General features: G+C 44.2%; 7 protein-coding genes across 10 annotated transcripts in view; 6 read left to right on the forward strand and 1 right to left on the reverse strand.

The window, feature by feature from the left end:
- Positions 1 to 53, forward strand: part of LOC130384592 (sialic acid-binding Ig-like lectin 5) — a 13013-nt gene extending 12960 nt beyond the window's left edge. For all 3 annotated transcript variants that reach the window (XM_056592861.1, XM_056592859.1, XM_056592860.1), the window contains one exon: positions 1 to 53. This exon is cut by the window's left edge and continues 937 nt beyond it. The gene's annotated coding sequence lies outside the window, so the exon portion shown is untranslated.
- A 4296-nt stretch (positions 54 to 4349) lies between these two features.
- Positions 4350 to 13890, forward strand: LOC130384593 (sialic acid-binding Ig-like lectin 5). The gene is made up of 12 exons (XM_056592862.1): positions 4350 to 4676; positions 4946 to 5209; positions 5575 to 5647; positions 6723 to 6793; positions 7255 to 7314; positions 7729 to 8058; positions 8178 to 8471; positions 8743 to 9006; positions 9385 to 9699; positions 10948 to 11020; positions 11304 to 11385; positions 12532 to 13890. The coding sequence occupies exons 5-12, from the start codon at positions 7269 to 7271 to the stop codon at positions 12760 to 12762; spliced, it is 1635 nt and encodes a 544-aa protein (XP_056448837.1). The 5' UTR covers positions 4350 to 4676; positions 4946 to 5209; positions 5575 to 5647; positions 6723 to 6793; positions 7255 to 7268; the 3' UTR covers positions 12763 to 13890.
- Positions 13891 to 14586: 696 nt separating this feature from the next.
- On the forward strand, positions 14587 to 16044 carry LOC130384755 (transcription factor Adf-1-like). Its single transcript, XM_056593078.1, has 4 exons — positions 14587 to 14901; positions 15035 to 15301; positions 15393 to 15491; positions 15677 to 16044. Exons 1-4 carry the CDS (start codon positions 14772 to 14774, stop codon positions 15982 to 15984), a joined length of 804 nt encoding a protein of 267 aa, XP_056449053.1. The 5' UTR covers positions 14587 to 14771; the 3' UTR covers positions 15985 to 16044.
- A 685-nt stretch (positions 16045 to 16729) lies between these two features.
- Positions 16730 to 30933, forward strand: LOC130384393 (phosphatidylinositol-3-phosphatase SAC1-B). The gene is made up of 20 exons (XM_056592540.1): positions 16730 to 16835; positions 17516 to 17613; positions 17731 to 17805; positions 17932 to 18059; positions 18950 to 19099; positions 19808 to 19867; positions 19985 to 20018; positions 20443 to 20544; positions 20863 to 20948; positions 21437 to 21523; positions 21639 to 21707; positions 21947 to 22026; positions 22300 to 22398; positions 22697 to 22835; positions 25338 to 25407; positions 25763 to 25835; positions 26773 to 26866; positions 27508 to 27600; positions 27719 to 27776; positions 28999 to 30933. Exons 1-20 carry the CDS (start codon positions 16807 to 16809, stop codon positions 29133 to 29135), a joined length of 1761 nt encoding a protein of 586 aa, XP_056448515.1. The 5' UTR covers positions 16730 to 16806; the 3' UTR covers positions 29136 to 30933.
- A 2950-nt stretch (positions 30934 to 33883) lies between these two features.
- ggctb (gamma-glutamylcyclotransferase b) lies at positions 33884 to 36744 on the forward strand. Its single transcript, XM_056592746.1, has 4 exons — positions 33884 to 34217; positions 34553 to 34701; positions 35174 to 35306; positions 36292 to 36744. The coding sequence occupies exons 1-4, from the start codon at positions 34008 to 34010 to the stop codon at positions 36424 to 36426; spliced, it is 627 nt and encodes a 208-aa protein (XP_056448721.1). The 5' UTR covers positions 33884 to 34007; the 3' UTR covers positions 36427 to 36744.
- A 51-nt stretch (positions 36745 to 36795) lies between these two features.
- Positions 36796 to 44998, forward strand: nod1 (nucleotide-binding oligomerization domain containing 1). Its single transcript, XM_056592745.1, has 12 exons — positions 36796 to 37081; positions 37355 to 37567; positions 37757 to 37931; positions 38370 to 40182; positions 40280 to 40363; positions 40512 to 40595; positions 40720 to 40803; positions 41134 to 41217; positions 41687 to 41770; positions 43112 to 43195; positions 43350 to 43433; positions 43659 to 44998. Exons 2-12 carry the CDS (start codon positions 37367 to 37369, stop codon positions 43729 to 43731), a joined length of 2850 nt encoding a protein of 949 aa, XP_056448720.1. The 5' UTR covers positions 36796 to 37081; positions 37355 to 37366; the 3' UTR covers positions 43732 to 44998.
- A 1967-nt stretch (positions 44999 to 46965) lies between these two features.
- znrf2b (zinc and ring finger 2b) overlaps positions 46966 to 70057 on the reverse strand; it is a 25876-nt gene continuing 2784 nt past the window's right edge. The window contains exons 2-5 of one of the 2 annotated variants that reach the window (XM_056593090.1): positions 54632 to 54727; positions 47639 to 47744; positions 47230 to 47313; positions 46966 to 47110 (exon numbers count right to left, since the gene is read on the reverse strand). In XM_056593090.1, coding sequence (XP_056449065.1) covers positions 47256 to 47313; positions 47639 to 47744; positions 54632 to 54727 — 260 coding nt within the window. In that variant the 3' untranslated portion in view covers positions 46966 to 47110; positions 47230 to 47255. Of the gene's footprint in view, positions 47115 to 47229; positions 47314 to 47638; positions 47745 to 54631; positions 54728 to 70057 lie in introns of both variants that reach the window. The other variant, XM_056593089.1, reaches the window with a different exon arrangement.

Here is a 70057-nt window from a genome sequence, read left to right on the forward strand (position 1 = left end):
GAAGTATCAAGAGAGAACAATATAAACCGTGTTATCAGATGACCGTATCAACAGTAAGCACTTTCAGAAGGGAACAGTATAAACAGATAGCAATATTAAAAGTATTCGTATTGACAGAGTACGCAATGCATTGTGGATCCGTCCGTTCAGTTGGAGCGTTCGCCACCGTCAGAAAGTTGAAAAATGTTCAACTTTTTCGGCAGCGACGGTTCCGTCATCCAATCAGATCGCGTATGCAAATTTAAGCACTGTGATGCGACTCGGGCTCTGACGATACTGGAAAGCGGGAAAGCGGGTAATCTTGCATCGCAACAAGCAGGAAGAAGCGGGAAGAACCCGGCGAAGCGATTTGATTGGCTGACGGATGCCTCTGCAAAGACTACTCCCCCATCCGTCAGCCACGCCTTCCCACGTCCGTTGACTGACGGTGCAGTGGGCACGAGGCGTAACGCAAATGTGTTACATGTAACACACTTACTGAACTACATCATACATTGACCATGATAAGTAATCAGAGATTAAGGCTACGTTTACACGATGACGGTCTGAACAGCAGACGCAAAAGTGGCGTCGCGTCTTCACTTTTTATTCTGCGTTTAGACAAGTGTTTTCGGGAGGAAATCTGCGTGCATACGGTGACGCAAAAGTGTGTGGAATTCAATTGGGTATGCATGCCAGGCGGCTAGTTGGTGCTGTGATACACCATCACACAACACCGCCATGTCTGAGCGCATGCGTAGAATCTTCCTTCTTCTCTTATCCGTGCCGCAAAAACCAAAATATCCTTCTCTGTTCAGTAACACTTTCTGTACAGAATCTGTACATTTCGTGGAAAGACTCCTGTACGCTTGTTAGAGCTGTCAGAGCAGCTTGAGGGTCCGACGCATGGAAATAATCTGACATGTTTATTTATTTCCTTGTACTGGCACAGTATGTGACGTAAACGCGTACGCGACGTGAGCAGATCTGAGCAGTGTTTTGCGTCTTGGCAGTGTAGACGGAAACTCTACGGCGGAGCGTATTCAACTTTTCCACTCTGGAGGGTGGTTTCAGATTTATGCGGTTTTCATGCCCCAAAAACGCCGTCAACGTCTAAACGAAAGGCACTTCCGATAAAATATTTTGTCGTTTTTACCCGCAAGCGTCCTCTTGTAAACGGGGCCTAAGGCCACTGTGGCAGTGTGTGTGTGTGTGTGTGTGTGTGTGTGATGGCTGGTTTAAGCAGCCTCAGCTGGCGGAGTCTGATTGGACTCTGGTGCAGGGTGAGGCTGCACACCTGTTGCACATTGAGTAATCAGTGAGCACAGGTTAGACCAGCCGTCTGCACTCGGCAGCGGAGCACCCTTGCCGTGTTCATTATCACACTTGTGCAATAATCCATATTTTTAACACCACCACCCTACGTCCTTTGTCTTGAGGAGCCCAAAATAAGTCACCTAGGTGGGGTGGGGCGGCGTCCTAGGTGGAGTGTAACATGGACCTTTGCTACTGGCAGTATTAACAGAGCAGTATCAATAGTATTAACAGAGCAGTATCAACAGTATTAACAGAGCAGTATTAACAGAGCAGTATCAACAGTACTAACAGAGCAGTATCAACAGTACTAACAGAGCAGTATCAACAGTATTAACAGAGCAGTATTAACAGTATTAACAGAGCAGTATTAACAGAGCAGTATTAACAGTATTAACAGAGCAGTATTAACAGTATTAACAGAGCAGTATTAACAGTACTAACAGTTGTGCCGACCCTGTGGCTCGAGGAGACTGGGGGCGGGTCCCCTGCTCATGTGTTGGAGGTCGTGGGAGGAGCCAGTGGCTCATTACGGAGAGGTGGAAGCACCTGTGTCATGTGATCTCAGAAGCTGCCATTTTGAATGACGCAGTCTTCAAGCCCTCGACCCCAGTGCACTCGCTTTCCGTTGTGCAGGCTGCTCAACTTCCCGTTTTGTGTTCCATTACCCTGCTTTGTCGACTCTCCACCACTACATAACATATATCCATCATGCACTTACTGTGTTACTGATGCTGCTGATCTGCACATGTCATTACTTCAATTTAGTGGTCGTCCTTCATTCAATTATGTTAAGTTTACTCTTTCAATCATCACCCTCTCCAATAGTTTATTACGGCCTAGAGCCGGGTCTATACACTGTATTAAGAGAGAACAGTATCAACAGTATTAACAGAACAGTATCAACAGTATTAACAAAGAACATTATCAACAGTATCAACAGTGAGAAGAATTAACAGAGAACTGTATCAACGAGATTAACAGAACAGTATCAACAGTGTTATCAGAGAAAAGTATCATCAGAGAACCGCATGAACGGTGTAAACATTATTAACAAAATGAATAGAAGTCAGTATCAACAGTATTACCAGTGAACAGTGTGAACGGCTTTAACAGTGTTTACAATAGTAACAGTATTAACAGAGACCAGTATCAATAGTATTAATAGAGAACAATATTAGCTGCATTAACAGCGTTAACGTTATTAACAGTAGCAATTAACAGTATTAAGAGCGTTTACTAATCAACAGTCATTGCAGTATTAATATTTGTTGATTATGGTTTTGTTGAACCTTTAATCTCTAACTATATATTCTTCCTGTATGTTGGCTCAGCTCTAGGTTATGTCTCTGCTCATGTACATTTTAATAAGTTCCTCATTCACTCACCTGACCAAGGCTATATAGAGAGAAAGATGAAGTAAAGCTTTTATTCTTCAGGAACTTCATATCAAGTCCTTCCCCTCTATCACGTAAGTCAACTCTATGTACGGTTGATAGAACAAAGGAACATAATTACTGCTCACATGTACATATTATTTTTTGTTTCATTCATGCAATACCTGTTTTAGTTAATGTAAGGATGTTATCTTTTGATTTCCTGTTTATATCCCTGTCTAAACTTCTCAAGAGTTGAACATGTCCAAATGTTACCTTTAAAGGTAATATATTACATATGCATGGTTATTATTATTGTTATTCTTTGAATATTGGTATTATATGATGGAAAATTAGTTTAATTAGTAAAAGTGGTAGATTAACTGTTATTTTGAAATATAAATGTCCATAGCATTTAACAATGTCTTACTATTATAAGTGTAGTACTGAATACCTTAAGGGTAGTACGATATTAAGTGTAGTACAGAAGGTAATGAGATTTTTGCATTTCTCCTGATGAAGTTCTGGAGGAGAACATGACTGGATCCTGGAGACTATTTCTGCTCTGTAGTCTCCTGCTAGGTAAACATCTCAACCCTCTCTGATGTTACCTTTAATAGGTACTATATTAATACCTGTAGCACTGAAGTTATCTCTGTAGTACACTCTCTAATACCTTTGATACTCTATTTTTACCCTCTGTAGTACTATAATAATACTTGCTCTGTTAATGCATATATTACTCTCATAATACCTAGTACTCTCTGTGGTCCTCTGTTAATACCTATAGTACTCTCTTACTACCTGTAGTGCCCTCTGTAGTACTCTTTTAATGCCTATTGTACTCTCTTAATACCTGTAGTACCCTCTGTAGTCCTCTGTTAATACCTGGAGTATTCACTGTGATCCTCTGTCAATACCGGTAGTTCTCTCTGTTGTCCTCTCTCATTACCGGATGTACTCTGCTCATACTTTTTAAATACTCATTGATTATTTAACCTTTAGATTTTAAACTTCGAATTTTGAAATGTACCATCCAAATCAAACACAATAAATGATAATAACAATAATAATAATAATAATAATAATAATGGTAAATATAATAATAACTGATAACTTAGCAACTAATATTACTAATTTATTATAATCGTAGGATATATTATCTTGTTTTGTTAGGAAATGCAATGTTGCATTTAAATATTTTGTCAGATGGTGCATCGATTGAGCCTTTGGATTTGTCAACCTCTTGTTTTAAAGGTGCTGGGTGCATTGGAAAATTTGAGGTCCTAATGCCAGCAAGTGTGACGACACTCAGTGGATCGTGTGTTACCGTTCCTTGTTCCTTCACCGTGCCGGACAATTATAAAGCCCATCTACATCCTGGATGTAGACCAATATGGATAAAAGATCAAATAACTATCAGTGCTACAACATTCAGGGGAAATCTAACAGCGTACAACTGTACTACAACATTCAATAACGTACTTAAAGACAATGTTCAATATTATTTTAGAATTGACTGCGGAAATCCATTAAAATTTATTTTTTCATTAAACCTAGTGACCATCCAGATCAAGGGTAAGTGCAATGTGTGTGCGTCTGAAACAAACATGTATCACAAGTCCTATTGGTCTCACTGTGGTTCAGATGATGCTGAATGCTGGTAATGCTTGGGTCTCCATAGTAACCGCTCTAAATTGGTTTGGTACCCAGGGCTCCCTGATGCACCTCGTTTGACCACCCCCAAGGAGCCGGTGGTGGAGGGGACTCCTGTGGAGCTGGGGTGCTCTGCCCCGTCCTACTGTGACACCCAACCCCCCACTGTGACGTGGACCCCCGCCCTGGGGCTCAGCACCCAGCTCCAGCAGAACGATACCGTGACCTCCACTCTGACCTTCAACGCCTCCCACCTCCACCATGGAAACAATGTCTCCTGCACTGCGGCCTACTACATACCATCTGGGAACAAAACTGTGACGTCTACAAGACACCAACTCAGTATCTCATGTGAGTCAATGTACTACCTTTTCAATGAAGAGTACATTTTATTATTTGTTTACTTTTTTATATTGATCTTCTCTGTAATATACCTTTTTTTCGTAATCTTAGAAGACAAAGCAGTGGGTTGATAAACAAGAACTCTTGATGCTTCTCCTTTTTTTCATTTCATTTACTTTATTTTATTCTATTCAGAACAGTTTTCTTAAACTCACAACATCTCACCAACATGACAGCGGAGCTGAGGGCTAGGCTCTGATTGGTGGGTTCTCTCTCAGATGCCCCCAGGAACACCTCTGCTGTCGGCAGCCTGTGTCTTCCAGCCGGAGAGAGAGGCTGCCTCAACCTGACCTGCACCAGTCATGCTAACCCTGCTGTCAGCGAGGTCACCTGGTACCGAATACACGGAGAACAGATCCTTGAGATCGGGACTGGATCTTCTCTGTCCATCCAGCTGTGGAACGCCAATAACGTTTTCTTCTGTGAGGTCCGGAATGACTATGGCACCGAAAAGTCTAATTTCTACAAGATTTACATCCAAAGTAAGTTGATTCAAAACAGGAAACCACCCTGAGCTTGGTGATGTACCTAAAGGTTTCCTCGATCTAAGACAGAAGACAAAGCAGTGTGTTGATCAATAATTCAAAGTAAGATTGACTCAAAACCATTGAGCAAATGTAAGGTTATTTTATTCAAACCTGAATACGTTTATTACCTATTCATTTCAGTTTTTGCTCTGCTTTCCTGTTCAGTCTGACTGCTTATTGTAAGATCGACATTCAAACTTAGATTGACTAAAAAACAGGAACAACCCTGAGTTTGGTGATCTAGTGATAACAATCTTTTTTGTTGAACAGGAAGTAAGATGTCTTGCTTGAAATTCTCTCTTGTTGTCTTTCCCCTCCAGACTTGGTGCTATGCATTGGCAAATCTGCTGTGATAATCGTGGGCTTAGTATGCGTGGTTGTGTGTATTATAAGGTAAGTCCACTTGAATTCGTACACATTCACTGTGTCATTTAGAAGCAGATGCCTACAAGCAGACTGAGGACATGAACTGAAGGAACTGAACCCCAGGGGCGCAGTTGAGTGTTGACAGTGTAGTGTGTAATGACGGTTCCCAACTACTCCTCAAGTACCAACTACATACACTTATTATGCCCTGCTGTTCAATAACTGAAAACATTTAAGGCAAGATATATCCATCATATTTGCAAAACATATTTTTTTATTGAGGGCTATTTAAAGAAACCATAAAGAGATTCAGCAGGATTAACAGCGCTGCCAGGTGCTAGTCACGCTGTGTAGCTTCACTGCTGGAGCTTCTGATTTAAAAAGGTTTATCACACATCAATCGTGTGTGGGACAAATCGTATTATTTATTTTCCGTTGTGCAGGCTGCTCAACTTCCCGTTTTGTGTTCCATTTCCCTGCTTTGTGGACTCTACACCACTACATAACATATATCCATCATCCACTTACTGTGTTACTGATGCTGCTGATCTACACATGTCATTACTTCAATTTAGCGGTCGTCCTTCATTCAATTATGTTAAGTTTACTCTTTCAATCATCACCCTCTCCAATAGTTTATTACGGCCGAGAGCTGGGTCTATACATGGTATTAACAGAACAGTATCAACGAGATTAACAGAGAACAGTATCAACAGTGTTAACAGAGAAAAGTATCATCAGAGAACCGCATGAACGGTGTTAACATTATTAACAAAATGAATAGAAGTCAGTATCAACAGTATTACCAGTGAACAGTGTGAACGGCTTTAACAGTGTTTACAATAGTAACAGTATTAACAGAGACCAGTATCAATAGTATTAATAGAGAACAGTATTAGCTGCATTAACACTATTAACATTATTAACAATGATAACAGACCAGTTTTAACGGAGAACAGCAACAACAGTATTAACAGTATTTACTAATCAGTGCAGTATTTAATCTCTATCTATATCTTCTTCCTGTATGCTGGCTCCGCTCTAGGTTATATCTCTGCTTGTGTATATTTTAATAAGTTCCTCATTCCCTCACCTCACAAAGGCGTAGAGAGAAAGATGAAGTAGAGCTTTTACTCTTCAGGAACTTCATATCAAGTCCTTCACCTCTATCACGTAAGTCAACTCTATGTCTGGTTGATAGAACAAAGGAACATAATTACTGTTGTATTACACGTCTAATGTCTATTACATGTATTGATGTATATTATTTTTAGTTTTATTCAAGCAATACCTGTTTTAGTTAATGTAAGGGTGTTATCTTTTGTTTTCCTGTTTATATCTCTGTCTAAACTTCTCAAGAGTTGAACATTTCCAAATGTTATCTTTAAAGGTAATACATCACATATGCATGGTTATTATCATTGTTCTTCTTCGAATATTGGTATTATATGATGAAAAATTAGTTTAATTAGTCATGGTAAAAGTGGTAGATTTACTGGTATTTTGAAATAGACATTTCAATAGCATTTAACAATGTCTTACTATTATAAGTGTAGTACTGAATACCTTAAGGGTAGTACGATATTAAGTGTAGTACAGAAGTTAATGAGATTTTTGTATTTCTCCTGATGAAGTTCTGAAGGAGAACATGACTGGATCCTGGAGACTATTTCTGCTCTGTAGTCTCCTGCTAGGTAAACATCTCAACCCTCTCAGTTGAAACCTGTAGTTACCTTCTTAATACCTGTAGCACTGAAGTTCTCCCTGTAGTCTCTGTTTTTACCCTCTGTAGTACTCTCATAATACCTGTAGTACTTGCTCTGTTAATGCATATATATTAAAAAGTACGATTTTGAAACTAATTAGAAGCATACCATACAAATCAAACATAATAATGACAATAATAATGATAATAATAATAATAATAATAATAATAATAATAATAATAATAACTAATAACTTAGTAAATAATATAACTTACTAATAATAATTTAATTGATTCAGATAAATTATCTTGTTTTTTAGGAAGTTCAATGTTGCATTAAAATATATTGTCAAAGTTTGTGCATCGATTGAGCCTTTGGATTTGTCAACCTCTTGTTTTAAAGATGCTGGGTGCAACGCTGCAGAATTTGAGGTCCTAGTGCCAGCAAGTGTGATGACACTCAGTGGATCCTGTGTTACCGTTCCTTGTTCCTTCATCTTGAGGGACGGGTTTGATGCCTGGCTAAAGCCTGAATGTGGAAAATATTGGTATAAAATTCTATATCAACCTATAAGTTCTACAACATTCAGGGGGGACCTTACCGCATACAACTGTACCACAACATTCAATAACGTACATGAAGACAATGTTCAATATTATTTTAGAATTCAATGTGATGGAAGTGGTTTAAAATATCATTTTTATGAAAACCCAGTGACCATCGGGATCAAGGGTAAGTGCAATGTGTGTCCGTCTGAAACAAACATCTCTCACAAGTCCTATTGGTCTCACTGTGGTTCAAATCATGCTTGGGTCTCCATAGTAACCGCTCTAAATTGGTTTGGTACCCAGGGCTCCCTGATGCACCTCGTTTGACCCCCCCCAAGGAGCCGGTGGTGGAGGGGACTCCTGTGGAGCTGGGGTGCTCTGCCCCGTCCTACTGTGACACCCACCCCCCCACTGTGACGTGGACCCCCGCCCTGGGGCTCAACACCCAGCTCCAGCAGAACGATACGGTGACCTCCACTCTGACCTTCAACGCCTCCCACCTCCACCATGGAAACAATGTCTCCTGCACTGCAGCCTACTACATACCATCTGGGAACAAAACTGTGACGTCTACGAGATACCAACTCAGTATCTCATGTGAGTCAATGTACTACCTTCTCAATGAAGAGTACATTTTATTATTTGTTTACTTTTTTATATTCATCTTCTCTGTAATATACCTTTTTTTTACTCGATGTTAGAAGACAAAGCAGTGGGTTGATAAACAAGAACTTTTGATGCTTCTCCTGTTTTTCATTTCATTTACTGTATTTTACTGTATTCAGAACAGTTTTGTTAAATTCACAACATCTGACCAACATGACGCCGGAGCTGAGGGCTAGGCTCTGATTGGTGGGTTCTCTCTCAGATGCCCCCAGGAACACCTCTGCTGTCGGCAGCCCGTGTCTTCCAGCCAGAGAGGGAGGCTGCCTCAACCTGACCTGCACCAGTCATGCTAACCCTGCTGTCAGCGAGTTCACCTGGTACCGAATACACGGAGAACACATCCTTAAGATCGGGACTGGATCTTCTCTGTCCATCCAGCTGTGGAACGCCAATAACGTTTTCTTCTGTGAGGTCCGGAATGACTTTGGCACAGAAAAGTCTAATGTCTACAAGATTGACTTTCAAAGTAAGTTGATTCAAAACAGGAAGCCACCCTGAGCTTGGTGATGTATCTAAAGGTTTCCTCGATCTAGGACAGAAGACAAAGCAGTGTGTTGATCAATAATTCAAAGTAAGATTGACTCAAAACCATTGAGCAATTGTAAGGTTATTTTATTCAAACCTGATTACGTTTCTTATCTATTCATTTCAGTTTTTGCTTTGCTTTTCTGTTCACTCTGACAGCTTATTGTAAGGTGGACATTCAAAGTAAGATTGACTCAAAACCAGGAACAACCCTGAGTTTGGTGATGTAGTGATAACAATGGTTTTTGTTAAACCGGAAGTAAGATGACTTCTCCAAATTCTCTCTTGATGTTGTCTTCCCCCTTCCCTGTATTCACAGCTCCTCCCAGGATCCTGCCCTCTTCAAGCTGCAGCAGAATTGCAGCCTGGGTGCGATGTTCCTGCTACAGCGTGGGCAGACCATCACCGTCTCTGGAGTGGTGGTTGGATGGGAAACTGGTGTTGGGTTCTGAAGACGTGTCTGTTAGCCAGGTCAACCTGGAGAACGCCACGTTGAGGAGCTCCCTCACAATGAGGGCCCCTGCTGGTCTGACAGCCTTGACCTGCCACAGCTCCAACGCTGCCGGGAACACCAGCCAGGAGCTTCCTGTCCCCCACCTGGATACACAGCCAAACCTGACAGGTCTGACCTCAGGTAGCTAAAGGGACCCTATTGCACCACCAGCTGTGAGGCTGATCTGTCATTACAAGGTCTTTCAAAATACTCCCATCCCAAATAGGAGTGATGTAGACTACAGATGATGTATGATAATAAATATAATAATTATATTTATTTATATAGCACTTTTCAAAGTTACAAAGTAATTTACATGGTCACACAAACAAGACAAATTACTAAAAGTAGAATCGATAAAGTAATAATGACAAGCAAGATGAATTAGGAGATATTTGAAATAAGAAAAAAAGCTCAAGTTTGTAGACGCTGTAATGAGAGGGACAGTAATACAACGAGTTACAGTAGTCTAAGCAAGAAGAGATGAGAGCGTTGATAACAGTGTCAAGATTTTAACGGGATAAAAACAATCTAATTTTATAGATAATACGACACTGCAGAAACACAATTCAAAGACTGATATTATCTTGTGGTTAAAGTTAGAAATTATGACACCAACATTTCTGCAATGGGGTATGATACAACAGGATACCGTGAGGAGAAGTGCTCTCTGGCCTTCCCCTATGGTAATGGCTTCCAATTGATCTGAGTTTAGCGGAAGAAAGTTTTAAATATACAACAACTTAAAATATTCTGTGTTGTACTTTGACCAGTTGTGTTTGCGTTTTATTGTAGTGAAACAAGAAATTGGTCCGGCATTAGTCTGCATATTTATAGAAACTGATGTTCTGATGAACGATTTGACCTAGCGGTAAAATATGGAAAACATAAAAGGGCCAAGGACTGAGCCTTGAGGCATTCCATAGTTAATGGAAGGTTGAGGAACTAAAGTAACCAATGGCCAAGCAAAAGTTCCTAATAGAAAGGATAACATAAGGAGAAAATATAAAACAAATCTGTGGCGGCACCTGATAAGCCAACCCAATGCCTAAGACTTTCAATAAAATCACATGGTCTACTGTTTCAAAAGCAGCAGTAAGATCTAAAAGCAAAAAAACACATTTTAGGCCGTGTAAGAAAAAATTGAGGGAGTGACTTGTGCATCATAGATCAAGGTTCATGAAAATGAGGTAATAAACAAAATAACGGATGGGTAGATCAACTCCCAGGTCACCTCCCTGATGGACTGCACCAATTGGTAGGTTGGTAAGAAATTTCCTTTTGTGATTTTTTTTTTAATGGCTTTTGACGACTAATAAGCACAAGGGATTCTTAATATGCATTGATTGGTCAAATCACAAATTCCTGATGCCACCTTTTCACACTCAGAACAACTGCCCTGGATAGCTGCTACTGCAGTGCTAGCCGCGTGTCTGCTGTTTGCAACAGTGTGTGCCGTAAGGTACGTGGACTGCTAGCCATTGTTCGTACGAATGTCCATTTCTTCACTGATTATTTAATTATTCTCATTATTGAATAATTAGCTTACAGGCACACCGAGTTCATCATCTGAATTAAAACCACTTTCCCTGTCTGGCAGTGGGATCAATTCAGCTAATCACAATGTCAATCAAAAATGGTCAGCTTCTTCTTCTCCATCCTCTTCTTCTTCTTCTTCTTCTTCTTCTTCTTCTTCTTCTTCTTCTTCTTCTTCTTCTTCTTCTTCCCAACTGTTAACATTCCAGAGCTTGGAAAATGGCCACCCGAACAAGACTTGGCAGTGATGGCCTACTCAACAAAGCTCCCCCCAACCAAGGGAACTCCAAGGTAAGCCTCCCCTTATTTATACCCAGGATACCCTATCTGAAAACAATCTGTAACCGGCTAACCCTAACACTATCTTTACCAACGTAAGCCTAACCTTATCTGTAAACAGGTTACCCTAAACCGACCCTATGTTTACCCAGATAATCCTAACCCCATCTTTTTCCCACGGTCAACCTAACCTTATCTGTAAACAGGTTACCCTAACCCTATCGTTAGCAGGGTAACCCTAACCTTATCTGTAAATGGGTTACCCTAACCCGACCCTATGTTTATACAGGTAACCCTAACCCTATCTCTGTCCCAAGGCCACCCTAAACTTAACCGTTTTTAACCCGGGAAACCAGGGTGTGAGTTACATGTGAGCCAGTAGGAGTTGATCTCCCATAAGTCTGAGCTCCCATGAAATAAGTCAAATGTGTAAAAATGTGTGTCTTTGTGTGTGTGTGTGTGTGTGTGTGTGTGTGTGTGTGTGTGTGTGTGTGTGTGTGTGTGTGTGTGTGTGTGTGTGTGTGTGTGTGTGTGTGGGATGTCTTTTTGACATCCCAATCAGTAAATCCATATTTAGAGCTGTCAAACGATTAAAATATTTAATCGTGATTAATCGCATTAATGTCATAGTTAACTCACGATTAATCGCGATTAATCGCAAATTCTTTTTCTATGCTAAATATCCCTTGATTTTTTTGTACCATAATTCTTCTCATTTTAATTCTCTTATCAGCATGGTGAAGTGCATCGGCTTGCCTTGTGCAAATGATTTTTTAATGATAACAACAACATTGGCATATACTGATCAAAACAGGACGATACAAAAAAAGAGCCTATAGTGCAATTAAACGACTGCTTTGAACAAATGTCATTTGAACATAGCAGTCAGGCTAGTGCTTCTTTGTTTTGAGCCAAAGATTTTGTATTTATTTTTTTTAAATAAAATAATTGCGTTAATCGTGCGATATTTTTTAACGCCGTTAAAATTGGTTTGCGTTAACGCCGTTAATAACGCGTTTAACTGACAGCTCTCTCTCTCTCTCTCTCTCTCTCTCTCTCTCTCTCTCTCTCTCTCTCTCTCTCTCTCTCTCTCTCTCTCTCTCTCTCTCTCTATATATATATATATATATATATATATAATATATATATCTCACTCAGGTGTTCTTCAAAAGTGGGGAGGACATCTATGCTAACATTGATACACTGATGAACACGGTCGGACCGAGACGGGATCCTGTTGGAGCAGGAGAAGAGGCTGCTGGACTGGGAGAAGGGGCTGTTGGACTGGGAGAAGGGGCTGTTGGACTGGGAGAAGGGGCTGTTGGACTGGGAGAAGGGGCCGACTGTGATGTCCTGTACACAACAGTGAAATGGAAGAAGAAGTCCTAGAAAAAAGAGGTCTGAGCTCCTGGGGCAGAGACCCTCTGGGGCCCAGGGCCCCGGAGGCCCATACACTTCCTCTGGGGTGGATGAGGGATGAGCTAATGCTCAATGGATGAAGTTTGCATGGTGCTTTTTATTACCTCCTTGATAAAATGCAATTTGCGTATTTTTATTGTTTGCGTTCTCTCTTTAACGTGCATACATTGCATTATCGTGGTCTGCACAAACGTGTCATCATGTGTGTATTCTGCTAACTGCACTGTCCATAACTATTTGATAGGACTTCATTGTAGCGTATGTTACAGGATGTTGCGGATGAGTTTCAGCGAGACCGCCTGCACTCAACAACCAATCATCATACTGACCGCTAAACTTGTGCCCGATAATCGACGTAAGGGGGTGCCATTCTTAGTTCACTCTTGTTGATTTATCCTAGTATGAGTAGGTCTCAGCGGCTTTGTGAATTACTTTAAGAAAACTCCTACGTAAAAACTTTTAGAGCACGTTAAGAGCACTCCTTGCGGTAAGATAAAAAGCTTTGTGAATACGGCCCCAGATGTCTAGTAAATCAGAGGTTAAAAAAAAGGTTGGGTGATGACCGAAAGGACGAGATCGCGGGTACAAGCGGCCGAGATGAGTTTTCTCAGAAGGGTGGTTGGCGTCTCCCTTAGGGATAGGGTGAGAAGCTCAGCCATCCGTGAGGAACTCGGATTAGAGCCGCTGCTCCTTTACTTAGAAAGGAGTCAGCTGAGGTGGTTCGGGCATCTGGCAAGGATGCCCACTGGGCGCCTCCCTTGGGAGGTGTTTCAGGCACGTCCAGTGGGGAGGAGGAGACCTCGGGGAAGACCCAGGAATAGGTGGAGAGATTATATCTCAACACTGGCCTGGGAACGCCTCGGGATCCCCCCGTCAGAGCTGGTCGATGTGGCCCGGGAAAGGGAAGTCTGGGGCCCCCTGCTTGAGCTGCTCCCCCCGCGACCCGACCCCGGATAAGCGGATGACGATGAGATGAGATGAGAGATGCTGCAGCAGTGAACTCTGTCAGTGTGGCACGGAGCGCACAGTCCCAGAATTAAAAAAGAAGTGGTCATAAAGGTACATATTTTTATGTAGGCCTACAAATAAATCGTTATGGTCCCTGAAGACACTCTCCCTCCGAATCCTGCCATTTGCATGGTGCTCCAGCAGTGCCAGCATTGCCACCAGTGCCATGGTGCAGCATTACGCACGGGGCTCACCGCTGTATTTATAGGGTAACGGTAATTAGACTGACCGAGAACACCTTGGATAATCAGTTTGTAATAACCCACGTAAAATGTTCTTGAACATAACCCCTTTTTAATGCCTGATTTGTCATGAAAAGCATCAAGAGGAACGGACAATAATATAACGATTGTGATGAGGAGTATGTGGCTTGATTTTACACACTTGGGATTTAATTGACATTTGATCAAGTGTTTACAGTGTCACATAAAAATATGATGCTATTGACACATGTTTGACAGATGCTTTATCCCATGCAGTCGCACCGTCAGTGGACAGTATCGATAAACTGGGCATAAACTGTATGCATAAACTGGGCAATTTATGCATTCCAACCACATAATGCATATTTATGCATTCCAATTTATGCATTGCATTGCTGTGCGTGCAATACAATGTAAAGTTCTGTAGTTTGTTTTCGAGCTGGTTGCGTTCACACCAAAATATGGAAAAAGTTGCCGCGCAGCACGATCCCATTCAAAGTGAATGTAGAGACGTGTTTCGGGTTTGCTGCCGGACCACTATTTGATTTGCGGCGCGGCAAAATTTGATTTGCAGCGCGTTCACGTATTTTGCGGCGCGACAAATGCTGCTCGAGTTGAAATATTTCAACTTTTCGGCAGCAAACGCGTGATGACAGCCAATCAGCGTTCAACAGCGTTGCCACTGAGTGACATGCCGTAACAGCCAATCAGTGTTACTCCCTTGGAGTGACCTAGAGTTCACTACCTGATCCAGATCAAACCGCTAAAATGGAGGAAAAGCTCATCATTTCAGTCTCCGCATTCCCGGAGATCTTCAACACCACCCTGGCCAGTTATAAGGACCGGACGGTCAAGACCAAGGCTTGGCTGAAGGTGAGCGAGGAGGTCGGGCTAACTGGTAAGTCTTTTTGAATTTACTTTACTTTAAAAGTTACTTTATTCCAGCTATCAATTGAACCAAGCTAGTTAGTGAGCAGTTAGCATTCAACAGTTCAGTTCGAATTACACAGCGTAGGCTTTTTTCTTGTCAGAGGAGGAATGCCGACGAAAGTGGAAGGTCCTGAGGGACGCCTACCTCAGGGAGAGACGCAGGCAGGAGGCAGGAAAGAGGAGTGGGTCAGCAGGCCCGTTGAAGACGTGGAAGTACTCTGCAATCCTCTCTTTCCTTGGCCCATTTGTTACTCCGAGGGAGACCAGTAGCAATATGGTGCTGGGGGTCGAGGTAGACGGGATTGCAGAGTACCCAGTCGAGGACCACGGTTCAGAGGCAGCAGCAGGGACAGCGAGTGACCAAGGAGGTTGGTCGATAAGAGAAGACACACATGCACGCCCATACACAGCATGATTTGTTCTATAGATTGATAACTACGTACCTCTTGTCACCTCAAGATCTAAGCTGTGAGGAGCCGGAGGCTGCTGCCGCTGCCTCTGAACCCATTCCACCACCACCACCAACTGCTGCCGTCACGACTCCTCCTATTGCCCCAGGTATGTCATTTAACATGAGAGAAATTACATTTATTTTATGCTACACTTCGTTTTATGTGGTCATGAGGGTCCCCATGCATGAATGGTATGTTATGAGTATGACTAGTTATGTACTCATAGCCTTTCATGTTGAATGTATTTTTGTCTGTTACCTGACCCAAAAATGTTGTTTCCATTTGAAACAGCGAGGACACAAAACCGAAGGAGAGAGAGGGAGACGGAGACGGAGATCGAGAGGTTACTCCTGGAGGTGCTGAGGAGGCAGACCGCACCTGTGCCTCTCATCCTCTCTGAGGATGTGCACTTTTTTAAAGGGATACTTCCTTCCCTGCAACGATTGCCACCCCATGCAAAGGAACAAGTCAAATTCCAAATTCATATAAATTATTGCACGATGCCAACTGTTGTCATAATCCAGTACAGTTTAATTCGATCAATCAATTTGGACCAGTCGATGAATAGGTTCTGGGGTGACAATGGTTGCAGGGAATGATCCATGCCCATTTTGTTTTGTTTTTTTTGTTTACACACACACACACACTCCAATAAATTATTTTATACCAAAAATGTGTCTTCATATTCTTTATTGAATGGCCATTTATGTTGCTTGAGGGAAATGTTGCAAATTATTTTGTGCCGCAGATTTTGGGGTCCAAGCAACTTTGTTTAAGGTATTTTTGTCAGTTATGTTGTGTCCTGCTCGTTGAAGAGCACAACCAAGAACGGGAGGTCCACGCAGCAACAGTTAAATGAACGTTACATTTATTTAGTAACTCGAAAAAACCCACAAATCAGCATTCTGTAGTGTAGAGTTGTGTTTACAGTTAAACTAAACTATGAGTATGTAAAGGGCTAGAATAACAACCCCAAACAAAACCCAGTTGGGTGCCAGGCAGCACCAGCCTTCCAGGTGGCAGAGCGAGCTGAGCCAAATGCCTGGCCAGGGGAGGAGAAACTTTTGCGGCGCAGCAAAGGTTTTGCGGCGCAGCAGAAGTTTTGCTGCGCTGCAAAACTTGATTTGCTGCGCGGCAAAACTTCGGTGACAACGCATACTGGCAGCAAATGCATCTTTGTGAACGCAGGGGCTAATGTAGCTGCAAATATACAACGACTAGCTAATTTCATGACACAATCACAAAGACGAACGGGAACGCTATAAGTGCTCCAAGACTGGAAATTACGTAAAAAGCAACTCGGAAGGCTGGTGTCCGAGGATTCAGGAACACACCATGGATCATCACACCGTCACTGATGTCATACTGACACGTCACTGAGGTCAGACTAGACACGTCACTGAAGTCCGACCGGAGGAAAGATGGCGACTACCTATGAGAGCTTCTGCCTGTGAGTCTGATTATTTATTACACGTTGGACAGCAGGCGATCTCGTTCACAATTTTAAATAGAAAGCACTCCCAGCCTTGGAGGGTCTATATAATAAATATATATTATATAATACTGGTATATCATAAACGTGTTAAAGACAGCGGAGCTAAATGCTACTTAGCGGGGCGCCAGAGGCTTCTGTTCTGGTGCTAATGATAGTTGATGCTAGCGAGAAAGCTGCTCTGAGGACCAGAATAATCCTAACCCTAAACCAGAACCAGTTGTACGGGAATTGATAAGGTGGTAATGGTTACACCCGTTTATATTGTTAGTTGGTTAGTATAATTATAGCTGTCTGCAGCTTACAGAAACATAACCAAGCCATCTGTAGGACAGAACCATAACCCAAGCCTTTGTATTACATAAGCATAACTCAGCCCTCTGCTTTACAGAACCATAACACAGCCATATGCGATACAGAACCATCACAAAGCCCTCTGTATTGCAGAACCATAACACAGCCCTATGCATTACACAACCATAACCCAGCCCTCGATGTATTACAGAGCATTAACCCAGGAATACCTTGTTGGTAGAAATATGCATTATGTGGTTATATGTATTGTATTTCACCTGTTGTATTTCACCCGTGTTGGTGGTTGTGCTGCGTCTGAACATGTGTGTATTGCGGTTCTTAAGGCACACAACCCCGGAGAAGTTTTACATCGAAGCCTGTGATGATGGCGCAGATGCTGTCCTTGCTATTGACAGGGTATCAACTGAAATCTCTTTAACAGGTAACTAATATCGTGATAATATGCATCAATTAAACTATATATATCGGCTGTAGTTCTGCTTGTGGTGATCAACCATGTAGGAGGGGGGTGTTAACCATCTTCGCTCTCTGTGTCCAGTGAGGAAGGATATCCCTCCATCCGATCAGTCCCAGCCGATATGCGGGATTATGGGGACAATCCGTATGGTTGCAGGTATGTTTTTAGGATATCCTAGAATAGGATATCCTTCCCTAACAAGGAAACAACGGTCAAGGACAATTGTGGTTGTGTAGAAAATTGTTTAAATCCTACATCTGCCTGCCATGATGTCCTTCTCAGGCATGTACCTCATTGTCATCACAAAGAAGAAGAAAGTGGGAGATCTTCTGGGTCATGCCGTCTGGAAGGCGGTGGACTTTGACATCATCTCCTATAAGAAGACCATGTTACATCTGACGGACAACCAGGTAGGCAGTAGGAGAACCGCGGCTAGTCATTGCACCCTTTCACTGTTCTGTTACGTCTGCTTCGGACCTCTTTGTGAGGTTGAGGGATCTTCGATCAACAAGGCATACATGATAACTCAAAGTGATTTGATTGCATCCGTGTTCCCCTAAAGCCATTCCTATATATATATATATATAAGATATGATATTATGTTATCGATGGCTGCAGTCAAAAGGTACATGCTTTTGGTTTTAGAGATAAACCTGTCAAATCAGGCCTTTTTTGGTACTGTCCCTTGCAAAGCGACGGCTCATTCTTGTTTGGCTTTTGTTCAGTGTGAGATGAGATTCTTGGTTTTAGCACGGTTAACAGCATGACAAAAAGACTAATCTTTGTAAATGTATGTGCAGTCACTCTATAGTACATACCTGTTAGCTGACACGGTGCTGTATCCAGCTACATTACAAAGCTCAAAAAGAGACTTTAATCAGCCTTTCCTTAAACCTCCACCGATAAAGTAGTATGTATAGTAAGATAAGGCACTGACCCAAATAAATATTTATAAAAAATATGAATTGATGTTTGTTTAAAATATTGCATTTTGCCTTTCATTCTGTGTTTGAACCTTACATCAGCCACATGCACGTGAGCATTAATTTACAACAGCAAACCACCTCATCTCCTTTAGTTACTGACCCCAAAGTGTTTGTTCACGTTGTAGCGGTAACCAATTTCCCACTTAATTCAACAATCCCACCCTCCACCTGCTTTGGTAAGTTGCAGTTAGCCCGTTTTAGAGAATGGCTAGCACTCCTACCCTCCCCTCGTTTTTTTTTGTAACCCATCAAACAACGTTGCGTCTCATTTCTCCGGTTAAAAATAAAACGAGATCTCAAAATCTCTTTCACAGATGCAAGACAACAAGGCCTTCCTGTCCATGATGAACCATGTGCTTCAGACGGACAGCTTCTACTTTGCCACCAACTACGACCTGACCCACAGCCTGCAACGGCTGGCCAACACCAGCCCCGAGTTCCAGGAGATGAGCCTGCTGGAGAGGGTAGGACGAGGGGGGGTCGGCTTAGCTCAGGAGGTAGAGCAGTTGTCTTGTAACCGAAAGGTTGCTAGTTCGATCCCCTCAAGCTCCTCCTAGCTGAGTGTCGATGTGTCCCTGAGCAAGACACTTCACCCTAACCGCTCCAGACGATGCCATGCAAGATGCGTGGCATCGTCTGTCATCTGTCTGTCTGTGCATGGTTGGCTCTGCCGTCGGCCTGTCAATGTGTGTATTAACCGATGTAAGTTGCCTCTGCTAAATGCCCTAATTGTAATTGGTAGCGGCGTTCTGGGCAGGCGGCGTGTGGGCAGGATGCTCTCTGAGCTGGGCCTGACTGGGGAAGACCCTCTCATAGGTTTGGTACACAATCATGGTATTTGGGTAAAGGGAGACACTTGTGGATAAATGACCACCGTATGACTTCAGTGTATAGTGCGCACAAGTGTATGAAGAGTATGGTTTCAGTAGCTTCCGTTCTGCCAGGTAAAAAGCAGTTCACTGCCATTAAAGGTGTAAACCTGGGGAGAAATTTAGGATTGCTGAATTTCAAATAAGCTAACTGCAATGATGCTACGTAGTCAAAACTACCTTACTAGTACGGGAGGTTATACCTCTTCAAACAGTTTGCTTATCCTCTGTTTGATTTGTGGGCTGGATTCCTTCCTATTACATTTGTTTGTTGACATTGGTTAACATGAATTCCCCTTTCAGGCCGACCAGCGGTTCGTATGGAACGGTCACCTCTTGAGGGATATTTTTCCACAGACAGAGGTAAAAAAAACACAAAAAAAAAAAATATTTGTACCCAATATGATGTTGTCTGGAGATGTTTCAACAGAATAAGGATGGATGATGTTATGCTGATTTCTTGGTTTTTGCCCTTTCCAGTTGCACAAGTTTGCCTTTCCAGTTGTTCACGGCTGTATCCTTTTCTTAATGATATTGATGATGGTAATTATGAATGATTGATTATAGATTTCTCATTTAGCCTTGGTATTTTGTTGTAATGCTCCTATTGAACCATCAGGGAGAGCCAAACTGTACAGCCGATGTTAACGTTAATATTCAGTTTAGTACTTTGTACTCTGAAGGCCCTTTCTTTATCTAAAATCATATTTTGTTTATCTAAAATCATATTTTGCTACGTAGTCAAAACGACCCTACTAGTATGGGCATGCAAGACTTTTGTTTAGTCTCGCATAACTATGTATACTATTTTTAGCCCACAAATGTTATACTAATTCAAAATACTTTTATTGATAAAATAATACAAGGCATGATAATTAAATGTATGCTGGTGTACAGTTTTGATCAAACTCAAGTTTGAACTTTAACCGCTCCGCCAGTCATCATAATGAAGTCGTGCTGCATCAACGGGAAGCTGTTTGAGTGGAACCTGATATCAAGACGGAGCTGTTTCAGAGCCGGAGTGCGCTACTATGTCAGGGGTAACTACTCTCCACCTCCTAACCGTGGTCTTGCCACCCCTGCTGGAGGTTTTTCCCTCCAGCCTCTCTTTAAGAAATGTGCCATTCTACACATCTGTACTTAGTGGCCACATTTTGAGCAAGCAGGACCAGAAATTCAGCACCTGACTGATATATGTTTCCAGGCGGATTTATACTCATGTCTTTATCAGATCGAAATGCCTTGTATCCAAGGTCAACACATTACTCTAGTTAGTCTGTCGTGAGACTACCCAACCTGTTGGTTGTATATTTAGTGAAAGTCATGCAACAACTTTTGTGTGTGTTATCTGTGCGCAGGCATCGACACTGAGGGTCACGCAGCGAACTTTGTTGAAACGGAGCAAATCGTCCAGCACAACGGCGGCAAAGCCTCATTTGTACAGGTGAGTGGACGAGGTGTCCGATAAACAAATGAATTCACACGACCTGAACTATTTTTGCGTCAAACGATCTCTAAACTAATATAAACGAGTTCAAACATTTTTTTTTTAATACATATATATTATTTTTTCATTCCATGTTTTATAGAAATTGCAGAACAGCTGAATACATATTTGTCCATGCATTTCTATTTGAACATTTTCTATTTGGACATTTTGTGTATTTTTTTAAGGGGACATTTCTAAATTATCAGTTATGCATCATGTTTTCAAACGCAAAAAAAGAACTCAATATTGACCAAATTACTCGTTCATGATTTTTTCCATAATTGAGCAGCCCTACACTGACCTCGTTCTCAATATGATCTCTGCTCCGTCGATATGGTCTGATAGTCACGTCAGAGTGAACCCTACTTTACCTGTATTACCCATTATATAATAGCAACACCGGATGTTTTGGAGTTGTTGACGTGTTGTTTTTCCCCCCTTAGACACGAGGCTCCATCCCCTTCTACTGGTCGCAGAGACCCAACCTAAAGTACAAACCGAAACCGCAGATCAACAAGACGGTGGACCATGTGAGATCCTTTTTTGATGTGTTTCATTGTGTAATCCCCTTTCGTTATCGTTTAGGCATTTGCAAACTAATCCTAGTTTTCTTGCTAATTACTTTGTTTGTATCCTTGGAATTAGTTGGATGGATTCCAGAGACATTTTGAGTCCCAGATCCTCATCTACGGAAAACAAGTGCTTTTGAATTTGGTAAGATACGGTCAATGTTTCTCGTTTTGTGGAGTTTCCCATATTGGTGTCCTGTATTCATTGTGTTTAAATGATTAACAAAACAATGGAATTTTAAACAATAATTAAAATAGATCTTTAGTCATATATTTGGTTATTATTGAATTAAAAATACACGATTGGTGAACTGCCGCACAGAATGGTTTTCCAATGTCGACATTTTATTTGCCCTTCATTCTAACCAAATTTTTTCCATGCAGATTAACCAAAAAGGCTCAGAAAAGCCACTGGAACTTGCTTTCGACAAGATGGTGACCAGTTTGGGGAACAGCATGATCAAGTGAGGAGCGAACCGCCCCTGATCCCAAGTGTTCTGTAGCGATTCTCCCCTAATCCCATATATTTTGTAGTGAACCTCCAATCCCATGTGTTCTGAAGCGAACCCCTCAATCTCATGTGTCCTGTAGAAAACCTCCCCCAATCCAAATATTATTTTGCGACCGTCCCCCTACCCAATATCTCCTCTTAATCCCATGTGTTCTGTAGCAGTACAGCCCTGTATCCTCAGAGTTGCCACTCTCTTCTGCACATGTCTAATTGTCTTCCTCGCTAGGTACGTGGCGTTTGACTTCCACAAGGAGTGCAGTCGGATGAGGTGGCACCGGCTGCAGATCCTGTTGGACATCGTGGCCGAGACTCAGGATGAATTTGGGTGAGGAATTCTCATTTGTTTTTGGGACTGTTTTTGTGACGACGATGAGCGATGTTGTGGAGGAACGAGCGATGTTGTGGACGTTTTGTTGTCGTCGTTGGTGACACCGATGTGGTGGAGGAACGAGCGATGTTGACGACGTTTGTTGTCGTCGTTGGTGACACCGATGTGGTGGAGGAACGAGCGATGTTGTGGACGTTTTGTTGTCGTCGTTGGTGACACCGATGTGGTGGAGGAACGAGCGATGTTGTGGACGTTTGTTGCCGTCGTTTGTGACAGCGTTGTGGTTGCGCGGCAGGTACTTCCTGGTGGATGCCGACGGTAACGTGCTGGTACAGCAGGAGGGGATCTTCCGCAGCAACTGCATGGACTGCCTGGACCGCACCAACGTCATCCAGAGCCTCCTAGCCCGTCGCTCCCTGCAGTCCCAGCTGCAGGTCAGTGACATCCCCACCGCCGACTGGGCTTCTGTATATATTAGTGCTGTCAAGCGATTAAAATATTTAATCGTGATTAATCACATTAATGTCATAGTTAACTCACGATTAAAATTGTTCCTATGCTAAATATCCCTTGATTTCTTTGTCCAATTAATTGTTCTCATTTTAATGCTCTTATCAACATGGAGAAGTGCATCGGCTTGCCTTGTGCAAATGTTTTTTTATTGATAACAACATTGGCATATACTGATCAAAACAGGACGATACAAAAAACAAGCCTATAGTGCAATTAAACGATGAACATACAAACATACTGCCTTGAACATAGCAGTCAGGCTACTGCTTCTTTGTTTTGGGCCAAATAAAAAAAATAAAAAAAAACCTAATATATAGATTGGGTACAGTCAATACCCGAGACTAGAGCAATGGTTCAACAGCATAGACTCTACAATAGGTAGTCAATACCTGAAAAGCGGTGGTTCACTAGCATAGACTGTATAAATACAGTCAATACACTAGAGCAATGGTTCAACAGCATATACTGTATAGAATAGGTACAGTCGATAGGGGTGGGAAAAATAATCGATTCTTCGATGCATCGCGATTCTCGCTAGAACGATTCCGCCTCGATGCTAATTATTATTATTTATTTATTTTTTTTCTGCAACTTTCTGTCGCCAGAGACGGATAATTTTAAAATGATTTAATTTGTCTTCAGTGTGTATTGGCCAATCTGATTTTTCTTGACAAGATTGCGATTCAGCCTACGCATAGCATGCACGCATGGGTTACAAAAAATGACACAAGAACTCCTTCTAATTGAAGAGCAGCTTTTTCTTTAATGACATAGAAAAGAAAGATTAGAAATAAAATAAAACTGAAACCAATTTTTACATCCATATTGTGTTGTAATGCAAGCTGAATAGATTATTGCATTGTCCATAGAAAGTCATATTTGTGACAAAAGCTTTCTCTGTAATAAAATATTAGATAAGTTAATTCATCTGTTGATGTCTTTAATGATCATCACAAAAGCAGGAAGTGATTAGCATACTCTGAGTAGCAAACTCAGATGTATATATATATTTCTGAAAATCACGCATGGAAATGTACATAAAAAAAATTGTTGCATCGATAATCGCTTTAGAATCGAATCGTTGACCTCATAATCGGAATCGAATCGTGAGGTGCCAAGAGATTCCCATCCCTAGTCAATAACCTAGACTAGAGCAATGGTTCAACAGAGCATAGAATGTACAGAATAGGTACAGTCAATACACTATAGGGCTGTCAAAACGAACTTCGCTATTCGAATATAACTAACGTTCAAACTTTTTTTTTTTTTTTTTCGCGAGCAGAAACAGAGCTGGAAAGCATAACTCCTAAAAACTTAAAAAGCACTGTCTGGAAAAATTTTGGATTTCCATCGATTAACGGGAAGATTACATCCAGAGAAACCGTCATTTGCAAATTATGCTGTAAGTCGTTAAAATACCACTCGACTACGAGCAACATGAGCGCACACCTCCATTCAGTGCATTACTCGGAGTACGCAGAACAGTTAGCGGCTGAGGAAGAGCCACGGTCAAAACAGCCAAGAATAACATCGTTTTTGCCTCCCTCCTCATCTCGTTGTCTGCCAGCTGGGCGGCAAGAGACAATAACGAAAAAGCTGACTGAGTTTATCTGCAAAGATATGAGGCCAGTTAACATCTCGCAGGGGGACCAGTTTAAGGAGTTCATCCGCGAGATTGAGCCACGGTACACGTTCCCTCTCGTGGGACAATTACCAACAGAATTGTAAAGCTGTATGATACCACTAAAGAAAACATCCGTGAAATTATTAGTGGACAATCGATCGCCCTAACCACAGATGGATGGACATCAGTGGCCACGGACTCATATGTGACGGTCACGGCACATTTCATAAACAAGGACTGGGAAACGAAGGATATCGTTCTCCAAACGACAGAATTTAAAAAAAGCCACACTGCCGAGAATGTTGCCGAGCTTCTTCATTAAACATCATTGCTTGAATATTTCTGGCGTTATATCGTACCTATTTATATAAGTTTTGTATTGATTTGGTAAAACTTGTTGCAAATGTTACATAACAGATTTGGTTGACGCACCCTCTAGTGGACGCGGGACGTATGCCTAATAATAAGATGGTATCGGTGTATATAATGATATAAAAAAATAAAATAAAAAAAAACATTTAAATATTCGAATATTATTCGAATATTCAACATAAGAAGCATTAGAAATTCGAATATGATTTGAGGGGAGGATTGACAGCCCTAATACACTAATGGCATAGTCAGCTAATCACGGCCATACATTAACAGTAATAGATTACATCTTGTCCAACGTAATTTTGAGGTTAGGATGTAGTTTCATACACTGAGTCAGTCTTCTTTCCAAAGGGAATGTCCTGTGTGTATGCATCATCCAAGTGTAGCTCGGTGTCTTAACGTGTTGCCACGCGTCCCTCCACAGAGACTGAACGTTCTCCACGTTGGCCAGCAGATTGAAGACCAGATGGACTTTGAGAAGATCTACAAGAACGGTGCGGGGCTCCCTCTCAGCCATTCATATATTCATCAAATTGCACTATGCGTCAATATCTGGGGATTGCATATTTGCCCCCCCCCCACCCACTTTTCTTGTTTCACTTGCTCTACGATCTCTCTCTCTCTCTCTCTCTCTCTCTCTCTCTCTCTCTCTCTCTCTCTCTCTCTCTCTCTCTCTCTCGTGTGTTTGCCCGTTAATAGTATTTTTCACTCATTAGTTCTCTCAAATAATTTTACATTTTTCTTTACTTTCTATCCGATGAAAACGTCATTGCATTCTTATTAAAAAGACTAAAACTCAATCCTTCTGTTCTCTCTGACTAATGACCTCCTTACTGTTTCTTCCTGCAGCGTGGGCGGACAATGCCAACGCGTGTGCCAAGCAGTACGCGGGCACTGGAGCCCTTAAGACGGACTTCACCAGGTGAGCCCTTGTGAGCCCTAACGGCCTCCACGAGGATACCACGGTCGTCCTGTCCACACAGCCCACCACCCACGCATGTATGACTCTAATCATAACCGGCTAGCTGGCCGGAAGAGGATCATAGCCCCAATAGAATCTCTACACATATGTTGTGGACACACAACAACATATATGGTGTTGTCAGGAAAGGGTTTAATCTTTGGATTAAATCATAGTGTTGTCAGGGAAGAGTTTTAACTCTTTTGATTATAGAATCAGAATCCGAAAGGATTTAATTGCCAAGAAGGGTTTTACAACAACCAGGAATTTTGCTTGGTGAATAAGGTGCATACATTAAGACAATAACGATGAACAATGAACAAACAGTGATATATATATAACACAATATAAACAAGCAGGGACATAAGTGATCAATTAAAAATAGGATAAAATAGAATAAATTAAAAAAATAATAATAATAGTGCGGTGACCCGCCACGTTGAGCGAACCAACTCCTCCCAAACAGGACACCATTACGTTGGATAAAGCCAAAAAAGGCAGGTTTATTACCGAACATAAAGTCTCTCCTAACACAAATAACTTAAACCTCGGGAGGAATCAGCGGTCCCCCTTCTTCGTGGGTGGAAACCCGTCACCCACGAGGACCGGTCTCTCCGTGCAGGAGCTCCAGGGCTGGGAGAGCCCCGAATGAGTGGAGAAGCAGGCTATTTAAGCCCTGCTTCTCCACTTGTTCCTCAGGTGCTCTGAATATCCTTAATTGGCCTGGGCCGGGTTGCCACATAGAAAAAAAAAGTAAAGTAAAAGATACTTAAAAATGTATATGTATAGGCTAGTGTTGTCAGGAAAAGGTTTAGTCTTGATTATAGGCTAGTGTTGTTAGTAAAGGGTTAGTCTTTGGATTATGTTCACGATGGCTGACTGATCACTCTCCTCCCAGAACGGGGAGGCGGACACAGCTGGGCTTGTTGATGGACGGCTGGAACTCCATGATCCGATACTACAAAAACAACTTCTCCGACGGCTTCAGACAGGTGTGTGTGTGTGTGTGTGTTAGGGCTTTGACTTTTGCCCAAAAATCATATTCGAAGTTCGTTTGTTTATTAATATATAATATATATTTTAATATTTATTAATAATATTTTGACCATTAAATGCCTTCAGTAAGACCTGGATTGGGCTTCGCGAGGTTTGTTTACTGGCGTTGCTAGGGTTACCGGTCTTGCGTGTTCCAACGGTTTATTAGGTTTCTAATAAATCGCTGTCTAATCAATACTTCATTCACTGCCTCTTCCGTGGTCATTACAATATTATGAATGGACTGCGTCGGGTTCTCCGACGTCTCTCCCTCTTGGCCTGCCCATAACAGGTTCCAATATTAAGGGCTGCCTAATATTCGTTTGAATTTTGATTTATTTTTGATATTCGAATTATATTCGAATGACGAAGTTCGGAGTCAAAGCCCGTGTGTGTGTGTGTGTGTGTGTGTGTGTGTGTGTGTGTGTGTGTGTGTGTGTGTGTGTGTGTGTGTGTGTGTGTGTGTGTGTGTGTGTGTGTGTGTGTGTGTGTGTGTGTGTCAACTTCTGTGTTTTTGTGTGTGTGCATGCGTTGGTTACTTTACATGGCAGTAGATTACACTCTGGAGTAACACACTGACACACACTGTTTGATGCAGGACTCCATTGATCTGTTTCTCGGCAACTACTCCGTGGATGAGGTAGACCTGACAACTCCCCTCCGGGAGCTCAAAGACTGGAAGTTCCTTACGGTAAACCACAAGCTGAAAGGCAATTTGAAAAGAGAAGCTGTTGTGGCCATAGCCACTTTCCCTTTGACCCACCCGTGTATTGGTTCTTGATTGGATGATCCTCTCTCTTCTCCTCCAGCTTCCTATCATCATGGTGGTGGCCTTCTCCATGTGCATCATCTGTCTCCTCATGGCTGGTAAGACCGCCGGAGGGTTGGCTAGCTTTAGGAGTGAGCCTAGCTACACACAGTGGCGCTTTAGCCCTTGAAAGTCAGTTAACTTTTGCAAAATCTACCTGAAAAGTAATCCGTCGTGACAGTTTTAGTTCGTACATTCGGGAAACAACGCAGTGGTCGAGTTGTGACAAAAAGCCAGGGGGGATGGTGGATTTGAACTTTGTGCTGATGACTGCGCATATGGTGGAGCACGTGAAGGCACTATTGCGCAAGTACGCCTGCATGCTTGTGCAATAGCATACTGCCCGAGAATGCAGTATCTCTGTCAAATCTGTCCCTGGGAAAAGTAACGTTGCCCTAGGGTTGCCGCGGGATGCGGTATTACCGGTGTTACCGGTGTTGAGGACACCGGCAACACATTTATAAATAAATAACATTTATTACGTTATTTATTTATATTCTAGTAATACATTTATTTTTCAGTAGAAATTAATAATAGGCTATAATTAAGAAAATAAAAATGTAATTATAATAATAAATAGATATAGTAGATAGGCTACCTAATAAACCGTTGGCACACACAAGACCGGTAACCATAGCAACACGATAAACAAACCCCGCAGTGCTCAATCCCTACGAGAGCTCCCCGCGCTACGGCCACCCGGAGGCGCACAGAGCTTTTGGCCGTGATATTATGCATAAATTAATATTATACTATTATGGAACGTTATAAGACGCTGTCACCGAGAATTGGCGCGCTGCCAGACGCTGTCACCGAGTGCGAGAGAGTTCAGGGTTGACGGAGAAGATGGCGCTTGACCTAGTCTCAAAGTTTATACAGTTTATACTCGGTGATACCGGTGTTGACACGAGTGTATTACTTTACGGTGTGAAAATGTCCACACCGCGGCAACCCTACATTGCGCGGAAGTGAAAAAGGAAACTGCTATAATGAAATAGCGGTAATATTTCCACATTAATTGATCAAATAAAAGGGGATGGGAAGGGGGGATGGCTGTTTCAGAAGGGGGATGATTTTGATCATTTTAATTCCAAAGGGGGACGCCAGCCCCCCTCATCCCCCCTCAACTTGAGTGCTGGATACAAGCCATGGCTTTATTTTGGTAAAATACGGTAGTCAATTTCCCACAGCCAGTCAACATGGCCATAACGCTGTTATTTAGTTGTTTAGTTTTTTCAGAGTCTCCCAGCTACTAACCCCCCCCCCCCCCCCCCCCCCCAGGCGACACGTGGACGGAGACTCTGGCCTACGTGCTGTTCTGGGGCACGGCCAGCGTCATGACCTTCGCCGTCATCCTCTTCAACGGCCGCGACTTCGTGGACGCGCCCAAGCTGGTGCAGAAGGAGAAGATGGACTGAATGTGTGCGTGTGGAAAGCAGCTGCCCCCCAGAGACCACTCCTCCGTCTCCTCCTCCTCCTCCTCCTCCTCCTCCTCCTCTTCACTCTACCGCCCCCATCAGCGGGCCTGGAGCCTGTACTGACCCGCTGAGGCTTGAGGAGGCGGAGTTTGGAGGCAGCTTTGGGAAATCGGAGAAGGGGGCGTCCGCCGCGACAAGGGGAACGACCCGGGAGTCTGTTGCGTGTGCGGGGGGGGGGGGGCAAGGGCGACGTGCAACGGACACGTAAAGAGAACAACGCAGGCCCTGCTGCTGTCCACACTGGTTGGTTTGCTTTTTGTTTTGGGGGCCGGACCGCCCCGTCGACGTGTCCCTACTGTACCCCTACCTGGGACACATCGGCTGCTGAGACTTCACAGCGGGGTTGAACAAGAGGCGATGTATGTCGTGTTTCCTGTTATTTTTTGCCTCCCGTTGTGTGCTTTGCTGACAGTTTTATTTGTGTTGTCTTTTGCCAATGTTATTCTTGCTCGTAGCCATAAAGTCTATTTAGTGTGTCAGCAGTTGGCCTACATCGACTGTGGCTTAGGGGAGATGGCCGACCGTGGTTATGCTCTTGTCTGCAGGGGTACCTCCTGCAACATAGGGATCATTTTTGTATATTCACTGCTTTTAATTGTATGGACGACATAAGGAGGAACAGGAGCGCTCGCTCCTTGGGTTTTTCTGTACTCCATTCCTCAATCCTTTTCAGCAATCCTATTTCTGTCGTTCCGAAATAACGTACGTTACCTCAAAAGTAACAACATTTTTGAATTGGAACCTAAAGCTAGATGAACTGAACTGCGGTACTAAACACAAAACGACCGAGTTTAAAAGTTCTTTGTTTGTGCACAGTAAGAGGACGAATGTGAAAATAGATATTTTATTCTTACATCATTGACTGTCATTCAACATGTTTTTCTCATAATGGTCTAGTCTTATTGTCTCTGACATCAACCCATTTGTTCCAGTAGCATTTCTCTACTGGTCAAGATCACCATTTAGTGGTGAATGAGGAAAAGCCAGGGTATGGAAACACCATTATAAATTATGACTTACTTTTTATACTATCTTCCTGCCAGAATTATGTCGGTTAATGTAAGAATGTTGGGGCACAGATCCATAAATTAGTTGTTTGATATATAAACCAATCATGGGTTAATGTACATAGAAATACATAAATTAAATAAATATGAGTTACAAAACTTTACATTAATTCGTAAATATTGCAAACTAGAACATCTGTAACACCAATCCACAACACGGTACAGGTCAGTAATGATTGACTATGTATCATTAATTATCATGCTTTCTGAATGATACCTTGTTATTTAGCAAAGAGTTTTCTGTTTGTATTTTAAATGAATTGGGATTATATATATATATGCTTATATTCATGTCTAATGACATTTCATTGAACTGACATTTCATTAATAAATATTTTTATTCAGCAATGGGTTTGTTCAACGCCAAAACAGCAATCAACAGTTAGCCAAGTGTATCGTTACTCAATATAGAATATTTTGGGGCTTTCAATTCAGCTAAAGAGGGCCTAGGTTGCTAACTAATGATAATATTCCTCAAATCTAATCTCATACAGAGCTTTGTTATTTATAAATCAAGTTTTTATTTGTTCACATGGATTTATTTGTTTATCCTTTTTTGTGCCTCAAGTCGTTATCTGAAGTATAAAAGAAGTGTATGTTATAATAAAAATATCATATCACTGCTGGAAATGATAAGCTACCTTTCACTCTATGATTTTGAAATAAAATAACTCATCATTACTTAAAAAAAAATAATAATAATCTAAGTCACTTTGATTTAGGCGCTTATTTCTCTGCTATAGCTAATTCAGAATACTGTTGAAACGCAATTACTCTCGTAATACGTCCAGTGATCAAACGGATGCCTTTCAACAGCTGAAAAAGCACCTTGACTATTCAGAAGACAATCTGACTATTCAGCAGGAAAACAACCCTACTAACCCTAATAAGAGTCCGGAATAGGGTTTAGGGTTAGTATAATGCCCTAAATGTAGTATAAGACTTGGTATAATGTTTTGGTTTAGGGATTCACTGGGTTGGGTTTTAGAGTTTGGGGTTCTTATTGGTGGAGTTTGAAGGTTTAGGCCCAATCCCATTTCAATATATCGATAGATTTCTTTTTTTATTCAGGTGAAATATTGAACCTACCCCCCCAGGTTCAATATATCTATTTTTGGGTGGTTGACAAGGGTTACAAAAGGTTTAGACAGTTTGTGAAAAAGTCAGAGAAGAGAAAGAGAGGAATGTAACCTTCAGCAGGAGAGGTACAGGGAGAAAGAGAGAGAGAAGGGCTCCAAAAAGCTGTGAGGAGTTTACCCTATCCTAGTAAAAGGACACCAAGATCATTATGTCCCAAGGACTTAGGGGTTACTATCTAGACTCCCTAAAATGAACGATGGAGCGTCAAAGTTAATCGGGATATCCGAGGAACATACAGGAAGATATTACATAAAGTTCCTCTGCCTCCGCAAACCGGTAGGAAAAGATTGGGGCAGTTATCTCCCCTACCGCTCATCCACAGAAGTCCAGGGGTCAACCAGCGCCGGGGATTCTTCTTAAGAGTTTAGGGAAATCCCCACCTCACCAAACTGAGGAGGTGGGACCCGCCCTATAGGACCCTGAAGGAGTTAATGCACTGTCCAGCAGACCTGATGTAGTCTTAATATATCCAACAGCCTCTGATTTAAGGTCTAGAAGTATTGTTTATGTCTTAAGCTCGTTGGGCCCAACTGTCTGTCTGTGTTTCGTTTATCTTGACAGGAGCGTGCTGGAGACTGGTTGAGTAGTAAGCAGGGTTGGGGTTAGTAAGAGGTATTAGGCATAAGCACAAGTACTATATGGAGCAATAACGGGAATACTGGGTGGGCGACACAGCTGTACAAGTTGGTCCTGTTGTTTTCCTTTGTACCCCGCATGCATGTGGCTTTTTGTTGCACACACATCCCTCAAACTACACACTATTTTTGTTGGTGTTTCATCATGAGTCCATCGGGGTTTGCACAAAGGCCCAGAAAAAAAATGTGTGGTCATTGAGGAGGTAAAAAGAAAAGAATCAAATGTAATCAACTAGAGCACAAATGTGCTCTATGTGCCCTAGACATGGCCTCCAACCATCCACTTCACTTCGTGGAAACACTGTATACAGCTGGCACTGCTGCTATACTTTATCAACATTTTCACCTTCGGTATGATGATCTCTTGTAGCTGCATAATGGCTGACGGCATATTGCAAAAAGATAGCTCAATATGCGGGGCGTTGTCTGGGCGAATGGGCATAGAGCACCTCCACACGCTGGACGAGTAAGCGTAACAGACCTACAAAATACACACACACAGAGAAAAATACAACGTGCAAAGGACCATATCATCACATCAATTATGAAACGATGAACTAATTGTGACTTAATCCAACATCGATCTTTGTAATGTTAACATCTCTCTCATGGCGGGAAGGGCATGAAGAACTACCCCACCTTTCTGTACTTTTCATTCGGCTGCTGAGCGGCTTCAGCTCCAGAACCGATCTGCCACCCTACACCGGGTCGCCGGACTTGAGGCGTGCTCCGGATCCAGAGCTCTCACCACTCAGCATTACTGTCACTTGTTTACAAGACATACCCCGGCCCAGAGCTGACAATACTCAGCTCTGCTGTCATTCGTTACTGTAACTAGGTAGCTCCGGTCCAGAGCTCAAAGTGTTGTTAGTTAGCATCCTTGATTAATGATGTAAATGAAGCGTGTGTCGTGTGTGTGTGTGTGTGTGTGTGTGTGTGTGTGTGTGTGTGTGTGTGTGTGTGTGTGTGTGTGTGTGTGTGTGTGTGTGTGTGTGTGTGTGTGTGTGTGTGTGTGTGTGTGTGTGTGTGTGTGTGTGTGTTTAGAGGTCTACAGTCCTATGCGTTATTGGTCCAAGCAAGGTCGGGAACTCTGCTGTCATTGTGTATTTGCATTGTGTTACTTGTGTCTGGCATTTTCCCTGCTCATACGGCCGTTGTCCAGCCAGGATAATAGAGCATGAGAGTACAGTAGGTCACAGGCATTTTACCTTTTCATCGTCCAAAATGCATACAGCATTAACCAATAAACATCAAGTAACATTTGTCAAGCTGCAACAACAACGGGCCACATTCTCTTTCACTATGACTGTCTGGGTAACAGTTAAAGTGATTGGGTGCCAGACTGTTCCCTTGCACAGAGAAAACAAAAACATTGTTGGAATAAACAGCAGCAAGGCTTTGTGGGTAAAGCTCTGTGTATTATCGTATCACGGCCGCTGTGTTTAATGCATTGTCCTCTGTGCTATGCCAACTCTTTATACCAGCAGTTATGCATTTGAAGTTCAGTAGGTCTATCTAAAGTTAACGTGATTTAATGCGTGAAATAATGATAATAAAGCGGATGTTTAACAAGCTATTGACTATTCCTCTCTATGTAGGCAGCATACTTGTGTACGATTAACTGTACCTATCGGCTCATCTGATTAACGGTCTCTGTGTGCCCTATAATAACCTCTCTGACTCCGTGGTTGGTCAAAACACTGCTGGCGTCAGTTTTTTTTTTGTGTGTTTAGAATATCTCATAAGTTTGAAATTAAAACCTAAAAAATCACAATATGAATAAATAATGTTACCATTACCAAGATTTCATCCTGGCCACGCCCCTTTCGACGCGCCACCGGGCGACGCACGGACGCTGCGCGCTTTGGAGTCCCCAAAACGAACCAAGCCTGATCCTTCTGTTCAAGGTTCTCAGTCATATTGCGGGGGAATAGTCTAGAGAAAAGGACGCATCTAACTCATCTTGAATAATGTCATATATCCACCTTGGTGGCGTTTATTCTGTTCTTTTATTCATATTCTCATCCATGGCGGCGGTCGACCTCCAAGGTTTACCTCACATAGCATCTTCCAATTCTTCCGACCATTTTCTATATTTTGCTTACGGAAGTAACCTACTCAAGGAGAGACTGCAGAAGAGAAACCCTTCGGCCACTTTCTTCTCGGTTGGATACTTAAAGGTAGGCCTGCAGGTTGATTGATATAAAATGTAGGCACCTTCATGAAATTACACACGACGTAGAATTTAACCTTATTCTTTTAGACAACAACTCGACTCCATCATTTGTTTTACGGTACAGTACAGCTCCAAGTTGTCCACGGTCGAAATGTGTGCATTTCAAGGATAGGCCAATCTGTGACCTGCACACTAATGGCAATAATATTTAATAGCCCATGTAACCCTGCAGGCCTATTTCACCCTCAAGAAGATACATAAGTAGAAGATAGATATTATGAAAAAAATCAAGACGAAAATAATGAATTGTAAACAAAATGTTTTATTGCTTCCATCTAGGATTACACTCTGAAGTTTGGCTGGTCAGAGCATTTCGGCGACGTCAACAACTGGCACGGAGGAGTGGCCACCATAGAGGAGAGCGTAGGAGAGGAAGTGTGGGGCGTTGTCTGGCGAATGGGCCTTGAGAACCTCCAGACGCTGGACGAGTAAGAGAAACAGAACCAGAAACCTACACCCCCACCCAGATAAGAGAAACAGAAAGTATGGAGCCCCTAAAGAGACCTGCATAGAAAAAAACAAAAAAAAACTACATTTTCTACGACAAACAAGGGAGAGCATGCATTGAATTCTACTTTGAGCTTGGGCTCAATATACATTCAAGGTAGCGTTAGGCTGTAGACATGTTTTTTTACACTGCAGTAAAAAACACCCTACCGTTTTTTTGTTCACCCCACTTTCTTTAAAAACATTTTTTAAGTACTCTTGTTTAACAATACAACCGAATTATTTTTGTATATGATGCCCTGGTGCAAACTATTCTACAGTTTGAGTGAACATGAATGATCTTTCTAAAAATAATAATCTTTGAATGGTGAGTGCGTTATTTCTCCGACCTTGAAATAATCCAACATGGCTGTTTGTCTCTCTTTCCTGTGATATAATATGAATTGAACCCAGTCAAGAGGGAGTGCAGGAGGGTGTATACAGGCCACTGCAGGTGAATGTCACCACAGCCAAGGGAAACACAGTCTGCAGGAGCTACCAGATGAATGACTTCTACCCATTCATCACCTCTCCGCCTTACAAACAGGTGGGAATGCATGCTTAACAAAATATCACAATGAACCTGAAATACTCAAGAAGGGGTTCAGGCAAGTTGTATTCTTTCAAATAAGGGTTATGACTATATTAAGTGTTTTGAAAAAGATTTATGCTGGTAGGCTCACCCACAAATGCAAATATAGATTGTAACGAGGGGGGGGTTAGGCAGAACCCAAGTGCACCGACAGACGACAGTTGTAGGACAGTTTCAAGGACTTATTCTGGTACAGGATCGGGCGGGCGGAGAGCAGACAGTAAAGTCACCGACAGGTGGGCAGGGAATCGTCGGTGGGTCAGCAGGCGAGGAGTCGGCAACGGGAGGACAGAAGAGCAGAGCGGGAGTCGGGAACTGGAGAGCAGACAGACCGACAGGGACTCGACGTCGGGCGGGACGGTCAGGCAGGCGAAGGGTCGACAACAGGAAGTCAGGCGGGTGGATCGGGAGACGGGGACAGAGGAGCAGACAGACCGACAGGGACTGGACGGCAGGGAGTTGCGGGAAAGCTCTGAATGAAACAAGAGACAATCTGGCAGAGTGAAAGGAGAGGACTGTCATAGGGGGAGCACAGGTGAAGGTGGCTGGGTTAATTAGGGCAGATCAGGGTGGCAGAGGGTGAATGGGAAAACCAGGGGCGGACCATGACAATAGATGGATATACATTTGCATACATTTCGCACATTATTCAAAATCAATCATGAAAAGAACCAACCAAATGATAATTTCCATAGCAATCGGGCAAAGCGACTTATAATTAGTGAGTTTGTCAGAAGAAAGAGAAACAATATCTGTACAGTGAAGATGTTCATAGAACCAAAGGCCAAGCACTGACAATTGTTAGGTTAATCCATTCCCTGTATAAAACACAGCTAGCAGTACTAATGTTAAATACGACTGTTGATAACACTTATAAATATGACTATTTGATATGACTGATGGGTCTCAAAGAGTGATTTTCAAACTGTTCTACATGCAGGTCGTGTGCCTCGGTGCGAGGCAGCATGGACTTCCCCTGGACTACATCGAGAAGCTGGAGGCTGTGCAGACCAACGACTACAAGGGCCCGTCCATCCTGGACACACTGGAGGGGATAGAGGCCTCCTCATCCTAATGAACCATTAGGATGTCTCCTTAGGGGTTTATCTCCTACTCTAATGATACCTGACATGAAGGAGTACCTGATCAATAATAAACACACCTGGGTGACATATAGGCTTAATTCAATCTGAAAACCAGCTGAATTAAGTTGTTTCTATTTTACATAGACCTATACTGTTACACGTGTTTAACATAGGCTTAATTTTTTTACTTGACAAATTACAAATTATTTACTGATGCATTTGCTTACATTTGGTAATAAGCATATAAAGAAATAAAGAGAGTTATTTGACTTCATGTGGACATCGTCTCATAAATATTTGACTAATTGACTAATTTCATTAATCAAGGTTTCAGGTTTCATCCTCCTTGCCCCGGTTCCCCATTTACACTTCAGTGTTGTTCAGTGTCATATGTGTCACTGTCAGAAAAGTAGGAAGTCTTCAGTCGGCTACTCTCTATTATCTTTATTCTTTTGGGTTAATTCAGGCCGACATTCGATCTATTGTTTCTTTTATAATTTAATATAATATCGTGTAACTCATGCTCTATTCGTCCGTCTATTTTCTCGTCGACACGTTTTAATATTGAATATTGTTGATCGAGCTCAATCAGCTCGATACGCCTACAGACGAAGATTTGGATGGGATTCTCTGTATAAACCGAAGGTAGGATTCACAAGTGGGGAAACTGTGTGCAATAAGGCCCACTGTGACTGTCACATTAAGTAAATTGACCGTCCTACATTTCCATTTCACGTTCAAACAACGTGCGAGATAGTTGCTTTCGTTTTATTTGGCAAGTGATAGGGAATGTTACTTGTCAAGTTTGAACTGAGTATCGACTTCCGAAAATAATGGGAGTTTGTTTAAAAGTTGCCTTTGATACATCGCATAATCAGTACTGATATAACCTAACCCTTCCTCCTCGTAACCGCGCAGTCGATACCAAACATGATGGGTAACGGAGAGGAAGAGTTCCTTCCGCCCATATTCGGTCAAGTGCCCCCATCGCGGATCATCAACTGGCACAGAGAACTTCTGGTGTCCCGGGCCAAGAGCGTGCAGTGCATGTTGGACAACCTTCTACAGGGTGACTTCTTCTGCGCAGAAGACGTAGAGATTGTGCGTCGCACCCCCACCAAATCAGATCAGGTGAGGCAATAAGCTACAACAAAAATAAACCCTAGAATATATTCCATCAATAACTCTATTAGTCTACTCACTACTCTCTGATACTAATTGATATTAAACGAATATTTCTTTAGGCGTTGTTTTCGGGGGGGTAGGTCTAGCTTAAGCTATTTCAACTAATTCTAACACTAAGTGTTTAAATGTCTTAAGATGCGCAAAATCTTGGAGCTGATACAGTGCAAAGGAGAAGATGTCTGCGAATACTTCATTTACGTCCTGTACAAAGTGCATGACGCGTACATGGATCTCCAGCCGTGGCTCGAAGACATACAGTACCAGCCAAGTGAACCTATGCTGATGATAAATGTGGTTAACACTGACCCAAGTAAGTCTCCATGTTAAATGAAAACTATGCAATAAGATAGGAGGAATGCCTGCATTTGCCAAAGCTCAATGATGTTGTGTAGGCCTACACATTAAATGTGGTTAACACTGACCCAAGTAAGTCTCCATGTTAAATGAAAACTATGCAATAAGATGGGAGGAATGCCTGCATTTGCCTAAGCTCAATGATGCTGTGTAGGCCTACACATTAAAACAAACTCCATAATATCCAGAATATCCACAATAATGGAAATCCTGACAATCTATTTTGGGTCAATGGAGACTTGTGAGAATCAGCCCACACACAGACATGTCTTCTTTTTTTTAACATGAAACCCCCATTGGACTTCTATATTAATATTATAGTCTGTGGTACAAGTGGAGTGTTTATAATCATCCTGTGATACTAATATGACTACTTTCACCTTTTCTTTGGCAGTCAGCAAGTATTGTGACACGTTGAGGCATGAACTGGGCCGGGACACCCAATTCATCATGTCCTATGCTCAGCAAGAAGAGGCCCGGCTGGAGGACCTCTACACCCCCACCCAGATGGAGCTCATCAACGACCGCAACGAGAGCCTGGGCTTCCTGCAGAACCAGGACCAGCTCCTGGACGAATCTGGGGTCTTCAACCCTCAGGGTGACGTGGTCTTCATTACAGGTGACGCCGGCATGGGCAAATCCCTCCTCTTGCAGAAACTCCAGAACCTCTGGTCGAAGAGAGAGCTGCAGACGGACGCCGTCTTCTTCTTTCGGTTCCGCTGCAGGATGTTCACCGCCTTCCAGGAGACGGCCGAGCTGTCGCTCAGGGACCTGCTCTTCAAGCACAGCTGTTACCCTGACGACGACCCGGACGACGAGGTGTTTGAGTACATCGTGCGCTACCCAGAGAGGACCATCTTCACGTTCGACGGCTACGACGAGATCGAGGGCGACGTGGACCTGCTGAACGTAGAGCAGGTGGTCTCGCCAGAAGACAAGGCCCACCCGCTGCTGCTGCTCAACAACCTTCTGTGCGGGAAGCTGCTCAGGGGGTCCCAGAAGGTGCTGACCGCCCGCACCGGGACAGAGTTGCCAAACAGGGTGGTCAGGAAGAAGGTGTCGCTGAGGGGCTTCTCCCCCGCCAATCTGCAGTCCTATGTGGCGCTGCACTTTACGACACCGGAGCACAGACAACTCGTGTCCGTTCACCTGGACGCCAGCCCCCACCTCTGTGGCCTCTGCTCCACACCGCTCTTCTGTTGGATCGTGTTCAAGAGCTTCAAGCACCTCCGCGCGGTACATAACGATTTTGCGCTTCCAGAAAAATGCATCACGCTGACAGACGTCTTCATGTTGTTTACTGAGGTGTTCATCAGCCGCTGGGCCTTGCCGGCGAGGCATCTGCAAAAGAAAAGGGCCCGGTGCACTTCAGAGACCTTCAAGTTGGGCCTCAGGCCCCTGGGAGCCCATGCCAAATTGGCCCTTCAAGGCATGGAGAAGGGGCGCTTCATTTTCAACCAGGAAGAGGTTTCAGCCTGCGACCTGACAGAGGAGGACCTGCTCGTGGGCTTCCTGAGACCCGTCCACCGCTATGACGCCTGTGGAGGTGAGGCCACCTATGAGTTCCTCCACATGACCCTGCAGTCCTTCTTGGCTGCGCTCGCTTTGGTGCTCGACAACAGCCTCGACGTGGCATCCATCCTTCAGTTCTTTACGGAATGCAAAAGGAAGCGGGAGGGTTTAAATTTGCCTTGCGCGTCGTGCATTACCAAATCTTCGAAGCTAAGAGAGAGGGATGTGTTCAAGAGCAACGAGCATCTACAGTTTACAAACCTGTTCCTGTGCGGGCTGCTCGCCAAGGACCAAAGCAGCCTCGTGGAGCACTTGGCGCCTCCGGTGCTCTTGAAGAAAAAAAGGGCTCTCCTTAAAACATACCTGTCCACCAGCATCAAGTCCCACCTACGGGGCCTGCCCACCTACAAAAGCGCTGAGGGCACAAGAGTTCACGTGTTGCCCAATTTTGTGTGGATGCTGCGGTGCATCTTTGAGATGGGTAGCAATGACGTGGCCCAGCTGACGGCGAAGGGCATCACAGCCAACTTCATCAAACTGGGCTACTGCAACATGTACTCCGGGGACTGCACCGCCCTCAACTTTGTGCTGCAACACCGGCAGAAACTGTTGGGAGTGGACATGGACAACAACAACATCAACGACTACGGCGTGCAGCAGCTCAGGCCGTCCTTCTCCAAGATGACAGTGGTCAGGTAAAAGACCAAGATGTTTCGTTAAACTGAATGTGAAATAACTACACAAAAAGGCAGTGGTGGTCATCCCTTTAACCTTGAAACTGTTTGGTTCCAGGTTGTGCGTCAACCAGATCTCGGACAGTAGTGTTAAAGTGTTGGCGGAGGAGTTGGTTAAGCACAAAATAGTGAAGGTCCTCGGGTGAGTGAACATTAATTTGACTCAATCTATAAGCTTTAACTGAGTAACTTGCAAAATTCAATACGGTCAGTTTCGGGAGCCTAGGCAGCTGTGTTCAACGAGGTCATCCACACATTTCCTGATTTCCTGATTTGAACGTTTTCTTCAGCCTCTACAGCAATCACATCACAGATACAGGAGCCAAATATGTGGCTCAAATCATCGAGGGATGCCCAAGACTGCGTGTTCTGAAGTAGGTTTATTCGCAAATCATATTTCATGTTATATCACATGATATGACATAACATCAAAATTGTTCCGATAAAATATGCATGACTTCTCTAGTATTAACCACTCAAGGACATTTCTTTGTCTAGGCTTGGTAAAAACAAGATCACCAGTGTTGGGGGGATGTGTTTGGCGAATGCCATCAAAATGAGCACATCGATTTTTGATGTCGGGTAAGACTTGCTGTTCCATGTTGACATCAGAACGCCTATATTTGTGGTTCAGGTAATTTGTGTTAAGAGATGCTTGCATTGCCACTGCCTGCGTTACTGATCCTTTACCGAATATAGAGTACCACAGAAACACCCAGAACCTCAATGAATATCAATGCAACATACCCACCATCCTCCGCACTATACAAACGTGATACCAACAGCAATAATACATTTCAAATAACAAAGCAACTTAATTACATTTTCCATATGTTTTGGACATAGTAAAGGATGTTGTACAACTTAAAATTGACAAAGCCATTTACACCCCCCTTCTTGTCTTGTTTCTAGAATGTGGGGGAACACGGTTGGTGATGAGGGAGCCAAAGGGTTTGCAGAGGCTCTGAGGAACCACCCCAGCCTCAACAGCCTCAGGTTCGGTGGCGAGGCCTCACGTGTGCGGGCCAAGATTCCCTTTATCAAAGTGGCAGTGAACATGAATTGTCTTGTTATGGTTTCAAACCTATATTTCAAGCCTTGTCTATGCCAGTTTTGAAACTGTAACTGAAATTGAACTGTTATCTAGAGACAACAGGTGTAAAATCACATGTTTTTTGCCAGTGTCAACCAACCAGTTTGTGAATGTTCAACTGTGTGGGGGACATGGGAATCCTAGATCGATCCATGGTGCTGCTGGCCTATGAATGTGACCCTACAGAACTTTGTCACATTCAACTCCAATCACACCGGGTTTAGTAGCACGCATACTAAACCCTGTGTACTACCTACAAAAAGTATCACAGAGTTGCAGTGGCTAGTAACCATCGACAAACACCGCCCCCTCTTTCCTAGAACTCTCAGCCCGAAATGCATTAAAATAATCTGCCATGGTTGTTTGTTACAGTCTCTCGGTCAATGGCATCACTTCAGAAGGTGGGAAGATCTTGGCTGAAGCGTTACTTGAAAACACCATCTTAAGGATCTTCTGGTAGGACCCAGAGATACAGTTTACAGTACAGGTCTGTGGAGGTGGGGCGGCGTCTGGCCTGCAGGGGGAGTATGGAGCACCAGGTCTGCTGGGGTGATTGGGTCCGATTGCTGACAGGTGTCTGCAATCAGACCCAATCAGGAAGTGTGTATTTATTAGGGGTGAAACGGATCAGTGTGTCCACGGTTCGGTTCAGATAACCGTTTTGGGCCTCGGTTTCGGATACGGTTCGGATTAGGATCATGTCCGTGATAGTAAATAGGCAGACTTTTTTTTGACGGAGGGTTTGGGGGAGAAACACAAAAATGAATGAGACCCACAGGCTATTTGCAATGTGTTAATTGACTGCAATCAGACAACTTGCAAGGCTTTTTTGTGCAATAAATGTTCCCCTAAATGCATTTGAAAACATGGTGCACTGAGTGTAACATGTAAGGGATAACGGCCGACGAGGCTTAGAACTCTGGCGACGAGCGCAGCATGAAGCCAGAGTTGCCTCTACCTGTCCATTATTTCCATCGAACCGGTCGACCTCGAAGGCCGTTATCCCGCTTATCACCCGTTTGTATTTATCTCCCGTATATTTAGAATATAATTGTATCAATTACTTTCTTTAAATTTAGGAATCGTGCGCTTGAAAAGCCCAGTTTGTTTTGAACGCTGACAGGCTGAAGGGAGGGGCGGGAAAAGTATCATTGGCTCGGGCAGCACTGGAGAGAATGCATTCCGCTGGGTCCTAAACACCCTTTTGTTTCGGACGTAGGCTACAGTAGGCAAAATACGCTACATAAGGCAATGCCTTCATGAAACCGAAATCCGCGGATCTCCAGAATGCTCCGAACTGTGGTAAACGAACCGAACGGATTCGGATACAATTCGAATCCGCTGCAGGCCTAGTATTTATGTGCCTGCTTGTCAGACGAGTCAGGACACAGTTCTCAAGCGAAAATGGAGCGAACTCCCGTTTATTTCTCCTTCGGAGCAAACAAACACAATGTCAAATGAACAAAACGTTCTTTCCTTCCGTCTCGTGCTCTTACGACGCTCTCTCGGGCTCGCAGAGAGCGTCTTCCTTCTCTCTCTCTCAAACCCTGACTGAAAGACAAGCAGGCACATAAATAGCCACTTCCTGATTGGGTCCGATTGCAGACACCTGTCAGCAATCAGACCCCGTCACCCCAGCAGACCTGGTGCTCCATACTCCCCCTGAAGGCCAGACGCCGCCCCACCTCCACAAGGTCACAACACTGTCTCGACAGGACCACGTGACTAGCACGGTCAAAATACTGTGTTAACAGGTGCCTGCTAAAAGCATTGACGCGACTGGTTCATTGTTTTTAGGTTGGTGGAAAACAAACTGACGGACGAGGTCGCCCCCCATCTGGCAAAGCTGGTTAGGGCAAACACCGGGCTGTCTCACCTCTGGTAAATCACACATTTCACTGTACCCACCCTGTACATGCCGTCACACACAGGGCTGTCCTGTCTAGGGTGAATCCACATTACACCTAACACACCCTGTAATTACACAAACTTGTAATACCAGAGGAGGGACTTAGTTAGTTTCCTTTGACTCCAGGTTGATCAGTAACCAGCTCACTGCAATTGGGTTGAGACTTCTCCAGGAGGCCCTGGCCCACAATACAGCCCTCAAAGAGATATGGTAGGTTACCAGAGTGGAGTCGTGGTCAAAGCATTACTGCAGTTTGGACATTGTGGTGACTTTTTGTTGGATGGTGTAAATTTGTGAAGTTGCCCCAGGAAAAGGAAGTGGAAGAGTGAACTAAACGCTTGGTGTCAGATGTCATGCTAAAAATTTCACTTTTTTGAACTGTGAGATGCGTTGGCTGTTCCGTAAAAGTCCCAACATCTGCCAATCTCTTCACAGTGTGAAAGGAAATAATGTTTCTGAAGAGGAAGAAAAGCAGTTTGAAGCCGACAAACGTCTGCGGTTTCATTGAGCGCAAACCTTTGTGAAGAGAGTTAGAGGCATTTTCTTCCGTGCAGGGTTTAAATGCTATTCATAATAAACTGGTTTTATATTGAACACTAGACAGCAGTAGGATAACAAACCATTACTTTGCATCTAGTTACTGGTGTTTTTAAATGTACTCTTCTGCATTTGTTACAATTATACATGTCTTGCCTTTATGCAGATTTAGAAGAATGGATCCACATAAGCAACTATGTCATAAATCATGTACAAAATTATGCATTTTATTTATAGGTATGACCACACGCCTAGACTAAGCATTGGCATCTTCACAGGGGAATATTCCGGAGCAAATTTATTTTAAACATAATTTGTTGTAGTGTCTGGAAAGCCTGATAGCTGTGGTTTACGTTTACTGATTACCAGAAAGAGACAGTGTGTGGGCATTTTACTGTGTTATGTTGAGTGACATAATCAATCATTTAAAACTACAGAAGCCCAACCTAGAAACTCCACATGTTTAATATGATCAGAATGGCAATTATTGGAAAGATTATATTTCACGTTAGCTTTGACTGAATCTTCTTGCACATACATCTTTTTGAATTGACAAGATTCAGTTTTTTACTGCAAAAGTTAACCTAAAGTCAAGTCACTTCAAGTCACCTCAATTATTGTTTTGTGTAAGGTCTGCTCAAGCAATTCTTGAGTGAGCTGGAGAAAAAAGTGTGTCTTTACTCTACAGATAGCAGTTAGAAGAAACATTGTAGATAAAAGGATAAATTGTAGTTTTATCGTATTCCATCTAGATCAATAATTTTTTGGTTTGGCAAAACAATAATTGTAGGCATTCATTCACAAACACATGCCCACAGAAACGCACAGAGACAATAACTTTGAATTTGAAATGGGTTATTGAAAAGATTAGCTTTTTCTTTTACATTTGCTTTCTGTACATATTCACAACATAAATGAATTCTATCATAGAATGCTAACATAGAATGCTACATAGTGACGCAGACTTCCTGGAAACAACAAGCAAAACAAACCTCCACGTTCTTTTGTTACAAAGGTTTGGGAAAACTTTTCAAAATAAATGTATTTTCATATCATTGGTTTAGTTTGGTGTATTTTATATGTGTGCAAACGTGGCAAAAAAGTGACAATGAAAATTTTTAAATGTAATGCAACGATGTACAGAACTACACTGCTTAAAGGTGCTTTGCTAATAATATTGTACAGGTAAGGCTTTTATTTTTTCAACCCAGTTCAACAGAGGGACTTGCCGTATATTATATATATATATATATATAATATGCCCGTCTTGAGTCCAATCTTAAGTAAATAAGTTGTGAATGAAATTATTTCCTTTGTGATGTTGTGAAAATAGAGGACATTTCACCAGGCACATATGCTTAATAATACAAACAGGAGTGTACTTTTGTCTTTGTTAGGGTTAAGCATTTGCGTATAAATGCATTTTTCACATTCAGAACTACAGGTGGGCTAGGTAATGTCAAACATGTTTCAGCAATGGCATAACCTTATTATTATTATTATTATTATTATTATTATTAATAATAATATTATTATTATGAACAATACTTTTTTTTACTAAATTCAACCAGTAGTTTCCATTAACAAACAATGTGGCATTGGACTACCAGAAGAAATGCCACTGAATGAAAGCTTATCACAGTTCTGACCCAATACCTTACGTTGGTAATGAAATCTTTTTTGTATTTATTTTTAGGCAGATAATCTATCGATATTTACTTCTTCAGCAGCATGTTCTGAAAAGGCTGTAGAATCCTTCAAGGAGGACTATTCCAAGGCTTTTAAAGATATAACAAACACTCAAAGCGGAGATGGACACACACAAATATGCAAGCGCGCCAAACTTACACGCACACACAGTCTATGTCTTTGGGATCAGAAAACGGTTTCCTAATCCTGCCCTTTTTTGTAATTTGTTTATGTTTTGCTGTAGTTAAATGCTGAGCAAATCATCTTACGTGTCCCTTTGATAAGTAAAATAGATGGGGGGGGGGGCTCTGTCGTACCTGATGTATAAATCATGATAAATAGTCAATTAGAAAACAGCAAAAACATGGAGTACTACAGGAGTGTTGGGATGAATGTGGGAGAGACGCTGGTAAACACTAGTGTTGCCGTTACACAGACACAGGTAGTCTGGGGTAGGGGGTAGCAGTCCCCCCCCCCCCCCCACCCCCCCATACCCTTGGAACGACCCAAACATAATGCTACAGGAAACAGACAAACCTATTAAAAAAAGTCACATTCTCATTCAGTTCACATTTTTCCCTAGCAGGAATAAAGAAGAAGAGATGAAGGGCTCAGATTGAGGACTCGACATTATATTATATTGCGCGACAAAAAGGTACCTTTTACAGTACGTTGAGTTCTGGTGCCCCGGGCCAATCACACAGTTCTGTATGGTCACATTCATAGGCCAGCAGCACCATCGATCCACCGTATTTCCATGTCCCCAACACTTTCTCCTCTTGCTTCTCCTCCTCCTCCTCCTCCTCCTCCTCCTCCTCCTCCCCCTCCTCCTCCTCCTCCCCCTCCTCCTCCTCCTCCTCCTCCTCCCCAGTCTTACTGTTAGTCTTTAAAGAAAAACAAAAGGCACTGGTAGACCCCCCGGCAGCATGCCAGGGGGAGGAGGAGAGAAGGAGGAGGAGAAGGTGGAGGAGAAGGAGGAGGGAAGGAGGTGCAGGAGGCGGAGGAAGCAAAGGAGATTTCTCCCGTCTTGCATCGATCTCCTCCTCCGCCGTCACTCTTAGTTCTCACAATCAGAGAGTTTGGGAGGATGTGGGATGTTGTGAGAGGCGGCCACCCACACAACCTACAGGTGTTCCTTGCAGCTGATCCTCGGCGATACAAACACATGGGGGGAGATGTCCAACGGTGTTCAGTTGAGCACAAGGGCGCTCCGACACACTGCGTCTGGCTCTTCAGGATGCTGGAGTGCATGGGGAGCAGGGCTTGTAGAAGTGTGTGTGGGGTTGTGTGTGTGTATATGTTGGGGGGAGGGGGGGTGTGGGGGGGGATGGCAGGAGAGGCTGGAGGCGAGACACTACACATGGACGTGTTGCAAGATCAACGTTAAAAATGGTGAATCCCTGATAATATTGCATTGATGAGGTTTGGCACATGATTGGGGCGTTGGGCTGGGGGGGGGGGGGGGGGGGGGGGGGGGGGGGGGAGTGTGAAAGTGTATAAGCAGTCTTAGGGACCCCGGCTGAGGGCTTGCAAGACCCAAGGTTCACACATGTTGTGATCACCTCCTGTGATCGTCCTCTTGTGATCGTGCCCTTGTGATCCACCTCTTGAGATCCGCCTCTTGTGATCCGTCCGATTATGAGTGGAAGTGGGGGATCTTCCTACCTAAACAAATGCACAAAAACACACAAATAATCCAAGACTTTCCTTTATCACCGCCGACCACCCAATGACAACAATTCATCGTCTATAAACTAGCGGAACCGGCCAAAATGTTTACCTGTGCAAAAAAAATGCCATGCGCTTTTATTCTGAAGGGTGCTCAGGACACGACCTGTTTACTTCGAACCACTCATCGATGCAACTGCAACAGAAAAAAGATAAATAAAACATTTAAAATATATATGCACAGCTGTTCCACACTCTGTTTGTGGTACGGTTTTCGGGTTCATCATGAACCCTGGGTTGGAGTACAAAGCCAAACTAAAAAAGTAGACACTGTCATCCATCAAGGCAGCGTGCAGATTATCATCATTGTTCCAGGTGGGCGTGGCCAATGGCCGCATGGCGGCGGCCGGATGTAGCGTTGGGCTACACTGCATGCTGACGCGTGTGCGTGTGCGTGTGCGTGAGCGTGTGCGTGTGCGTGTGTGTGTGTGTGTGTGTGTGTGTGCGCGTGTGAGTCCTACCCTTTATGATAGATACAGAGGCAAGGCAGACGGGCTATGGTCTCCCCTTGGGTCAGGTCATCCAGGCATATCGCACACTCCCCTGCAGCCTTGTTCAGGACGTCCTCTGGCCACAGAAAGAAGGAAGACGGGGTGGTCATCAGTTACCATGGCCGGTGGTTTCACGGCATAAATACTCATGTAACAACATTTAAATCCCCCTCAGTGTTTGGAGTTGAACTATATATATACTGTGTATATAATAATAATAATAATAATAAATTTTATTTATAATGCACTTTATATTCAAGAATCTCAAAGTGCTTCAGAGAAAAAAATACCAAAAAACTATTAAAAAGGGGGAACCTCAAAGAAAGTTTAGCTAAAATATATAAATTATATATATATATATATATATATATATATATATATATATATATATATATATATATATATACCTATCGATTTCTACTTTCTTTAGGTTTTCACGCTCGCCACCAGGGGGAGCTGCAGGATAATAATAGATAACTGCAGTTTCGGTTCCCCCCTCCCATGACACATTTGAAATGCACTTAGTCCTCCACACACAGACAGACTCCTCACACACACTCTCTTTAAAGTATGGTTTGGTAAAGTACATCAAAATGACATCATGAATATTGCATGCGTCCCAGTAACCTGCTTAGGAACTACTCCCGCCATTCTTTTAAACGATGCAGACTCAGGTGAACCCCAGGTGAGGTCAATTTAAACAGGTGATAGTCAAATCCACAAGAACCTTTAAAAGCAATGCCTGCCACTCTGGCATTATTCAGACTGTAGTTCATCATCAAGTTTATCATGAACCTCAACAAGGAATCATCTCGTTGACTAATCTAAACAAATGGATATTATTTTATGAATGAATGAATGAATCTTGTTAAGCATCACAAAATATCGCTAATGTAGACACATATTGGGAGTGCAGACGTTTGCAGGGTTCCAGTAGACCCACAAACTGGAAAGTCCCCTTTTGGAGAAATGCAAAAAACACATCCGGTGCTACAAACTTTAACCATGACGACGTTTACTGGATGCATTCAATTTTGACCTTCTTATTTGCACATTAGCCAGAGACTGCATTAAACAATGAAAAAAGAAGACATGCTAGATTCTCATATGTGATATAAAAGAGAGTAGGCCTACACTCTAACCAAGACAGCAGGTCGCTTCCATAACGTTTTGCTCCAAGTTATGTAGAAAGTCCACAATGCTGGCCGTTGGCCTGCCCACGCTGTGTGGCAGACCCACTAAACACTGTTCTCTTTCTGTTGAGATGGCTCTTTACTATTTCAATAAGGAGATGGGATAGATGGATGGAGATGGAGAGAGAGGGGGGGGGGGGGGGGAGAGAGAGCAAGGGAGCGAGAGTGAGAGTGAGTGAGTGTGGGAGAAAGGGGGAGAGAGAAAGAGAGAGAGAGCATATTCACTTTGTGATGAGAGAAAAGTAACAACAAGTTAAAGCGCCCCCAAGAACATTTGAAAAAGGAAGTAGAAAGACGAAAGACGAGGAAGAATAGAGAACTTTTCAGAGCCAAAGCATGAAGTAAATGCATGTGTATTGTACAATAGCATGTGTTGGCGCGTGTGTGTGTGTGTGTGTGTGTGTGTGTGTGTGTGTGTGTGTGTGTGTGTGTGTGTGTGTGTGTGTGTGTGTGTGTGCTCTCCTGCAATGGCCTCAGTTTTTCCACCTGCTATTCATTAGTGAGTGGCCTATCGGTCTCGAGCCCATGTCAGAGTGTGTGCGCCCTTAAACACAAAACTATTGGCGAAAAACAGAGATAGAGCGAGAGAGGAAGAGTGGGAGAGAGAAGGAGGAAGAGAGAGAGAGAGGGAGGAAGAGAGAGAGAGAGAGAGAGAGAGAGAGAGAGAGAGAGAGAGAGAGAGAGAGAGAGAGAGAGAGAGAGAGAGAGACATTAGCACTGGCTGTTGCATAACACAAGATTAACCCACATATCCTGAGCTGAGCATGTTATTACATGCCACACAGCCGTCTGCATGTGTTCATTCAGTTGGCGACACAGTGAGAAGGAGAGGGTGAGCAAAAAGAGAGAGAGAGAGAGAGAGAGAGAGAGAGGAGAGAGAGAGAGAGAGAGAGAGAGAGAGAGAGAGAGAGAGAGAGAGAGAGAGAGAGAAGAGAGAGAGAGAGAGAGAGAGAGAGATAGAGAGAGAGAGAGAGGAGAAATACGAAAAGACACTGAGAAGGAGAGGGTGAGCGAAGAAAGAGAGAGAGAGAGAGAGCGAGAGCGAGAGAGAGGGAGATAGAGGGAATGAGAAAGAGGGAGAGAAGGAGAGAGGGAGAGAGAGATAAAGATATAAAGAGGGAAATAAACAAACATGGTACCTTGCTTTGAGCTCAGACGTTTTAAACACAACTCCTGGGGGACAACACCTGGGTCATAATATCCCTGTCCGTTTGAGTCTGAAGTGTTACGACGTTGGCTGGACAAACGGTGTGACCAGCCGGAGTACCCCCAGACATCGTGCTGCTGTAGTGTACTGGTACTGTGTCTGTGTGTGTCTGTGTGTGTGTGTCTGTTTGCGCTCTGGTGCATGCTAGTGTTTCTGAATACTGCGTACGTGCGGCTAGTCCGACCACTGGTATCCTGTAGCCTGGATTTATCACTTCCTCTCTTTGACCTTCACAGGGTGAATGTAGGGAGGGAGGGGGAGAGAGAGAGAGAGAGAGAGAGAGAGAGAGAGAGAGAGAGAGAGAGAGAGAGAGAGGGGGAGCGGGAGAGAGAGGGGAGATAACAGGGGGAGAAAGTGAAAGTGGAACCTGTAAAAGCAGCCCACTGCAGCAACACAACGTTTAGAAAAGTAAGACATTGCAGACAAAAGCAGTTTTTTTTATGCATGCTGCATGCATGAATGTCAGGCATACAAATTGCTTTGCATGCATTTGGATATATCAGGACAAAGGCAATTTCAAAGCTGGAATTGTAGCTGAAAGCCAACAACACAATGTACTGTATCCATTTAGGCGCTACTTCAGTTAAGTGAAACCCTTCTTTCTTTACCCCGGAGTGGACTATCTTGCAGCCATTCTTTTTTATATTGTTTACATTTTCACACTGAAAATGTAGAAAGCTCTCCAAAATGTATTTCATAGTATTTAACACTCAATGTAACCCATTCACCAAATGAATGCAATGAGTGCATGAATTTTTATTGTGCAAATATCTGTAGTGAATGCAATGCATTTCCCTTGGATAGCTAGAAGTCAATCCTGTCAATGGAAGTATCATGTGACCAGAGCCCGAGCAGGGATCGGTCACATGGTCTATTAACTAACCCTGTGATTATCTTGTTGGCACCTCCCACACAGAACCTCGTCCAGCTCTGAGCCAGAGATCAGTATGATCAGTGGCTATTGCCACTGGCATGTGACACACACACACGCACGCGCGCCCGCACACACACACACACACACACACACACACACACACAGACACAATAATGAAATGATCATTACAACCCCCACTATCTACACAGTGGTTCTGTAATGACAGGGCCAAGACCCCCATCGTGGTCAGGTGACTGCGTAACCATGGCAACAAACCAAATGACGCCATCGATGCTCAACGCGGCTAACCCTGAGCACCAGAGGAAAGGACGTCTAACGATTGTTTTGTCTCAGGTGGACGGAGAGACGGACAAACAGACGGACAAACGGACGGACAGAGGGGCAGACAGGCTGACGGGCAAACAGAGTTACAGAGCGAAACACAGACAGACAGCTACAGACAGGGATAAGAAATAAATAGAGGGACAGACGGCAGACAGACAGACAGATAGGGTGACAGGCAGATACAGACAGACACAAGACCGATGATATAAAAAATGTATAAAGAAGGAGAAACAGTCACACAGGGGGACAGACAGAGTAGCATTGGGAGTTTATAGGGGTTAAAAACAGAAGGATGCATCTTTCACGGATAGTTTCCTGGGCGCTCACTAGGGGAGTCTGCTGATTTGTAACAGCTCAGTCGATAGCGTGGCTTGAGTCCATCCACCAGCGCCAGAAACCCTTTGTCCCGGTAATGAGCCTGCATTTAATCAAACTCAACACAACTCTCTGGGAGAAAGACACAATTTACTGCCACGCATTCTCTGGCACTTAAAGACCCAAACACATTTACCCAAAGAAACACATGCTCATACACACACACACACCTAACCACATACAAACACCAACATAAAGAAACTATTTTTATTTTTAAAAGGTGTGTGTACATTAAATGTTTAATATGGCTAATCTGCTGCAAGCACAGGAACACACACACAAACCACACACACACACACGGGCCTTATAACACAACAGGAGCCTTTTCGAAACAGGAACTCCCGGAGCAGCAATCAGACCCAAAGAGAGAGCAAGAGGTGTGAACGGCACATAGTAAACACCTTGCGAAGAGTATACAGTGTCTGTACTCAGTTTTGTGTACTCTTTCAAACGTTTTGATATCCCACTGGTCTGGTACTGTCCTCAACGTTGGATGTCCTTCTGCATGACGCATCCCCCATTCAGTATCCTCCTCATGTAGAGGTTCATTACAGCACACAGTCATGTGTTGGTGCCCCACAGGTTTTACCACCAGCTGTTGGCGAGTTTAGCCATCACAAGCTGTTTAAACAATCTGCCCAGCCATGTGACATTATGACGTCACAAATGGGATTCTAGATGTACGACGGACAGTTAAGCCTACCCCTTTCTACGGCCGGAAGTTTGTGCCAAAAAACCCACGCATGCAAACACATACCCACATAAAAACACAAACACATACACAGAAACAATTTGAGTGTGTAAATCAAGTTTCATATGGCTAATCTGCTGCATATATGGACACGCACACACACACACACACAGACACCCACACACACACAGCTCCAATCTGAACTGCCTTCAGACAGACAGCTGTCCAAAAGACTAACCTCATACGGGCAGTCACAGCCTAAACTATGGTGGAAACACAGCCTACAAACAACTAAAGGTCAGTAAATCACATCCAATAAGTGATCACATCCACCGTCTAGCGGTTCCCTGAGAGTCCATTAGGCGGACGAGCACGGCGTTGATGGGCTTTTCCTTAATGCGATGAGCTGGGCCAAAAACGGCAGAAAGGATTAAGCGGCCGCGTTTTGGCAGCTAAGAGTGCAGCGTTATCGTCACACTGCAGCGCTCATAATACCGGGGTGCGTTGTCTTTTAAGATGGAGAGCGAGCACGGCCCAGCCCGCCACCACTTGCATGTGGATGACTCTGTGAATCATCCCTTTTCTTACGGCCAGGATGGGCCGCAGCGTGAGTCCCCGGGCTGCGCCTGTATGTGCCGCTGCGTGCGTCCGAGTGCACTGCAGCGTGTGCAGTGCCGAGACGAGGAGGGAGAACAAGCCTATCATTTCCTTGAGTCAACACACGGCGGCGGGTTGGTACGGTAATAATCTCACAGCTCGCCCGATCCGCGGGGGCCTCTCTTTGGAGGTCGGAGCTGCTGCCGGAGAGCCAGGTGATTGTCAGAGCCCAGCGTGAGCCTCCTCCCCCCCCCGCTGTAGCAACACACGGACCTCCCGGCAACATTAGCCCCACGCGGGGCGGATCTGAGGCACCTTCCCCTTTGAAAGTAGCACATCGCTGAGCACCTTTGTGACAGGCTGGGCTCCTAAAGCGAGGCTGAGCCCAGAGCAGCCTGACACCGTTTAGTTTGTGGGAACAGGAAGTGCACGGGCAGGCAGATCGTCATCATTCATTCGCTCTCGTTTTCCCTCATGTTTTATTGAGATCAAGTTGTCATCCATTAAACAGCATGAACTAACCAACACTACGATAAGTGTATGGATTTAAAGCAATATACATGTTTCGCACTATGTAGATATATAAAGCCGATCTGTGCATGCACAGCCCTCTATGGCCGACGTCAACTTGACATTTCGCCAGAACCCAAAGACCATTCTGTCCTCACTATGTGGTCGGGTTATGAGGTTAGCCATCTGATGCTGGATAAGGACCAGATATCTTAGTTAAGAGTCCTTTGAGCAGCCAAGAAAGCCAAGATGTGTCAGTTGGGGGATGACCTTTATACCAGTGAGCCATCCTGACAACATGAATGTTAGGGCAAAGTAAGCTAAGCCCACGTAAGAGCTTATGTATTCATTCATGAGATGTTGCAACAACATCTCAGCAGTCAGACGAGCCGCAGTCTGTCTTCACCAAGGGCAACGCTCTGCGATTGCACCATTGCATTTGAAACTTTAAGTGCTCCAACGTGCATGTGTGTGTTTGTGTGTGTGTTTGTGTTTCTGTGAGCATGTGATCACATATTGGTGTGTTGTGAGGTTGCACACGGGTTGCCCCAAAACATGACTTGAGATCACACGACCACATGAGAATGGACTGATGGCGGAAGTGAGTGTCTCCTGCAGGCCAGCTGCCTCTGGTCATAGGTCTGATGGCCAGATGGATAAGAGGACACGGAGAGAGAAAGCACTGCTGCTCCGACCCTGTGAGATGCTGTGAGACCCTGTGAGACCCTGTGAGACCCTGTGAGACCCTGGTTCTCTGCTCCTGCGTCTCAGCAGGCCCGGACACTAGTTCTCCTACAACAGAGAGACCCAAAGGGCCAGAAATTTAAAGCACGAACGTCTGAATGGTGTGTGAATTGGGCCTCAATTGTGTATGCGTGGTGTGTGTGTGTGTGTGTGTGTGTGTGTGTGTGTGTGTGTGTGTGTGTGTGTGTGTGTGTGTGTGTGTGTGTGTGTGTGTGTGTGTGTGTGTGTGTGTGTGTGTGTGCGTGATGCATGTTGTTTGAAGTGTGTGTGTGCCAGAGGATGTGTTAGTGTATTAAATTCAGGAAGTAAACAAAAAGCTAATGCTGGAACAAAACACACCTTTTCACCACAGTACAACCCAAAAAACACGCACACAAACACGCACACAAATACGCACACAAACACGCACACACAGAGAAGGTCTTACCGTTATAAGTGATTCGGGGTTTGGTGAGACACATGACAAGGTGCAAGTCCATCTCATCTGTGGAGACAAACTTGGAGCACACAGGACACTGGAAACCTGGAGAGAGAGAGAGAGAGAGAGAGAGAGAGAGAGAGAGAGAGAGAGAGAGAGAGAGAGAGAGAGAGAGAGAGAGAGAGAGAGAGAGAGAGAGAGAGAGAGAGAGAGAGAGAGAGATACAGAAAGAGAGAGAGAGATGGTGGGACAGAGAGAGCAAGAGAGAGCGATTAATTATAGTCTGTCTGTTCAGCTATAAAGGGATAATCTGAGCGGGTGGGTGGTGGGCCCCTCACATTACACACAGCAGATGCGTCTCACCCAATATTCACCCTCAACCTCACACTGTCTGCAGTCTTGTTATTCAACCATCACATCACTTTGCCTGCTTTACTGTTATATTCTAACATCCCATCACACTGTCTCCTGTATTGTTATAGTCACATCACACTGTCTACTCTATTGTTATAGTCACATCCCACTGTCTACTCCTGTATTGTTATAGTCACATCCCACTGTCTACTGTATTGTTATATTCAACCAATTAATCACTCTGTCAGCCGTAATGTTATATTCAACCGTCACATCCATCTGTCTGCTAAACTGTTATCTTCAAACATCACATCACACTGTCTACTGTCATGTTACTCATATTCAAACATCACATCATACTGTCTGCTAAACTGTTAGATACGATCCAGTTGGACGCGCTGATCTTCCCAGAGAAAGGGTAGTTAAAGGACAGGGAATGTTTCAGGGACACCGTCTCATCCTGATGAGAGCTGACACCAGAGCTGCCAAACAGCTCAGGCCAGACACACGCACGCACGCACGCACGCACGCACGCACGCACGCACGCACGCACGCACGCACGCACGCACGCACGCACGCACGCACGCACGCACGCACGCACGCACGCACGCACGCACGCACGCACGCACGCACGCACGCACGCACGCACGCACACGTATGCACACAACATTATCAGTACCCGCATTTAGCAAGCCAGCACACTCCTCTTTGATTTACCAGGAATCTCCGCTTCTGAGTCAAATCCCAAAAACAATGAGCATTGTTTTGGATAATAAGTGTCATGGTGTTGGCTCCATTGATATCCCTTCAGCTACAGAGAACACCAAGGTACTCTACTGGTTTACACCCTTTCTGACACAGAGATAGACCTATTTTTTTTTAATAAAAAATAAATCGATAAAATGGAAAAACATCATCAAGGTTTTCAACAGGCATTCTCGGAACGATGACTCATCACCGGCTACACTGCATGTGGCAGGGTCTTTCCAGGAAACAAATCTGAATGGGCTGTAATTGTGTAATTGTGTGTGTGTGTGTGTGTGTGTGTGTGTGTGTGTGTGTGTGTCGTGTGTGCTTGCATAAGTGTTCTGCGCATACCTGAATAGAGTTGATGAGGGTGTCTGTGTGTGTGTGGGTGAGGGGGGGATTGGGGTAGTAGTCTGATCCATTAACATTTCCTCTTATTGCGTGTGTTATTGAGCGTGTGTATGTGTCTCACCCACACACCACACAGTTAGTGACCGTCTCAGTTAGTGTGTGGATGTCCTGATTTGGACTGCAAAGTGGCGTGGTGTTTGGTGGTTTTGGCGTGGTAATAGGGAATGTTTACACAAAACTCAAATCTTAGAACACTATGCCTGAAGTTATATTGTTAAGTACAGGTTTACCAGCACACATCTGCACACACAGACACAGCCACAGACACAGACAAAGACACACAGACGCACGCACGCACGCACGCACGCACGCACGCACGCACGCACGCACGCACGGAGGCAGGCAGGCTCACAAGCACACACACACACACACACACACACACACACACACACACACACACACACACACACACACACACAGAGGGCATGTGATTCGATTTATTGATGAAACCATGGGGAGTGTGTGTCATCGAGATGTATTCTTGGTAGGAACCCGCTGATGGGAAGCATGTGGAGGAACATGTGTGAGAGCTTGCTTTCCCTCACAGGAAGGCGGATGACCGTTGGTTTTGTACCATTTTTCACTGTACAGTACAGCAGATAACGTTCCTATCTTGTCTGATGCATGATGGTTGATGAATGGGATCATTACATTATATTTGTGACCAAAGTTGAAAGCACATTCAAAAAAATCTACAGCAACAGCAACAATATTGTAATCACCGTTATTGTGGATGGAATGGTTTGAAATGCCATAAACAGAACAAATGATAGTATTTCAAATTGCTCTTGAACAGTGGCCGGGAATAATGGGTTCACAGACTTTCTGTTTGGACCAATAGAACATTTATGAGCTTGATTACTTTTAATTACCTTACCGATGACCTGATAATCTGCTCCCTTCTCAATTTACGTTCAATCTGTCTGACAATATGGACAAATCGTTACCCTATGTCCCAGATAAATGTCTTGTCACAGAATGTCACAGGCGGAACATTAAGATCCACAATAAGTAAGTTATCCCTGTGGTTTGGATTCAACTATGTGGATTTCCTATTTCTCTGCAGCAAATCAGGGAACACAACCAGCTGTATCACTGCATGGCCGAAGAAGGACTTTTACTTTGAAATGCAAACCTCTGTATGAGATGGATGGTGTCACACGATTAATACGCCCTAACCTGAGTGACCCCCCCACCACACATGGACTTAGTTCCCCCCTCCTGCAATGTATGACCCTCCTTTTGGTGCTGTACCTGATTCAATGTGTTCTATGCTCTCCTGGTCATGTGATCTGTGTTATAAATGCTTTGCTGGTCATGTGATCTGTGTTATAAATGCTTTGCTGGTCATGTGATCTGTGTTATAAATGCTTTGCTGGTCATGTGATCTGTGTTTTAAATGCTTTGCTGGTCATGTGATCTGTGTTACAAATGCTTTGCTGGTCATGTGATCTGTGTTACAGATGCTTTGCTGGTCATGTGATCTGTGTTATAAATGCTTTGCTGGTCATGTGATCTGTGTTATAAATGCTTTGCTGGTCATGTGATCTGTGTTATAAATGCTTTGCGGGTCATGTGATCTGTGTTATAAATGCTTTGCGGGTCATGTGATCTGTGTTATAAATGCTTTGCTGGTCATGTGATCTGTGTTATAAATGCTTTGCTGGTCATGTGATCTGTGTTATAAATGCTTTGCTGGTCATGTGATCTGTGTTATAAATGCTTTGCTGGTCATGTGATCTGTGTTATAAATTCTTTGCTGGTCATGTGATCTGTGTTATAAATGCTTTGCTCGTCATGTGATCTGTGTTATAAATGCTTTGCTGGTCATGTGATCTGTGTTATAAATGCTTTGCTGGTCATGTGATCTGTGTTATAAATGCTTTGCTGGTCATGTGATCTGTGTTATAAATGCTTTGCTGGTCATGTGATCTGTGTTATAAATGCTTTGCTGGTCATGTGATCTGTGTTATAAATGCTTTTCTGGTCATGTGATCTGTGTTATAAATGCTTTGCTGGTCATGGGATGTGTGATCGTTTTAAAAGCTTTGCTGGCCAGGGAATTTATTGCTTCCATTTAAATTGGTCTATTGAAATACCTCATTCAGGTCTGCCATATTCCACGTGTCAGCAAAATCAATGCACATTTCACCTAATGAAACACTATTTATGTTTGGACTTGGACGCTTTATGGTCTGACGCAGAGCTGATGTAAGCTGAACCATGTACTGTGAGGGAAGCACACTGACATTGCCATTCTTTGTTCAGTGGTTATTAGAATAGATTGGGTGCTGTTAAAAATTAGCCATGGAAAATACTTAAGTAAAGTACATTTTACATAAATGCACAGACTGGTGCACCCAGTTGGACAGATGTACAGCATCTATACAGGAACAGCTGTGGGGACCGCAGGGCAGATGAATATAGTCTGGTGAGACCGTGCCGATCTCCGAGGGGACGTTGACGTTCATTGACGTTCATTGCAAAACACGAGCATGAATACAGAATAGTACGATAGCTAGAGGAGAGGGATATGGAGGAGAGTGAGCCCTTAACTCCATCCCCACTAGACAGACAGATAGCATCAGAATGGGCTACGTTAGCCTCCAGCTTTGTTATCCCACTAGACGGACAGCTAGCAGTAGTGTGGGCTACGTTAGCCTCCAGCTTTGTTATCCCACTAGACGGACAGCTAGCAGTAGTGTGGGCTACGTTAGCCTCCAGCTTTGTTATCCCACTAGACGGACAGCTAGCAGTAGTGTGGGCTATGTTAGCCTCCAGCTTTGTTATCCCACTAGACGGACAGCTAGCAGTAGTGTGGGCTACGTTAGCCTCCAGCTTTGTTATCCCACTAGACGGACAGCTAGCAGTAGTGTGGGTTATGTTAGCCTCCAGCTTTGTTATCCCACTAGACTGACAGACAGTAGAGACGGCTAAGACTGAGAACGACTGAAAGTCCAATCCGTCGCACTTCCTTGTTTGAATGTGTGTGTGACCGAAGTGTGAAAACGCATATTAATATGAAATGGAAAATAGGACGCTGGTGAGCGAGTCAAAGCAAGCAACAGCATTATGATGCTGATCCGTACACGACAGAGGCCAGGCGAGAAGGAACGGCCGTAGAACAGACACATGGGGAAACAATTTCCTTTTGTGTTGCCCGAGGGAGGAAATTGAAATGTGTTCTTGCAGCTGGTCACTGGGGGAATAAGACTCAAGACTAAAGCCGCCACGAGGCACCGAGACATCAGAGGACGATCTGAGGTCTCCTCGCTGCACCTGCCCCTGTCATGCAGCCCCTGCATCGCCATCTGTCTGCCCGCAGGACAACGCGTCTTGCTGGACAGGATGACAATCATCTGGTAGTCAGGGACACAGACACACACAGCGGGGAAGCCAGCAAGGTTGACATTGCACATTACGCTCGTACTGGGGTTTTTTAGTCGCAGGAGAAAGGGAACCAAAGCCAGAGCAGAGGGTATCCGGCATGAGGTTGAGGAACACTCAAGGAAGGTTCCTGTTACTCGCTATAGAGAAGCCACGTTGTTACTCAGAGTCAATGCTAGGCTGAAATAGGCTGTTTCACTGTTTTCCCACACGTCTTACAGGGCGGCTTGGAAACAGTCGCACACACTAACGTTCAAATACTCGTCTTTATACCTGTGGTCCTGTTATAAGCATAGCCTGTTTCATGCCCTTTAACACACAATGAATGATTAACAATGCTAGTTGATGATAGAGTGTGAGAGAGAGATGGTGGGACAGAGAGAGGGAGCAGGGGAGAGAGAGAGAGAGGAGGAGGAGGAGGAGGAGGGGAGAGAGAGAGAGAGAGAGAGAGAGAGGAGGAGGAGGGAGGAGGGGAGAGTGAGAGAGAGGAGGAGGAGGAGGAGGGAGGAGGAGGAGGAGGAGGAGGAGGGGAGAGAGAGAGAGAGAGAGAAGAGGAGTAGGAGGGAGGAGGAGGGAGAGAGAGAGAGGAGGAGGAGGAGGGAGGAGGAGGAGGAGGAGGAGGAGGAGAGGAGGAGGGGAGAGAGGGAGAGAGAGAGAGAGGAGAGAGAGAGAGAGGAGAGAGAGAGAGAGAGAGGAGAGAGAGAGAGAGAGAGAGAGAGAGAGAGAGAGAGAGGGAGGAGGAGAGAGAGAGAGAGAGAGAGAGAGAGAGAGAGAGGAGGAGGAGGAGGGGAGAGAGAGAGAGAGAGAGAGAGAGAGAGAGGAGGAGGAGGAGGAGGGGAGAGAGAGAGAGAGAGAGAGAGAGAGAGAGAGGAGGAGGAGGGGAGAGAGAGAGAGAGAGAGAGAGAGAGAGAGAGAGAGAGAGAGAGAGAGAGAGAGAGAGAGAGAGAGAGAGAGAGGAGGAGGAGGAGGGGAGAGAGAGTGAGAGAGAAGAGGAGGAGGGGAGAGAGAGAGAGAGCGAGAGAGAGAGAGAGAGAGAGAGAGAGAGAGAGAGAGAGAGAGAGAGAGAGAGAGAGAGAGAGAGAGAGAGAGAGAGAGAGAGGGGGAGGGGAGAGAGTCTGAGAGTGTGAGTGACATTGAGAGTAAAAATGAGAGTGAGAGAGAGAGAGAGGGTTGTTGTTCTAGACAGAGGCCTGCGTTGATGCAGGATGTGGGTCAATAGGTATTTTAGGGTGATCTTATTGACCGAGAACTTGAGCCCATGAGGGGAGTGTTGATGTGTGTATAATTCCTATTCCCTCTGGAAGTGCCATAAAAATACATTTGTGGAGAGGAGCAGGATGCGATTGGGAATAAATAAACCAAAGATGGAGTCAAATTACACACACTATATGTTACTATACTATATATATATATGTTTATATATAAGCAGGTATCTATGTATATGAATAAGTATTGATAGGTGTCTCTCTCTCCCTCATTTTCTCTCCAATTGGTCTTTGCTATTGTGTCTACCTTTTCTCCCTCTCTCTCTCTCTCTCTCTCTCTCTCTCTCTCTCTCTCTCTCTCCCTCTCTCTCTCTCTCTCCGTCTCTCTCTCTCTCTCTCTCTCTCTCCGTCTCTCTCTCTCTCTCTCTCTCTCTCTCTCTCTCTCTCTCTCCGTCTCTCTCTCTCTCTCTCTCTCTCTCTCTCTCTCTCTCTCTCTCTCTCTCTCCGTCTCTCTCTCTCTCTCTCTCTCTCTCTCTCTCTCTCTCTCTCTCTCTCTCTCTCTCTCTCTCTCTCTCTCTCCGTCTCTCTCTCTCTCTCTCTCTCTCTCTCTCTCTCTCTCCCCCCCTCTCTCTCTCTCTCTCTCACACACTCTCCCTCACACTCCCTTTCCAACGGCTCATTGCTATTCTGTCTACTTCCTTTTCTCTCCATCTCTATCTCTCTCCCTCTCCGGTGACTCCCTGCTATTCTCTCTCTACCTCGCTCTCTCCCGGGCGCCGCTGTAGAGAGTTATCATTTGTATGCACCAGGCTTTCCTCCGCAGCTAATCAGTCTGCTGCTCTCTCTGCTAGCAGATGGCGAAAAAGGGAACTGCTCAAAGCTTTAAAACACAGAGGAACAAAGACAGCACAGCGTGTGCTACACATGTGTGGGGCCGTGTGTCTGTGCGTTGTTAAGCATGTGTGTAAACTCGTTAGCAGCAGCTAATGAACAGCCGGCTGGTATGAATGGCGGGTTGCTTGGATATGTTGTTTTTTAATTTGGTCTGGCCGAAGAGTGCCACATGGGAGTCAGGATTATAAATTCTGTCTGACCAGCCTGATAACAGCCAAGGTTACGGAACCAACTTAATTACAGGTACACCCGCACTCTCTTCAGGGCTGAGAATAAGTCACTTATAAACGTATAAAACAGAGGCAGGGAAATAGTTTCTGTCTACACCGGTGAAGAGTTCAAACGTGGTGGACATACCCTTGACCTATGACCTGTCCTGAACGGCTGTTTCAGCCCAGCTAAAGACGCTGCAGTTTGAGGCACAGAAAAAGCCGAGTCATTGATTTGATTAATTATCTTGATCGCAAGCAAAGAACCGGTACAATCCCCCATCAAGACATGTCTGTCACGCAGACAGAGACCTTGATAATAACTACTTCAGTGTTCAGGCTCCGGTGTATTCCAACAGAAATACTTCAACAACGTGACATGCGTGTGCAGTATGTGCACAGTTAATTCTTACAGAAATCCGTTTGCACTTTGTAGCCATCCCATTATCCTAGGTTTCATCAGACTGTTGCTTCGTTCTACACAATCAAATGTGTAGGCTTTCAGTACTTTCTATTATTAAGTCACTTGTTGTGTTATTTTCTCTCTTCCTGCTGTTCTACATTTAGTCTAAAGCCCGTTATGAGCCAAGACCACCCACAGCGTGGTGGCGTGCCTCTGCTGGACGCATGTAGGAGTAACACTTGACTTTGACCCCCCTCGAATGCCACGCCTCTTTTTCCACAACGTCTGGCGTCTCCCGACCCAAAGGATTTATGTGTCGTCGGGTGGCGCAATGCTGTTGACTCAGTGTGAACCCTGAGCTGTATAAACAGCTCCAGAACCCCATAAAACAATGTAAGGGGGAAAAAGGCATGTTTACAGATTGTGCACTAACTGTGATGGAGGTCAAAAAGATTTTAAAAAAAAAGACGTCAACGCCAACAAACACTGACAAACAACTGCCAACTGCTTTTTCCAAAGTATGGTTCTGTGCTCGGATTAGTGGGGGGGGGGAGGTCAGGGAGGTAACGGAGGCTTGGAAGCACGTCCGCATCAGCTTATCTTGTCATTGTAGATTTCAGCTAACTGCTAGCGATGTGGTCTGGTTGGCCCCAGACTCTTGTTCATTGCCCTGTGGCGTTTGATTTGGCGTTCTTCTTTGCCCTGCGGCAGCCAAAGTGCTTCTACGTATGAAATGACTCAGCCCAGAGACCAAGTGGTGTGATGGAGAACCAATTGTCCACCAAACCATCCGCTCTTTTGTTCTGAACAGAACCCTTGACCCTGAACTCCCGTGCCACGTCCCCTCTCGCCGGCCCTGCCATCCCCTGCCGCGGAGGCAGTGGCTCTGAGACCCAAGAGCGTTAAGCTCATCTCCGGGCCCAAATTCCTGCAGCAAATAGACGCACTCGTTAGAGATAAACACCACGGCTGGAACGTGAACTGAACGGGCTACAGATCGCAGACCGTCCTTCACAACATGACCGGGTGACAAGCATGGCCAAGGGAGCTTTACCATCGCCTGGGCATGACAGCATCGACGAGAAATGACCAAACGATTATTATCAAGTGAACATAGCATGAATACAAAAAAAGTAAGCCATCATTGTGTCATTCTTGTGCCAGGCTTGGACATGTGGGTTTCCCGAATAGTCTAATATATCCTGTGAACTGGCATATCAGGGTGAACTTGGACAATTCTGAGTCGGGTACAGTCGTCACAGCCAAAAGGCCATAATTACAAAATGGGAAGTGTGAGAAATGTCCTAATCCCCTGAAAGCCCTTCCAGCCGATTCGGTTCTGTACAGTAGCCTCAGTCATCGCCATGGTTTCCAGTACACGACGGCTGTCCAAGAGTTTCCCCCTGGGGTCATACATGGCTGTGAGTGATGTGGCCGAGATGGTCAGTTTGTCACGTTGAAAGCGAGAGATAGACTATTGATTTCTGGTTTGATGGCTACTGGGCTCATGGTCGTATATCACAGATTGGAGAAAACACTTCTTTAGGGTTTAACCATTAATTAGGGGACGAAATTTCCCAGACGGCTTACTTAGTCTTGATCACCTTTTAAACAGAACCTAGAGCACGTGTTCTCCACACTCTAGGCAAAGTTGATAGGGAATGATAAATGTCAGACAAAAAAGTGAAAAGATAAGACGCTGGCATTTACAGACCACGCAGCAGACAACCACGGGACCGTTAAATCTTCTGCAGCGAGGGGGAATCTTCTGAGGACAGGCACGCGCACACACACACACACACACACACACACACACACACACACACACACACACACACACACACACACACACACACACACACACACACAAACACAGACATGTGCACACACCAAGCCACACAAAAGCCCACACACACACACACACACACACACACACACACACACACACACACACACACACACACACACACACACACACACACACACACACACACACACACACACACACACAAACGCCCACACACACACACAGACACACATACCACAAGGATGGAACTATAATTTCCGCTATAAGAATGTATGGTATTGGTTGTATTTGGCAGTTGAAATTAATGACTGAATTCAAATATTTGTTCCCCTTCCCATATGAAGGGTCCTGAATTGATTCTGACTGAACACACGCATCAAACGTTGATTCAATCCGACCCCTTTGCATCATATATCACTGAAACTGATATAGCCATGGCACCTCATTTGACAATAGATTTCGGTAAACAAGGAGTCTAGACTATGGATTGCAGTGGAACGTGCTTAAAGGTACTATTAGAGACAAAACTCTAAACGTGCTCCTGTGATCACAACCTCACTGCAGCAGTCTTGTCTGGGCCAGACCAGACAGGCAGACGCTGCAAGGATGACAGACTTCACCTTATCCTTCCCCCATCTATTGCTGCAAAGAAATGGAAAAACGGTGCATTGAAAGTTAGAGAGGAACTGCACCAAAACAGGGAGGTTCGGAGATGAACCTCAAGGCATAGCACACACACAAATCAAACTGCACACACACACACACACACACACACACACACACACACACACACACACACACACACACACACACACACACACACACACACACACACACACACACACACACACACACACACACACACACACACACACACACACACAAACACACGCATTCACACTCATTCTAAGTGGCTTTAAAATCCTTGCCTTATCAGTCATGTGATCTTTTCATTCCGAACACGATCTTGCGCGTCCTGCGTCCGTCGGCGCGGCAACCCAAGCCTGTGTGTTTACACATTAACCGTCTCGGAGCCGCGGGAGGGGGCCTACAGGGGGGAGCAATCCCACCTGCAGACTGCAGCAGAATGCAGCGGGGGGGGGGGGGGGGGGGTGGCTGCGCGGTGGCCCACCTCAGGAATGTCATTCATTAAACTCCTGAGCGCTCCAGACCGCTGGAGCGGTCCAAGGGCCAATCTCAGCCTGCGCCACCTCTTATCCGGGCGTGTGATCGATGCGTATAAGGTCCGCCCGGCCCGAGGAAGCTCTTACGATAACAGGTGAGGGGTTCAGAACTACAGGAGACAACGCATGACGTTTCTCTTCTCCGCCTCGCTCCACACTGACCCACACACCCACACGTTTCTACTGCTTTTAAAACCCGGCCGGGAGTGGCAAGGTCCCAGGTACTGAGAGAGCTGCCTCTTCAACGTCGCTTCTCCTCTGAAGACGATGGAAGCGCTGTGGCTAGCTTAATATTGTATTTTGTTTTTGATTCTGAAACAAGAATCTTTAAGAAAATATTGCCGTAAATGTACCTTGGTAGGGTTATACTTTGGTGGAAGTGGTAAAGCGCTGGGCTCCAGTGGATTAATGGAAATAGGAAGAGGAAAACCTGAATTCACAGAAAGTCATGTGACTTCCTACTGAGAGCATGTGGTTGGGTTTTTATTCCTGTATTGAACAAACACACACACACACACACACACACACACACACACACACACACACACACACACACACACACACACACACACACACACACACACACACACACACACACACACACACACACACACACACACAGACACTCAGACGCGTGTGTATATGTCTAGCGCGTGTGTGAGTCCGCATGCTGATAGTAAGCTTAAAACAACACAAAGATAAACAGAGATAGTAAAAGAGAGAAAGAAGAGAGCGAGTCACATCGCCTAGGTTACCAAACATTTGGTCCTCTCTTCCCCTGGCAAGTTCAACATTCATCTAGAATCGAGGTGTAGGCGTTACAGATGGCGTGTGTGGTAAGATCCCCCGAGATGTCACACACACCATCTGTAATATCTACGCCATTTATGAAGAGCGCTGCAACATAAAGGCTATCGTGGGATTGTGATAGGCCTACTCGTTTATTTTTTCATAAGGAGACAGCGAATCAATCGGACGACTGGCGTTATCGAGTCAATAACACAATTGGTCCATTTTTAACGGATGTCATCAGGGGGGAGGGGGAGGGGGAGGGGGGGCGGGAGACAGTGAACTAAACACTGTATACAGGCTTCTGATCACTGGATCCACACTTTCTAACAAGTGTTTAGGTCATGGCTTCATTTGATTCCAACAGAGGCTGTGTTTGTTTATGTGACACAAACCAAAACAACAACTACAACACCAACAATCACGATGGGGTTATTAAAAAGTTGTACAGGGCATCAGGTGTCTGCATTTTAAACGTAATCTTGAAATGTGCTTTTCCTGTACATTCGATACAGACGGTGAGACATGTCTGGGATATTTTGGGCGGGATGAGGACACTGTGGAGCGATGGTGAGAGAAACGAAAAGCCTCATTACGTGTGAGCAAAACGGACGGAGGCTGATCTCCCATTAACTTGCTCCAGTAGACAGAAGATGAACTATGGGCTAAAGACCCCCCAGAATAGTTAAAGACCCCCCAGGACAGATAGCGTGGGCAGTGTTTACGTGTAAATGTGTGTGCGCCGGTGCATGGCCATGTGTGCGCACACATTAAACAGAAGGTCATCTTCATTAGTCGCATTTATAATTAGCCGTTTATCTATGCAGAGTCATGCCTCAAATGTATACCGTTTGAGCAATTACTGGCCGGTTGACCAGCTCCTACCATAGGTGTGTGTGAGAGAGAGAGAGAGAGAGAGAGAGAAGAAGTGTGCGTGCGTGTGTGTGTGTGCGTGTGTGCGTGCGTGTGCGTGCGTGCGTGTGCGTGCGTGAACGTGGACACAGAATCCCTTGGGAACATTCGATCATGATGAGGGACGGTATAGTCAACTGGTCTGGCAGGGGTCTTTGGTCATTCTGTTTTTGTCACACGGGTAGTATGCTATGCTATAAATACACACTAAATTGCTATGCTATATACACTTTAACGTTCTAGATTTTACCTGCAAAAACAACACGGAGGGAAAATTATCAAGTTGAGGACGACGAACTATTGAATCCAAAACACATTATGTCACGTCATTTTTTTATGTGTGAAAACGTGTGTTTCAAATTCAAATTCAAATTTCAAATTTTACTGATAAATGTTTTTTCTACAGGAGTAAACTCCAACAAGGGCCATGTTGATGATGCGTTGGATTTGCTGTAAGGCACAGTCTGGATGAGGACATTTACATGACTTTACATGACAGTGACTTTTCCATGGTAAATGCCAATGTAAACAAACACATACAAATGCCTACAGAAAATGGCACCTTTGCAAATGGGCTTCACTTCTACGTCCTGTAGCAAAACCATCTCCAGGAAGTATTGTTATGCAACGTGGTTCCATTTTTGGCCCATTATATAAGACACTCACACGCTTCTTAAATAATTTAAATGCTAAATAAAGCTTTATTGTGTCATCATGGCCACGTCGCTAGCAATTGAAAACATCCAGGGCTTTAGCCCAGAGGTCTGTGGGGGGAACCGTCCTGCATGCTATGGTGACCGTTTCTATATATATATATCGATATTTATTTTTTTAGCTTTTTTACGGCACAGAGATCCGGGGCTGATCCCAAAACATCCGGAGCTATAGCCTCGAATGCCCAGGTCTAACGACGCGCCTGACAATGGCACTTATTTGAACATCATCTCAGTCTTGAAAGATAACTAACCGTACAAACACACATTTCATCGTCCATGATGGACTGGTTCTGGGGGTCACCATGGGTTTCTCCCTGAACACGTGGAGGCCTCTGGGTCCTCTTTAGTCTACAGCTCCTTGGAGAGGGTCCCGACAGCCCGAGATGCATATGAGATGGGTCTCATTCAGAGGGGGGGGGGGGGGGGGGGGGGGTCGCGTCCGGCCGACAAGGAGGGAAATAAGACCAGAAGTGAGGTCATCTGTTGAAGGCCAGCTGTTACAAAGCAGGCCTGCCATTTCACAAAAGATAACCAATTATACAGAATCGCCCGAGTCCAGCAGCAGACGCAGAACAGCACAATATTATGTATATTAAATTTAGAAAACCGCAAAACAAAATCGGCTTCCTCTTATTTTTTTAAGACTACATGAGGAGTCGAGGAACGGGTCCAATTGGGACTATCTAGGCTACGATCTATAATTAAATCAGCGGGAATATGAGACAACGTTCCCATCTGGGCTTTGGTTCTGCCTCATGACTAAAGCATTGCAGTGTTGGCTGGTAAATACCGTGTCATGCGATACAAAGTCAATCTGGGGCCTCATTCACAAAAATCAACCTGTTAGCCATCACTAGCCCTGCTGCCAATGGGTCCTAGATGTTTCCATGTTCCTTGGCCACCCTGCCCCGTCTTACCGTAAGGCTGTTAAGTGTGTTACGTGATCCTGACTGAATGCCAGGCCACCCCTGACGGCTACCAGCCGCTAACAAGCCAGCACCCCATCTCCATGAACACATTTGGTTCGTGCTCGTAATGCTTATTTATGTGGGTCAAGTATTTCGCCCACTGCACTCCTAACAATTCCTGAATCAGGGTTCCTTAACTCTGCGTTAATTCTCATGATTTCTTCTTTGTTAATGAAGAGGTTTTTTTACTTTCTTCGTAAATCCAATCTTAAGAAAAACAGAACTATCTTTAGCTCTGTGAATAAGGCCCCTTATCTAATTTCAAACAGTAATAAGACAAAAGCAGGCAATGTAGAAAAGGCAGAGGAAAGCCACATTTATCTCTCTCTACAAGAAAGAGAAAGAGAGAGGAACGATAGAAAGAGAAAGTTGTGTTGCTTGCTTGCTTATCCTTTAGGAGAGATGCTCTTGATAAGACTAAGCATTAAACTCTTGAACCGTTTTATTGAAACAGCTATGAATACAGCCAAGGGCAAGGACCTAAGCACTAGACTGACATTCAACTGTGTGTGTGTGTGTGTGTGTGTGTGTGTGTGTGTGTGTGTGTGTGTGTGTGTGTGTGTGTGCGCGTGTATGTGTCCACGTCTGTGTGTGTATCTGTGTGTGTTAATACGTGTGTGTTTGAGTCCATGTGTGTGTGTATGTCCTTGTCCCAGTCTCTCTCTCCCTTTCTCTCCCTCTCTCTCTCTCTTGCTCTGCATCCTTCCAGAATAGAGGGGCACTTGAGAATTCATTATCATACACCATAACTTTGCACCTGCTCACACCACACAGACACACACACACACACACACACACACCCCTGCAACGTTGACACTGGCAGGTGTGATAAGGGAACACACCACGCACCACGAAAAGACAGTTCTCCAATGTCTCGGTTTGACCTCAACTGACAAAATGCTGATAATTTAATCCTTTGCACTTCACTGCTGCCACTCGGTACTGTATTCTGCAAAGTGGAAAAAGAAAGGACGTGGCTGATGCAACCAAGTGCCCTAACTGGACGTACTTTAGTAATTGTGTACTACTATTTCCCTCATTGCATATCAGGTCTAATGCCAGATGGCTGCAAGCCTATATATAACTCATAGGCTAAGTGATTAATCTGGGATCCAGCATTATTCTATGGTATGGGCAGAACACTTTGGGGAGAGAAGGCATACAGGAATTTTTGAAGTGGATTCATATAGTTGCCATGGATTTTAAACCCTAACCTTTTTGAAGAATGTTCGTCCCGAAATATGTTTTTAATCAATCTTAGTGGTGTAGTGTATCCATGACTGTTAGGACAGTAAGGACCGTCAGGATAGCATTGTTCTAGTGTAAAGTATATTAAGACAGAATAGGAGTGCTTGTTTTGATCCGATGGCTATTTCTCATTGTCTGGAAACGTTTCAGGCGCTGTAGTACTACCTGCCTCCTTCAATAAGCTTATACCCCATGACATCA

The sequence above is a fragment of the Gadus chalcogrammus genome, chromosome 6 (genome assembly GCF_026213295.1).
Source record: "Gadus chalcogrammus isolate NIFS_2021 chromosome 6, NIFS_Gcha_1.0, whole genome shotgun sequence".
NCBI lineage: Eukaryota > Metazoa > Chordata > Actinopteri > Gadiformes > Gadidae > Gadus > Gadus chalcogrammus.

Bases quoted from the DNA above. Each gene is read 5' to 3' on its own strand.
- LOC130384593 (XM_056592862.1), top strand. From the start codon at position 7,269: ATGACTGGATCCTGGAGACTATTTCTGCTCTGTAGTCTCCTGCTAG. The intron at 8,472-8,742 runs GTGAGTCAATGT...GTTCTCTCTCAG, and splicing joins ATACCAACTCAGTATCTCAT to ATGCCCCCAGGAACACCTCT. The intron at 11,386-12,531 runs GTAAGCCTCCCC...TATCTCACTCAG, and splicing joins CCAACCAAGGGAACTCCAAG to GTGTTCTTCAAAAGTGGGGA.
- LOC130384755 (XM_056593078.1), top strand. From the start codon at position 14,772: ATGGAGGAAAAGCTCATCATTTCAGTCTCCGCATTCCCGGAGATCTTC. The intron at 14,902-15,034 runs GTAAGTCTTTTT...TTTTCTTGTCAG, and splicing joins CGAGGAGGTCGGGCTAACTG to AGGAGGAATGCCGACGAAAG. The intron at 15,492-15,676 runs GTATGTCATTTA...CATTTGAAACAG, and splicing joins GACTCCTCCTATTGCCCCAG to CGAGGACACAAAACCGAAGG.
- LOC130384393 (XM_056592540.1), top strand. From the start codon at position 16,807: ATGGCGACTACCTATGAGAGCTTCTGCCT. The intron at 17,806-17,931 runs GTATGTTTTTAG...TGTCCTTCTCAG, and splicing joins GACAATCCGTATGGTTGCAG to GCATGTACCTCATTGTCATC. The intron at 21,524-21,638 runs GTGAGATCCTTT...CCTTGGAATTAG, and splicing joins TCAACAAGACGGTGGACCAT to TTGGATGGATTCCAGAGACA.
- ggctb (XM_056592746.1), top strand. From the start codon at position 34,008: ATGTCATATATCCACCTTGGTGGCGTTTATTCTGTTCTTTTATTCATA. The intron at 34,218-34,552 runs GTAGGCCTGCAG...GCTTCCATCTAG, and splicing joins TCTCGGTTGGATACTTAAAG to GATTACACTCTGAAGTTTGG. The intron at 34,702-35,173 runs GTAAGAGAAACA...AATTGAACCCAG, and splicing joins AACCTCCAGACGCTGGACGA to TCAAGAGGGAGTGCAGGAGG.
- nod1 (XM_056592745.1), top strand. From the start codon at position 37,367: ATGATGGGTAACGGAGAGGAAGAGTTCCTTCCGCCCATATTCGGTCAA. The intron at 37,932-38,369 runs GTAAGTCTCCAT...TTTCTTTGGCAG, and splicing joins TGTGGTTAACACTGACCCAA to TCAGCAAGTATTGTGACACG. The intron at 40,596-40,719 runs GTAGGTTTATTC...TTCTTTGTCTAG, and splicing joins CCAAGACTGCGTGTTCTGAA to GCTTGGTAAAAACAAGATCA.